This window comes from Oncorhynchus clarkii, chromosome 2 (genome assembly GCF_045791955.1).
Source record: "Oncorhynchus clarkii lewisi isolate Uvic-CL-2024 chromosome 2, UVic_Ocla_1.0, whole genome shotgun sequence".
In the NCBI taxonomy this organism is placed as follows: Eukaryota; Metazoa; Chordata; class Actinopteri; order Salmoniformes; family Salmonidae; genus Oncorhynchus; species Oncorhynchus clarkii.
The window spans coordinates 71,111,637-71,179,597 of NC_092148.1; the positions used below are offsets into that span (position 1 = coordinate 71,111,637).

Here is a 67,961-nt window from a genome sequence, read left to right on the forward strand (position 1 = left end):
CCATGTACATTCTACAGATCCTACTGAGTATTCCCTACAATACTTTTACTGCTGCACCTCGAATAGTTTTTGCTCTATAAGCCAATATGTATTTCATATATGGCTACTTGCAGTGGGGGCATTTATTTGACCTTGGAACATGTTTTTTTTTAAATGTCACTTAAACATGAACAAATATGAATCATTGTTAATGTTCAGAAAATAATTTTTCATATATCATGAATAATAAATACAGGTTATTGTCACTTTTGTACGATTACATGGGGAACTTTTATTTAGAAAATGTCCGAAATTCTGTGACCCGGAAATAGTTTTTTTAGTGTAGCTGACGAGACGCTGCTGAAGAAGAAAGCCGCTGGTTGTGTTGGCAAAAATAGGATAAAATCGGATGGAGGTATGCAGAAGAAATAAGGGAACATGTCCGTATATGGAGCCGTTTTCCATTTGACGCAGGATACAGCAAACTGACTTGACCCCATCGGACATAGCTACAGCAAAGTACGTTAGTTCACTCTAAAAGTGATTTCATAATCATTGTGTTCATTGCTAATCAACAAAAAATGGGTTCTGCTTGACCATATCCGATTCCTGGTATTTATTAATTAGTATTCATCGGGATATTATGAGTTTTTTTCGATTACGGCATTTGTGTTAGTTTTTTACGGGAGAGCGACTTACTTTTAATGAAGGAAAACTCCCTAAATAATGTTCAACCCTGAAGCAATGGAGGAGGAGAAAGGGATACATATGAGAGGGAGATTTTCGGTGGCTCCTGAGCCCCTTGTCTGTATTCCCAACGTAGAAAACATTTTAGATGTTGTCCATTTCTAAATAATATAGACGTCTTGCCATCTAAGTTGACAATTGTATTATTACCCTCGCCTCGGACCAGCTGCATATCTTGCACCCATTTTTTTTTATTCCCAAGGTTTAAATGGCCAACCCTTTAGGTCGGTGTATCCAACACAGTTAATGTAGCGATTCACCTAGTGAACAAGAAAATGTAGCACGCTTCCTTGCTCATTATAGTGCTGCCAAAGAGATGCTACTTTACAACAAAAAATGATATTGCGGTAAAACGTTACATTGTAACGCTTGATAACCCAGCCATATTAACTTAGCTTTTGTTGCTAGCTGTAACTAGCTTGCCAACTAGCTGTGCTTACGTTTATGAGTAGTCTGCAATCGAAATTGTTGTGGTGAAATGTATTCTGCATATATTGTTTTTTTTGTGCAAATTCTGTAGCGTTTTTGGGGCCACAACGCTGTCATTTGATACAACTGAAAAGGGGCGCTCCTCCCTACATTAGCCAGATCACGTGATACATAGCATAACGCACATGCGCCCCTATTGCTTTTTCTCTGAGATGTCAAAGCAAGCAAAGCAGAAACTGGCTACTCTTTGACTGATGTAGCTGGCAAGGTAACTGCTGTTTGACTTAACAGAAAAAAAGTATTTATTCCCAGTGCTGAGCTAGTAGTTTAACTGATGTGTAACGTTAGTGTTTCATCCCTTCTCGACTGAAGTTCTGTCTGAAGTGAATGAACTAACGCTACCACAGCCAGTTCAGCTCTAGCCTCTAGCTATCAGTCAGGTGGCAGTGTCTAACAGCTATTGTGTGTATGGAAATGTTTTGTACCCTGAAATTCTGTTTTTTGATAGTGCGTTGTGAGTTTTTATTAGTCAGCATAGCAATGTAAAGTTATTGATCTGCCAGGTTCCTTAGTTAATTCCCTTCATTTCACACTGACACGGTATAAACAGCTCTACAGGCTTCACTGTCATGATGAACTGTCAGTACATAACACTATGCTCATCATTTATTAGCAGGAACAGATGGTGACAGATGTCCAAGCAAAGCCAGATAGCCAGGAATGATGAATTTTGCAGTATAATATAGCAATCAATGAATGGATACAAAGTTACATCTTGAGTTGATGGGTAGGCTTCAGTTTGGGACCTAGGAAGAATGGTCATTTCAATTATTGAACAATTGATTCTATTCTTGGATAATATAATGTATAAATGTACATCAAGGTAAATCTTTGACATGCCTCATCTGAGAAGGATCAGATGGTGACAGGGGTCTCAGCAGGGTCAAGCAACCAGAGAAGATCAGTGTGTGATGGTGCTGAGATTACACTTTATTCTCTCTGCGCAGCAAACACTGGACAAGCCAGGAGCTTCAAAGATTGAAACTATTTTAAGGCAGTCTGACAAACCTCTAAAGTTGATCGAGGCTTTTCCCGATGACACAAAACATGTCAAACAAAAATATGAGGAAGACCTGGTAGACACTATTGATGATGCCGAATGGATACTTATATGTTTGAATGCCCAGTCATGTTCATATAATCTCAGACATAAATTACTGCAGTTTAAGACTATCCATATAATGTACTATATGTCAGTGAAACTGAATATCATGCACTCAGAAATGTAATTCCTCTGCTGGAGGTGTAAAACACAGAAGGGGTCATATTTGCATATGTTATACTCTTATGAAGGCTAGGTGAATTCTGGCAAAGAGTATTTTCTTTTGTCTCAGCAGGTCTTCAGATTCTCCCTTCTCTCGGTTTTGGTTTGCTTGGAAATGTTGATACTGGAGACTGTTATCAGAAGAAACTATGTAACCAAGCATTTATAGCGGCTAAGAAATGCATTGCCATTAATTGGAGGGTTGATTATCCCCCCATACTGTCACAATGGATGGCAGAAATGTCTGGTTATGTACAGTATTACTAGATTTGATTTATTACAAGCTTAAGGGAATATTGTGCTACTTTCATAAGGTCTGGATGCCTTCTATGGAATATTGTACGACAAAAGGAGTCTGTATTGAAAACATGCCCATGTCAGGAGAGATACCTAGTCAGGCAATATCTAGCTGCTGATGATCCTTTTTAAACTCTGTTCCTTCTTCCAGATCAGTTTCCTGTGTGTGGACTCTCTGAGTAGCTGTTCTCTCGCTCAAAGAACAGCTGTCACCCAGTCCCTTCTGAGAGTGAGTGAGCGTGAAGAGAGCTCAACAATTTCACATGAATCAAGCGCTCACTTACTCCAGTTGAAGCCGGAACAGAGAGACACGTCAGCACAAACTCACAGATCTGCTGTCAAAATCTCTCACACACACACTAGGCAAAGCTACATCCTCACATTTCAGACACTGCACCTCTTCATTCCCACCATCAATACGTTCACTCCTCTGCTTCAGTGAACATGTACGGCAGCTCCCGTTCCGTGGGCAGAGCGGATGCCAACCACAGCGGAGGGAGAGATGGGGGGAGCAGCCAGGGTTCGGGTCGCTCCCCTCATCTCCCCCGTTCCCCACGGATGGGCCACCGTCGCACCAACAGCACGGGGGGCAGTGGAGGGGGTCCAGGCGGAGCGGGGGGTAAGACCCTCTCCATGGAGAACATCCAGTCCCTCAATGCCGCCTATGCCACCTCAGGACCCATGTACCTGAGCGACAACGAGGTTGCCATGTCCGACCACGTTAACAAGAGTGGTCGAGAGATGACCACAATGGGTCGACAGAGGGTGACCTACGGGTCAAGAGCAAGCGCAGGAGGGGGTGGAGGGGTGGCAGCTAGCACTCCCAACATCGCCACATCTGCCCAGGCCAACGCTGTGCTCCCTGGGGGAATGATGGCAGGTGACGCCCTGGCTTTTGGGGATCACCACATGGCCTCCACGGTCCCTCACTCCCTGAGACAGGCCCGGGACAACACCATACTGGACCTGCAGGCCCAACTCAAAGAGGTCAGTAGCCACAGTTGGTAATGTTAGTCTGTCTGTAGAATGACAATGGACAAGGAAAGCTCAATGCTGTGATGTCAAACGATTTATTACTAACTTTCCTTATGACATGTACCCTACTTTGAGCAGAATATCTAGTTTGACTTTGATGTTGAGTGTTCTGCTTTTTGTGTGAAAACATTTTGTATTTGCAGTGTGTGTATGTTTTACTGACTGAGTCTGCTGGTCCCTCAGGTTCTGCGTGAGAACGAGTTGCTGCGTCGTGAGGTGGAGGTTAAGGAGAGCAAGCTGAGTTCCTCCATGAACTCCATCAAGACTTTCTGGAGCCCTGAACTGAAGAAGGAGAGAGCCCTAAGGAAGGACGAGGTGTCCAAGATCACTGTCTGGAAGGAACAGTACCGCGTGGTGCAGGATGAGACCCAGGTGTGTGTGTGTGACATTTTTCATCCATGTAATTGTGAAAGAAAGGATTGGGGGTTAGTCTGTTAATCTGATCCTAGATTTGGGTTGACGGCAATTTACTACCTCAAGTACAGGACAGGTTATAGCCTATAGTCTAGGTGTTTTGGTAGTTTTTTGTGGGTTTTCTGTTTGACCAGTATTGCCAGCATTATCCACTGGATTTGCTGCAGGCAGAAAATCCTAGGAAATGCTCTTTAATTGACACAAGCTGTCTCCAATCAATCATTCAATGTCAGGAGGGTTTTGTGGGGGGATGGTCTAAACCAGGGCAGGCGTAGCTTACGAATCTTAATTGCACAAAGACTAATATTTGGCAGGAAATACTATTTGTAGATCAGTGGTTCTACACCTCAATTTGCTCAAGCTGATCCTCTCCAACAGACTCAATCCCTGATCATAGGAGGTTTTAAAAATGGGGCAATTAGGACAGTTAGTGGAGAGACTATGAATCCAACCAGAAAATATAAGCAATTTTAAATCAGAATATCACTTGAAAAAAGAGCCTGCATATACACCGCTGGGACGTTCTTTGCAGACAACAATATATTCTGCAAAACCTGTAATTTAGCATTAGATTATAAATGGAAAGAAAAGTAGCCATCTGAAAGTATATATAAACTCAGCAACAAAAGAAACGTCCCTTTTTCAGGACCCTGTCTTTAAAAGATAATTCGTAAAAATCCAAATAACTTCACAGATCTTCATTGTAAAGGGTTTAAGCACTGTTTCCCATGCTTGTTCAATGAACCATAAACAATTAATGTGCCCATAGGCAACGTTGTTGCCGGTGATGTCTGGTGAGGACCTGTCTTACAACAGGCCTACAAGACCTCAGTCCAGCCTCTTTCAGCCTATTGCGGACAGTCTGAACACTGATGGAGGGATTGTGCGTTCCTGTTGTAACTCAGGCAGTTGTTGTTGCCATCCTGTACCTGTCCCGCAGGTGTGATGTTCGTATGTACCGATCCTGTGCAGGTGTTGTTACACGTGGTCTGCCACTGCGAAGACGATCAGCTGTCAGTCCTGTCTCCCTGTAGCGGCGTCTCACAGTACGGACATTGCAATTTATTGCCCTGGCCACATCTGCAGTCATCGTGCCTCCTTGCAGCATGCCCAAGGCACGTTCACACAGAGCAGGGACCCTGGGCATCTTTCTTTTAGTGTTTTTCAGAGTCAGTAGAAAGGCCTCTTTTAGTGTTCTAAGTTTTCATAACTATGACCTTAATTGCCTACCTTCTGTAAGCTGTTAGTGTCTTAACGACCGTTCCACAGGTACGTGATTTATTAATTGTGTATGGTTCATTAAACAAGCATGGGAAACGGTGTTTAATTAAACCCTTTACAATGAAGATCTAGTGAAGTTATTTTGATTTTTACAAATGGTTTGAATAACAGGGTCCTGAAAAAGGGATGTTTATGTTTTTGATTTAACACTTTTTTTTTGATACTTCATGATTCCAAATGTGTTATTTCATAGTTTTGATGTCTTCACTAATGTTCTACAATGTAAAAAATAAAGAAAAACCCTTGAATGCGAAGGTGTGTCCAAACCTTTGGCTTATAATATATAAATCTTTGCGCCATCTCAGTGAACTAATCCATTGTGGAGGCCTAGACTAAAAGCCAATTTATGCTCGATCCGAATGTGGTCATTTCGTTTGTTAGTGTTTATTAATTCCCCATTGCATACATACATACAGTGCATTCGGAAAGTATGCAGACCCCTTGACTTTGTCCGGGCTCTGGCTGGCCCACTCAAAGACATTCAGAGACTTGTCCCGAAGCTGCTCCTCTGTTGTCTTGGCTGTGTGCTTAGGGTCATGGTCCTGTTGGAAAGTGAACCTTCGCCCCAGTCTGAGGTCCTGAGCGTTCTGGAGAAGGTTTACATCAAGGATCTCCCTGTACGTTGCTCCGTTCATCTTTGCCTCAACCCTGACTAGTGTCCCAGTTCCTGCCGCTGAAAAACATCACCACAGCATGATGCTGCCACCACCATGCTTCACCGGGAGATGATGCCAGGTTTCCTCCAGATGTGATGCTTGGCATTCAGGCCAAAGAGTTCAATCTTTAATCAGACTAGATAATCTTGTTTCTCATGGTCTGAGAGCCTTCAGGTGCCTTTTGGCAAACTCTGAGTGGGCTGTCCTGTGCCTTTTACTGAGGAGTGGCTTATGTCTGTCCCCTCAATCATAAAGGCCTGATTTGGTGGAGGGCTGCAGAGACGGTTGTCCTTCAGGAAGGTTCTCCCATCTCCACAGAAGAGCTCTGGAGCTCTGTCAGAGTGACCATCGGGTTCTTGGTCACCTCCCTGACCAAGGCTAATCTCCGCCGATTGTTCAGTTTGTCCGGGCGGCCAGCTCTAGGAAAAGTATTGGTGGTTCCAAACTTCCATTCTTCCATTTAAGAATGATGGGGGCCACTAGATTCTTGAGGACCTTCAATGCTGCAGACATTTTTGGTACCCTTCCCCAGATCTGTGCTTCGACACAATCCTGTCTCTATGTTCTAAGTACAATTCCTTTCAAATCAAATTAGATTTGTCACATACACATGGTTAGCAGATGTTAATGCGAGTGTAGCGAAATGCTTGTGCTTCTAGTTCCGACAGTGCAGTAATATCTAACAAGTAATCTAACAATTCCCCAACAACTACCTAATACACATCTAATGGGGTTAATGAGAATATGTATGTGTAAGTATATGGATGTGCGAAGGTGCAATAGATGGTGTAAAATACAGTATATACAGTTGAAGTTGGAAGTTTACATACTGTACACCTTAGCCAAATAGATTTAAACCCCGTTTTTCACAATTTCTGACATTTAATCCATGTAAAAATTCCCTGTTTTAGGTCAGTTAGGATCACCACTTTATTTTAAGAATGTGAAATGTTAGAATAATAGTAGAGTGATTTTTATTTTATTTCGTCACATTCCCAGTGGGTCAGAAGTTTACCTACACTCAATTAGTATTTGGTAGCATTGCCCTTAAATTGTTTAACTTTGGTCAAACGTTTCAAAACGTTTCTCGTCACTGGTACATCCTGTTTGAATTTCTGCCTACAAGATGGAAGGAGCACAATGGCATCGTGGTCGGATTTGCCGAAGGGAGAACAAGGGAGGGCTTTGCATGCATCGCGGAAGTTAGAGTAGCAGTGGTCGTATTGCGCATGCACATAGCGCAATCAATGGGCTGTAATAATTTAGGAAGACTTGTTCTCAAATTTGCTTTGTTAAAATCCCCAGCTACAATAAATGCAGCCTCAGGATGTATGATTTCCAGTTTGCGTATAGTCCATTGAAGTTCATTGATGACCGTCTTGGTGTCTGCTTGAGGGGGAATGTACACAGCTGTGACTATAACTGACGAGAATTCTCTTGGTAGGTTAAATGGAATTCTAGGACTTGAGTTCCTGTATGGTGTTATGATTACTATTACATGAGTCGTTAAACATAAAGCATACACCCCCGCCCTTCCTTTTCCCAGTGAGGTGTTATTTCTGTCGGCGCGATGGATGGAGAAGCCCGGTGGCTGAAGAGATTCCGACAACATAACCCGAGAGAGCCATGTTTCTGTGAAAAAGAGAATGTTACAATCTCTGATGTCTCTCTGGAAGGCAACTCTTGCTCGAAATTCGTCTACTTTGTTGTCAATAGGCTGGACACTAGTAGTATACTTGGGAGTAGTGTGCGATGTGGACGTCTACGGAGCCTGGCCAGGTGGCTGCTCCATCTGCCCCTACTGCGGTGTTTTGGATCGCCTACTGGAATTATCTTCATTGTCCTAGGTGGTGGTCCGAACTGAGGATCCGCTTCGGGAAAGTTGTAACGTTTGGTATTTGACGTTGCTCTTATATCCAACAGTTATTCCCGGCTGTATGTAATAAGACTTAAGATTTCCTCGGGTAAGAAATAATACATTTAAAAAAACTAAATAGTGCATAGTTTCCTTAGAACTCGAAGCGAGGCGACCATCTCTGTCGGCGCCATGCAACAACCTCATGGCTTGGTTTTTGCTCTGACATGCACTGTCAACTGTGGGAGCTTATATAGACAGGAGTGTACCTTTCCAAATAATTTCCAATCAATTGAATTTACCACAGGTGGATTCCAATCAAGTTGTAGAGACATCTCAAGGATGGTCAATGCATACAGGATGCAGCTGAGCTTAATTTTGAGTCTCATTGCAAAGGGTGTGAATATCTTAATTTTAATTTTTTATATTTAGAAACATTTCTTAACCTGTTTTTGCTTTATCATTATGGGGTATTGTGTGTAGATTGCTGAGGGAAATTATATATTTAATTCATTTTAAAATAAGACTGTAACCTAACAACGTGGAAAAAGTCAAGGGGTCTCAATACTTTCCGAAGGCACTGTAGGCATATAAATGTGTCCATTTTGGGATCTGATAGTATTTCTGATTGGCTTAACACACCACCACCTGTTGAGTGTCTCAATGTAATGTTTGCTTCACCTCAAACAGCAACCATACAGAGTCTGTTTTTGCATCCATTGAGAATTACAATAGTTGCTCAATGTATTTGAAAAATATTTTCTGCTCTCTCCCTTTCGATAACCACTCAGCATGAAAGGGAAAAATGTCACGCTCTTATCCAGTGCAAATGTTGTAATCAGTTAGGCCTATTTTATATCTTATCAGTGCTTGTCTTGGACTGAAATACGTTTCTGTACTCATTTTGCGTGCTGTTACTGTCTATATTTAGGTGCAGGAGTTCCACAATATTTTTGAGTTAATGTTCTATAAGAGCAACAGGAGCTCAAGCAGTAGAACATTTGAGTTGCCTGTACTCATCTCCGGTAAGCTCCTGCCAAAGTCAAAAACGGTTTATTTTCTATTGTGCAAATAGCCTACAGCCATGTCTGTTCCAAGCTCACTCTAGCAGGGAACTCTAGAGGGCCCAGAATATTTCATGCAAAGTTGCAAGTTCGTTAGCGCAAGCTTCGGGCCAGACCCAAGTTAATAGTTGATGCAATGTTTCAAGTTTGGCTACACATGGCCTGTCTGCAACAATGTGATTTATAGGATATTTATTTTTATCTGATTATTTTCTACCTGCAGGCTGCAATGATTTGATTTGTTAACTTTATTTAGGCTATTTCTACATAGATAGCAATAGAAGTTACTTTTTAGCTTTGTAACATTTTAATTTGGATAGAATTTTGATTAACCGCATGATAATTATTTAGAGATCGAAAGACGTTATTATAAAATAACTGAAACTTTCAAAAAATGTGCATATGAAAACCATGACTTGCACGCAGATAGGTCGAAATAGTAAGATAAATTGGCATTCATCATGAGAAAGGTTGCCTACTCCTCATGTAGCCTGTCACCGGAAACTTCAGTAGAGTAATGGCAGAATCTGAAAGCCTGTGGGAGAAGAATAGTTGGATTATGTTTTTTCTTCTAGTTGTCTAGATCTCTGGCTCCCTCTTGAGGCATTTGTATTATTATCAAACCTTAAGCTTAAACATCAGACAAGCTCAATGAATATAGGAGATTTTATTAAAACACATAGGGTCTGTCTATATATGGAAAAATGCATGTTTAAAAATGTCGACCAATCAATCAAATGTATTTATTAAGCCCTTTTTACATCAGCCAATGTCATACAGTGCTATAATCGATTTGTCGAAAGAACAGATGACTTTCAGACAAAAATCATCCCAGGGCTGAATGTAGTTTCGTAAACTGTAGTTTCCTACCCCTGGTTTAGTCTAATGACCAGCTCAGCACTCCATCACTGTGTGTGTATAAATATGTGACTGTTGGGAGGGAGATTTTCTGCACTTGAACCTTCGGACTTCTAACATAGGTGTGTGCGCATGCGTGCAAATGTGCATTATGCTCATTTTGGCCTTAGCTCTTGCAATGCTTTTCCAGGCATCACAATCCTGGTTTAACAGGAGATTAAGTGTACAAGAAACAGGGACCAGTTCTGTTTCAGGACTAGTGTATCATCTACAAGTGAAACCATCTGGTATGAACCAGATGTCTGGAAAACCTGGAGGATTTTTCACCTCGTGTTGTACTTCACTAATCAAATCAATGTATTTCCCCTCTGAACGCTGGCACCCTGACAGAAGGCATGTCTTTAATGACTAGTGGAGTGGATGGGCTGATCTGGATAATTTGGTGTTTCTGTTCCAGCCCATTATGGCCTGCTGAGACACACACACTTATCTAATGCCCCACTACTGTTCCGTCTAACCATCCACGTCCAGTCCCTCACACTGCCAAGCACTCTCCCGTTTGTGTGTGTGTGTGTGTGTGTGAGAGAGAGAGAGAGAGAGCAAGTGTTAAGAGGGGGGGAGAGCAGGAGAAAGAGCGAGACCACTGTAGAGGAACAAAGAGAGAGAAAGACCTGCTGTGTGTGGATGTATGTTTGTGTATGCAGTGTGTGTGTGCGTTGGCTGCAGCTCTCTTGTAATCCCTAGTATAAAATAGAAGACATTGATCCCCCTCATCCGCAGTGATAAGTGACTGCTATTAGTCTTTGAATGCGTGGCAGACGCTGTAAAATGGCTGTCATATTCCATCTCCTGCTGTAGCACCACTGATACTCAACTAATTTACATTGCTCGTTACTCACTGAACACTTCTCGCCTCTCCATTCAAATACACCATTTGTCATGTCAGAATGTTCAATATAAGATATGTTTAATTGGCAACAATTAAAGTGGATCTATAACAGATATGTGATAAGAGATGGAGGGAGATGAGTGAGGTTAGTGTTTGTTGTACATTTGACCCATAGCATTGTACCACAATGTGTGTTGTGCTGTAGATTTGACCCTCTGTAGCAGAGCCTTGCTTACTGTGTGTGTTCTGTTTAGATCAGCTTGCTGCATCTCATCTCATAAAGGTCAAGTGCAGTCAAAAACATGATTTTGCTGTGGTTTAAAAACATTTCCACACTGAGGTTAGAATAATATTGTGAAAATGATAATGCCCTTTTAGTGTAAGAGCTGTTTGAATAGACCTGACATTTCAGCTTGTTTTGGTGGGGTTGACTTTTGGCCTGGTGATATCACCAGGTGGTAAATTAGTTTAATAGACCAGTAAGAAACCGTTTCAAAACTCTCTGCGAATAACAGCTAGTTTTCTGCCTTCCCCTCCCCACTTAGACCACTCACAGACAGTCCTAGCAAAATTCTTGCTTGAGAAATTGCTCTTGGCTAAGGAGCAATGTTTTTGTTTCTTTTTGACAATTTTTCTCAACAAAAACAATCCTTTACAGTCCTATCAATTGGCCTTTATAGATAGAGCTAAATTGAAATGTTTCTTCCAGAAATATGAAATGCATATGCATAAACATAGTAGCAATTGAAAGGGAACAATTGAGAGATTATGGGAAAAGTATTAGACTAAAGTTGAGGACACAACAGTTCACCTGACCCAAGACTGAATCTAAACATTACACTGTTCATTTTTATGTGCATTTTACATTTACTGTACTTTTTGCAGAATTTGTTGATAACAAAATGTAAAAATACTCTGGAATACTTTTTTTCCCCCACTGTACATTCAGTAACATGTTAAGACTATTCCTGGGGAATGTGGAGTAGGTGCAAGATTACAGAAAAAAATGACGAGGGTTTCAGTGAGCGGACTAATTGGTGTCTCTCCCTAAGTGGCCACACACCTCTCCAAAGTGTGTGCAGTTCCTAAGTAATTTCAATGCACTTTTATGACTCAACTAAAAGGTGTTTTCTTTTCTTCTCTCTCCTAGCTGTGCCGTTGAGGAACTAGAGCAAGAACACTTGTAGTTGTTTTGTTTGGAACACAACCCTGCATCCTCACCATCACACAATTACTGTTGTTTATGAAATCGCTATCTGGGTCAGGTGGCCATCATTTTAAGCTTGTTCTATTTCCAACATGACTAGCTAATTTATAAAATACCATCTTCCAGTGTTAGACTTTTACAAGGCAATTCAGAGAAACGGATCGTAATTTTGGTGCGCAAAGAAAGGAGTCAGAAAGGAGTCATGGATTATCTTTTTAAATCCCCAAAACACACCACTACAACTGTACTGGGTCATTCAAGTGCGTGTTCCGCTGCAAATTTTCTTCACAATAGACAGTCTCATTCTGTTCTGAACAACCCAGGGTATGACACCACGTCATCTTGTAACTACATCAGACATGGTGATCATCAACATTGACACTGTGTATATGACGTTAGTTTTATGATATGGAAATGTGGCTTTCTTGTATGATATCAAAGCGGTATTTATTTATACTCAATGTTTAATCTCTCAATAGAGAGACATCTTTTTCAAAAGTTGGCCAATTAGTGGAAGGGATAGGGGCAAGTTGTTGTCAGGTGCAGTTCTCAAGTTCAGAACGGCTGTCAGTCATACAGCGCTGTGAAGCGCAGTCTGAGCTCTGTCATTTATAGCATGTTACTGTACAGCCACTGCGTTACCAGTGCCCAAATCTGCTATTTTCAACCCATATACAGATATGAGTGTGAAGGGCTACTTGTTATCCAGAAATGAGATTTTGAGATCAAAATGGCTGAACTGTACCTTTTTAAACACCTCTCTGTTGTCTCTTAGAGCGAGATCTCAGTGAGTCAGACTTAGTCACTGGGTATGGGAGGAGGAGAGAGAATGAGGGAAGGTAGGAGGGTGAATGAGTGAAAGAGACATAGTGAGTGGCATAGGAGGAGAGCGTTGGATACAGGCACTGACTTGTTTTTGTGCTGTTGTCTGAAACATCTCCCAGCTGATCCAAATGAGAGAATAGAACACAGCATTGTATTTCTGTCACATAGCTGGTCTGTCAAAAAACGGTGGCAGTACAGGCTCCAAAGAATGAATGCTGGCTGATTTTGTACTGTTGCTCACTCTGTATACCACTGGATGGGAATGCCCTGATTTGAGTAGATGGTGTCCTACTAGTTGCTGTATCCTCCTAACCTTCGCTCCACTTCTCCTTCTCTCTCCCCTTCCCCCTCTTATTTGATAAATAAACAAATGAATCCCTACTCCATCTTATTTTATGCAGCAACCTGAAATGAAAGGTTAAACATAAATAGATAACCTCTGTCTCTCTCTCTGTTGCCCCCCCCCCAGCACCTCCATATGACGGTCCAGGCCTTGCAGGATGAACTGAGGATACAGAGAGACCTGAACCAGCTGCTTCAGCAGGACCCTGCCAGCCAAGGTCGTGACCTGGCCCTGACCTCTGAACCCACGGAAGAGAACTACCGTCGGCTGCACGGGGACCACGAGCGTCAGGCCAAGGAGCTGTTCCTGCTCAGAAAGACCCTGGAGGAGATGGAGCTGAGGATAGACACCCAGAAACAGACCCTGGGCGCCAGGGATGAGTCCATCAAGAAACTACTGGAGATGCTGCAAAGCAAAGGTGGGATACCATGCCCCAAACACTGTGGCTGTATTAGTCATGTTTTTCTATTAACACATCTTCTAAATGGCCATATTATTGTATTATATTCCAGGGCCGTCGGCTAAGTCGTCAGAGGAAGACCAGGAGAGAACCAGGAGACTGGCTGATGCTGAGATGCACAGACACCATCTAGAGTCCCTACTGGACCAGAGAGACAGGGAGACGACTGCTCTACGAGAGGTGAGGGACTCAGCGAGAGAAGAGGGAGGGAGGGAGGTAACAAATTGAGCTTAAGTTGGGTCACAACACAAACTATTAGGGATTGATTGGTGTGTAGTAGACAACGTGTGAAGCGTAACGACCTTGTTCTCTTTAGGAGCTGCACCGTCGATACGAGGGAACCCCAGAGTCCACAAAAACCAAGGCTCTACAGACTGTCATCGACATGAAGGTACCCATCTGTATGTGTGTGTGTCTGTAAGTGCATGTGTGAGTGAGTGTATTATATGGCTGACCCCATTTAGTCGTCTGGTCAATTGTTTGTTCGATAGACTGCTGGTCGACCGAGATTTCTTCAGTCGAACAGTAGCCCCCCCACACCCAAAATAAATCATGGTGTACAAGAAAGCTGTATGATTTGCGCCTAAGTGGACTAATCCACTGTGGAGGTTGTGGGGATGGCACAGTCATCACTCTTAAGACATGTGCTACTGAAATTGCATATGCTTAGGCCTATATTACGTAACAACAATGGTGCAACACAAATAAAAAATATGATTATTGTATAACAAATGCGCTTTCTCCCGTGTTGGATAGCAGTCGCTGTCCACAGTACTGAAACACGCTGTTGAATTGGCACCATTTCCTAAACCATGTTGCTATGTGCATAATAGCAAAGTTAACCAGCATATTGGTGTTGAGAACAATGCGACAGCCCTTGCTGCGACAGCCCTTGCTGCGACAGCCCTCAACCAGTAAACATTCCCCCGTTTAGAGTTTATTTCTCATGTCCTCTGCATCCATTTTTCTGTTACGGTGTTAAAAGTTTGTTATAACTAACTAACTATTGATGTGATTATGTTATGCTATAGGACAGACCCTATTGGTCACTTGCATGCAATGCATACCTGTCTCATGTAAAGAGAGCAACGTTTGAGGGAATGGGGAACATATTTCCTAAACAAATTAGGGATTTCAGTAAGAACATTTTCAGTCAGAAATGGCTGTAATTATGTTGCAACAAGGACAACGCGATAAACACAGATGTTCTGTGGTGGTTTCTGCAGCAGGGAGGCGAGAGAGACAACTGGTACTAGTCACACAGTCACTCTCTGTCATTTTAACACAACGCAGCAAGTCTGAATCCCTCTAGTCATTTGTGTGTCTTAATTATTTCATAAAACAGTGTTCAAGTATCAGAGAAGCTCGATGCATGTAGTTGATTTGATTAAAACACATAGGATGTGTCGATGTATGGAAAAATACCCATTTTAAAATTTAGACCAACCGATTGGTCGACCAAGATTTGTATTTTTTTTTGTCGGGGACAGCCCTAGTGCATTAACCCCTTATCTGTCTGGTGTGTGTCAGGATGCTAAGATCAACTCTCTGGAGCGAGGTCTGAGGGACATGGAGGAGGAGGTGATTATGTTGAAGTCCAATGGGCTGCTGAGCTGTGAGGAGAGACAAGAGGAGATGAAACAGATGGAAGTCTACCGCAGCCACACCAAGTTTATGAAGAACAAGGTGTGAGGTCACTTCCCCTCGGTTGCCATTGATCAGAATTCTATTTCTATCAGTTTATATTGGTCAGGCTTCAAGTCCCCTTGGTTCTGAGAGGTCAGAGGTCGGTGCAATTCCTTCCAATCAGCTCAATATCAATCTGTTCTGTAGTTGTACATGTTCTCTTCATATCCCAACCCTCCTTCCTCTGGTCATCACCCTCTACCTCTCCTCTACATCCCTCTTTTGCTCTTGTTGTCCTCTTCCTCCACCTCTCCCTTCTTTCTCCTCTTCTCCTCCCTCTCTCTCGCTGTCTTTCACTGTCTCAGATGGACCAGGTGAAGCAGGACTTGTCCAGGAAGGACACAGAGTTGCTGGGTTTACAGACCAAGCTGGAGACTTTGACCAACCAGTTCTCTGATAGCAAGCAGCACATCGAGGTCCTCAAGGAGTCGCTGACTGCTAAAGAACAACGAGCTGCCATCCTACAGACAGAGGTACACACACATTTCAGAACGAGCAATATAAGTATATAGACACTCACTGGCCAGTTTAAGTAAACCACCCCATTCACGAAAATTGATTGCCCCTACAGACAGTGAGTCATGTGGCCATCCATGTCTTGCTATATAAAGCAGGCAGATGGGCATTGAGGCATTGTTACTGTTTGATTGAACAGTGACCTAAAGCGACTGAGTGTGGTATGATCCTCGGTGCCAGGCATGCCGGATCCAGTATCTTAGAAACCGCCACCCTCAACAGCTTGTTGATGAGAGGTCGAAAGAGAATGGTAAGAATCGTGCAAGTTAACAGACAAATAACGCCGCAGTACAACAGTGATGTGCAGAATGGCATCTCGGAACCCACAACTCGTCAGTCTGTCACGGATGGGCTATTACAGCAGACGACCACACCGGTTTCCACTCCTATCAGTGAAAAACAAGAAGAAGCGGCTCCAGTGGGCACGCAATCACGAACACTGGACAATTGAGGAGCGGAAAAACATTGCCTGGAACATGACAGTGAGTTCAGTTTACTTGAGTGGCCTGCAGACCTCAACTGAATAGAGCATCTTTGGGCTGAGATGAAATGGGCTGTTCTCAGCATGAATGTACCGCCGTCCAATCTGTAAGATGGAGGAATGCCATTGCGTCAGCATGGACTAACATCCTTGTGGAACATTACAACACCTTGTAGAATGCCCCAAAGAATGCAGGCTGTTCTGGAGGCAATACCCGATAATTGATGGGTATACCTAATAAACTGTTCGGTGAGTGTACAGCCCACACACACAGACCCAGTATGCTGAGTAGTTCTCCTCTGCCCTCTGCTGGCCAGGTGGATGCTTTGCGTCTGCGTCTGGAGGAGAAGGAGACCACACTGAACAAGAAGAGTAAACAGATCCAGGAGATGTCTGAGGAGAAGGGCACGCTCAACGGAGAGATCCACGACCTCAAGGACATGCTGGAGGTCAAGGAGCGCAAGGTCAACGTCCTGCAGAAGAAGGTGGGCCTCGACTAAATAGCACGCTGTATAATACAATGTGATACATTACCTCGTACTACGTCCTATTTAGTAGACTTGTTTTCTATGTCTTTTGTCAAGCTCGTCTAATTTTGTGTGTGTGTCCAGATTGAGAACCTGCAGGAGCAGCTGAGAGACAAGGAGAAGCAAATGAGCAGCCTGAAGGAGAGGGTCAAATCTCTACAGGCAGACACCTCTAACACAGACACTGCTCTCACCACCCTGGAGGAGTCCCTTGCTGAAAAGGTACACCCACATGCAGACACACACACGGACTCCAACAGAGAGACACAAGCAATGTGTGTTATTTAAAGTCATGCCGTGTCTGTCCTGGATGTTTGTAGTCCTCTCATATGGGCTCTGAATTGACGTGACGATGATGTTGTTCTGTGCCTCCCCTCCTATTCTCTCCCCTGTAGGAGCGTATCATCGAGCGTCTGAAGGAGCAGAGAGACAGAGACGACAGGGAGAAGACTGAGGAGATCGACAGCAACAAGAAAGAGCTGAAGGATCTGAAGGAGAAAGTCAGTCTGCTGCAGGGAGATCTGTCTGACAGAGAGGTGAACACACACACACACACACACACACACACACACGCACACACTGTTGACACATTTTATTAACCCCACCCTCTCTCCAGACTAACCTGTTGGACCTGAAGGAGCATGCGTCATCCCTGGCTTCCTCGGGGCTGAAAAAAGACTCCAAGCTGAAGACTATGGAGATCTCTCTGGAGCAGAGGAAGGAGGCGTGTCTCAAACTGGAGAGCCAGCTCAAGAGGGTGAGGTATTTGCCTTAGACACTGATCTAAGACCACTTTTGCTGTGTGTGCGTGTGTGTATGACTGTGTGTGTCTGTTTCCAGGCCCAGAATGCGACGTTGGAGGCCAAAGCGAACACAGAGCTGTCGGAGCGCATCACCTCCCTGGAGAGGGAAGTTAGCCGACACCGAGAGGATTCTGGGAAGGCTCAGGCGGAGGTGGACCGACTGCTGGAGATCCTGAGAGAGATGGAGAATGAGAAGAATGACAAGGACCGCAAGATCAATGAGCTGGAGAGGTGTGTGTGGTGTTTATCTTTCTCTGACCCTGACTGTTTGTTTGTGTCTGTGTGTCTGACTCATAGTCTCTGTAAACAGCAGTCTATCTATAGAAATGTGTATGCGCTCCTACATGGTCTAATGTAGTTGTTTTCTTCTGAAATACCACACGGTCCTACTCTTCTCCTTCCTTCTCATCTTCTTGCTCTCTGAATCTGTGTTTCTCTCTCCTGCCTTGTCTTTTCGCTGGAACTCTGTCTCCTCTCCAGTCAGTCCTCCAGGTTAGTAACATGTTTCTACATGGCATCTATGTACTGGCTTGACTTCCTCCATCCCATTCTCCCACCCCCCCTCTCATTTTCTCCTCAATTGCTTTTGCTCTCCCTCCCCCTCCCCTCCTGCTCTCATTTTCACCAGTTTCTTCACCCCGCTGCACTTTCTCTCTCTCCCCCCTCTTTCTGTCTAACTCCCTCTCACTCTGTGACGCTTCAGTGTAATGTGTGTACGCCTATGGGATTGTGTGTAACCCAGTCCTCCTGTGTCCCATGGTGCCCTGCAGACAGACCAAGGACCAGAGTAAGAAGGTGGCATCACTGAGACAAAAGGAGCATGTGGAGAAGAGTAGGAACGCCCAACTTGTGGACGAAGCCAAAAAGAGAGAGGACAACATCTCCGAGAGCTCTCAACAGGTCAAGGTGAGGCGTGGGGGTGGGGGGGGGCGGGCTGTATCAATGTATGCGACTAATGTCAACACTCAAAGAAAGCTGCCGTTGTTGTACTAAATGTAGTTCGACATCAATATCCTTAATTGTCTTCTCTTCCTCTCCCCTCCTCCTGTCCTCTTCTCTTCCTCTCCCCTCCAGGACTCCCTACGGTTGAAGACGGAGCGTATCGAGGAGTTAGAGGAGGCTCTGCGAGAGAGTGTTCAGATAACAGCGGAGAGAGAGATGGTGCTGGCACAGGAGGAGGCTGCCAGGAACCACCAGGAAAAACAGGTACGCTCACATGCAACAGAAGTACACCTGCACGCACCCACACACAAACTTGCAACACAAATACACACACATGCAACACAAGTGGACACACAAACGCACACACTAAAAGAACAGCTTGAGAAGTGCGCACACACATACACGTACAAAGCTACACGAACACAGACACAGACGGCTTCTGTCAGCCCTGCTTGCTACGTTTCACTCTCTCCCTGCTATCCCTCCTTTTCTCGGTGTTCTTATCTCTAATGTTCTCCTGTTTTATCTCTGCTACTCACTGCCTCTCAGAAGCACTCACACAAACCAATGCATGAGTCCAACAACGCCCACTTTAAGTGGTCTAAGGTATGACATAATAATGCCCCCTCTGTTGTATTTCACCCTTTGGATCAGTGGCTCTTTAGACCATGTTATCATGTACCATTTACCTACTATTCCCTTTGAAATGGCATGGCGTCAACTAAACTAGAACCTTCTGGTTAGAGCCTGACCCATGTTATTTTGGGAGTTCTATTCCGATGTCTAGGAGGCAAAACGTACCGATATATTTGCAGATATACTGTTTTACATTGGGGAAATCGAAAAGGTGTGTTTCCCACACTGAATTTTCATTAAATGTCCAATAACTATGCTTCAAATGTTAATTTCATACATTGTGTCAATGACACAACATGAGAATGGCTGCCAGTGTTCAGAAAAGCATGAGATTCACTTTTTTCATCTTATTTATTGAATATCGGTGGAGTTAACGTCCGATACCGATTTATAGAGTTAAAAGGCCAATATCGGCCGATTTTAAAAAATAAAAAAACACGGTGTGCAGATTTTAATATTGGTGGTACATATTTCTAGTAATGTCAATCTGCAACTAGTTGGTAATCGATGATTATACTAACATATGTATTGATGGTATAATTTAGTATTTACAATGCACCCCAGACAATTCAATAGTTATTATTTAGCCATATTGAGTTGTACTGTTACCAATGTGACTTCTATGTAAATGCCAGGTAAATGAAAGTACTACAGTGAGCAGTATATTTAGTGCTGTTTTAGAGCTGTCATTGGAGCCTCTTGTTGTACATCCGTCTCCTCAGTGGCGTTGGGTCCAGAAACAAACCCTGGCCCAGGGGTCGGCAAAACCACACAGCAAAGGATTTATTTTTTATGAAAGGATTTTAGTTTTTGGTCAAACGGTTTCAGCTAAAAATGAGTATCTGTTCAAGTATTCCCACTATAAAAAGAGACGTGATCGTGTCTCAATGTAATCAAAGTATGAAATTAGTGTGATTTTTAAAATAATAAAATCTATTTTTGGGCTTAGTTGTGGTCAATTTGCAGTGTACAAATTATTATAATTATGTTCCGACCGCTGACCAGTCGATCCGACAAAATCCAACCTACAGCTGAATTTACCATATTCATGTTCACCATATTGCTGGTCTATTACCCATCAATCCATTCAGATTTACACTAGTTCCTAGGGGCAGGGGGGGAAAAGTACTTCATTGTCATACTTGGGTAAAAGTAAAGATACGTTAATAGAAAATGACTCAAGTAAAAGTGAAAGTCATCCAGTAAAATACTACTTGAGTAAAAGTCCAAAATGATTTGGTTTTAAATATACTTAAGTGTCAAAAGTACGCAGTGGTCTAAGGCATTGCATCTCAATGCTAGAGGCGTCACTACAGACCCTGGTACGATTCCAGGCTGTATCACAACTGGCCGTGATTTGGAGTCCCATAGGGCGGCAGACAATTGGCCCAGCGTCGTCCTGGTTAGGTTTTGGCCGGGGTAGGCCAAATAAGAATTTGTTCTCAACTGACTTGCCTGGCTAAATAAATAAAATACATTTCTTGTTTTTTACATTAACGGATAGTCAGGGGCATACTCAGACTCCATTTACAAACGAAGCATTTGTGTTTAGTGAGTACGCCAGATCAGAGGCAGTAGGGATGACCAGAGATGTTCTCTTGATAAGTGAATTGGACCATTTTCCTGTCAAAATGTAACTAGTACTTTTGGGTGTCAGGGAAAATGTATGGAGTAAAAAGTACATTATTTTCTTTAGGAATGTATTGAAGTAAAAGTTGGCAAAAATATAAAAAGTAAAGTAGAGAGACTCCCAAAAACTACTTAAGTAGTACTTTAAAGTCTTTTTTTACCACTGGCTAGGGTGTAAGGGCTAGTGCCTAAGGGTTAGGGGTTCTTTCTGGATAGAGCCATGTTTTCAATAACATATAACCTCTGATGGCCCTCCCTCTTTAGAGTGCCTTTGATTGACAGTTCATAAAAATTGGTCTGTACAGTTTCTTTGAATGATGAACACGTCTCATACATTTTCACTTTCTCTGCTCGTGTGTTTGTACCATCTTCATTCTATGGTGTGTGCAGATTGAGGAGCTGCTGGGCGCCATGGAGAAGGTGAAACAGGAGCTGGAGTCCATGAGGGCCAAGCTGTCGTCTACCCAGCAGTCCCTGTGTGAGAAGGAGGCCCATCTGACCACGCTGAGGGCTGAACGCAGGAAACACCTGGAGGAGGTGCTGGAGATGAAGTAAGACAAACATACACTGTTTCCACCCCCCCCCCACCACCACTTTACCAAGTCAACAAACATGTTAGTCAGGTAATGTTGTAAAACTCCCAGGTAATAGAATATCCTGCACCGTGTAGATGACTCATTATTCTGAAATACCACCCTGTAATTCCTCCTCGGTGCAGACAGGAGGCGCTGCTGGCAGCCATCAGTGAGAAGGATGCCAACATTGCCCTGCTGGAGCTTTCATCGTCCAAGAAGAAGAAGACGCAGGATGAGGTGGCTCTGCTGAAGAGAGAGAAGGACCGTCTGGTACAACAGCTCAAACAGCAGGTAGGGAACACTACCTCGTCAGGTGACCTGGGTCTGACCACGTGCCACTGTGACATTAAAGATGTATTTCAATAATGCTAAGTCTCTTCCTCTACTCATCTCCTCTCCTTTACCTGAAATGGGGAGAGACTAAACAGACCTTAGATAGTTTATAGCTTTTGACTTTGTAGCGAAATCTTGTCAAAATCAAGAGTAGGCTGCCTTAAACTCCTCTCGGCACAGCTGGCTGCTCGATGCACCGTGAGTATGCTGGTAAAATGTTTTCCTTAAGTCTCTCTCCCTGAAATCCTTTCCACATTCTCCTCTCTTCCCCCTTTCTCCTCCATCCTCCCTCTTTCTCGCTCTCTCAGACTCAGAACCGTATGAAGCTAATGGCAGACAACTATGGGGACGACCACCTGAAGACTGCCCCCGACCAGACCAATCACAAACCTTCTCCAGATCAGGTGAGTACCCAGTCAACCAAACAGAATCCTATATATCTAGATAAAACGTGTTGTTGTGATAACACATCTGCAGCTTAACCAGAATACGCTTTCTTTCTCCACTATATGAAGTCATGTCAACTGTCTTTCTGTCCCTAAAGTGATATTGAATCATCACTCCTAATATAACATTTTATCTTTCTTCAGCACCTAAACCTAAGTGTTATCTCTCACACTCTTTTTGTTCTGTCCCATGCACACACACTAACCAAGTGTTCTTTTCTAATGCTGCAATTGGCTAAACCATCTGTCCAATAGGATGATGAGGAGGGTATCTGGGCATAGCCAACCCTGTGCCCTCCTCCCCTCTCTCTCTCTGCCAATTTGTTCAGAAGGGTGAGCATGAATGAACGCCAGTCATCTATCCATTCTTCACCTCCTCCCTGGTTTTCTCTTACTCCATCGTTCAGTGTGTTAGTTCTGCTCCTCCATTTTGTCTTGTCATCCGTTTCTCCTCTCACCATTTTACTTTGGTCCATGCAGTGTTTGGTACATGTTGTCTGTTCTCACATTTGTAATTTCTGTGGGAATGTTATCACTGTTGTTAATGTGTTACCATGGTAATGGTGCTCTGTCAAGTTATGGCAACGCATTCAGTGTTTGTCTGCCAACCACATACTGTAGCTTGTGTCTGTGAACAACTGAGTAAATCAAATAGTCACACACACACACACACACACACACACAGCAGGACACAGTTTTATCCAACATACCATACTCCACATTCCCATCTCCTTAATGCATGTGAGATGCAGCCTTGTTCTTCTTCCTTCTGCATGCTCCATGCTTTTGGTTTAGCATGGTTAAGCCTCTGAAAACACACTGGGACCTAATGAAATGTCATTTTTCTTATCTCTTCCTTTATCCAACTGGTTCCTTCATTTCTTTCTCCCCTCCCTCTCCCCCTTCCCATTGTCCCCTCAAGATGATCCCCCCTCTCCTGTCCCTGAGTGAAAATCGCAGTAAGCTGAAGCTCTACATCGACCACCTGACTGACCTCTGCCACGACCGAGACCCCAGCATCCTCAGTGACCTGACCCCGCCCGCCCACTATCACCACGCCAACCCAGCAGCCTGGGAGGAGGAGCTACACAAGTTGACTCTGGAGCAGGTAACAGTCGGTATTTAATGTCATAAGAAGGAACTCCCCTCGACCACGCCCACAAATTGGGGAAAACCAAACATTCTTTCTCGTTGTAAAAGAGCCAACTTCCTCGTAGATTTTTTTTTTTATACAGAAATACTAATCTGGAAGCGAAAGAAAAGCACACCTGTTTCGGCGAGATGCTGAACACTAGAAAAAGAAAAGGAGAGCCGCACACACTAGGAGCTCAGATGCAATCATTTTATAACCTAATAACCAACAATTCGACAGACAAGCTGTCTTCATCAGGGTATGATGAAGTTGGTTATTTTACGTTGGTGCAGTGAGTTGGTCCAGTTGGGGTATGATGAAGACAGCTTGTCTGTCGTAGCGTTGGTTATTAGGTTATAAAATGATTGCATCTGAGCTCCTAGAGTGAGATATTTTTCATACGGAAATACCAAAACATGCCAAAAAGCTGCTGTGTTGTTCAATGTACATGTAACCTAGTCAAATCTACGAACCTATGGTTCATAATGCTCCCATGTAGGGAAATGGAGCCTTTGAGAAGAGCACTGTAGCTTTAAGCTGTTCGGTGCGGAAGAGTGGGAAATTGTGCCTTCAGAAAGTATTCATACCCCTTGACTTAATCCACATTTTGTTGTTACAGCCTGAATTAAAAATGTATTAAATATATTATTTTCTCACCCATCCACACACAATACCCCATAATGACAGTGAAAACATGTTTGATAGCAAATTTTTGGGAGAAATTAAATACAGAAATATCTAATTTACATAACTATTCACACCCCTGAGTCAATACTTTGTAGAAGCACCTTTGGCAGCGATTACAGCTTTGAGTTGTCTTGGGTATCGTCGTATCGTCTGTATCAGCTTGGCACATATAGATTTGGGGATTTTTCTTGCAGATTTTCTCAAGCTCTGTTAAGTTATACAGTGCCTTCGGAAAGTATTCAGACCCTTTGACTTTTTTCACATTTTGTTACGTTACAGCCTTATTCTAAAATTGATTAAATAAATAAAAATCCTTAGCAATCTAAACCCATAATGACAAGGGGAAAACAGGTTTTTAGAAATTTCTGCAAATGTATTAACAAAAAAACCTTATTTACAAAAAAACCTTATTTACAAATGTATTCAGACCCTTTGAGCTCAGGGACATCCTGTTTCCATTGATCATCCTTGAGATCATCCTTCTACAACTTTTTTTTTTTTTGAATTTTACCCCTTTTTCTCCCCAATTTCGTGGTATCCAATTGTTGTAGTAGCTACTATCTTGTCTCATTGCTACAACTCCCGTACGGGCTCGGGAGAGACGAAGGCTGAATGTCATGCGTCCTCCGATACACAACCCAACCAGCCGTACTGCTTCTTAACACAGCGCGCATCCAACCCGGAAGCCAGCCGCACCAATGTGTCGGAGGCTACACCGTGCACCTGGCAACCTTGGCTAGCGCGCACTGCGCCCGGCCCGCCACAGGAGTCGCTGGTGCGCGATGAGACAAGGAGATCCCTACCGACCAATCCCTCCCTAACCCGGACGACGCTAGGCCAATTGTGCGTCGCCCCACGGACGCGGCCGGTTACGACAGAGCCTGGGCGCGAACCCAGGGACTCTGATGGCACAGCTGGCGCTGCAGTACAGCGCCCTTAACCACTGCGCCACCCGGGAGGCCTATGTTTCTACAACTTGATTGGAGTCCACCGGTGGTAAATTCTATTGATTGGGCATGATTTGGAAAGGCACACGCCTGTCTATATAAGGTCTCACAATTGACAGTTCATGTCAGAGCAAAAACCAAGCCATGAGGTAGAAGAAATTGTTCGTAGAGCTCCGAGACAGGATTGTGTCAAGGCACAGATCTAGGGAAGGGGTACCAAAACATTTTTGCAGCATTGAAGGTCCCCAGGAACACGGTGTCCTCCATCATTCTTAAATGGAAGAAGTTTGGAACCACCAAGACTCTTCCTAGAGCTGGCCGCCCGGGCAAACTGAGCATTCGTGGAGATGAGCCTTGGTCAGGGAGGTGACCAAGAACCAGATGAACACTCTGACATAGCTCCAGAGTTCTTCTGTGGAGATGGGAGAACATTCCTGAAGGACAACCAACTCTGCAGCACTCCATCAATCAGGCCTTTATGGTAGAGTGGCCAGACAGAAGCCACTCCTCAGTAAAAGGCACCTGACGGCCTGCTTGGAGTTTGTCAAAAGGCACCTAAAGACTCTCAGACCATGAGAAACAAGATTCTCTGACCTGAATGCCAAGCATCACGTCTGGAGGAAGCCTGGCACCATCCCTACGGTGAAGCGTGGTGGCAGCATCATGCTATGGGGATGTTTTTCAGCGGCAGGGACTGGGAGCGTAGTCAATTTGATCAATTTTAGAATAAAATTGTAACGAACAATGTGGAAAACGTCAAGGGGTCTGAATACTTTCCGAATGCACTGAATGGGGAGTGGTCAGCAATCCTAAAGTCCTTCCACAGACTTTCAATGGGATTCAAGGCTGGGCTTTGGCTGGGCCACTCAAGGACTTTCACATTCTTGTTTTGAAGCCATTCCAGCCTTGCTTTGGCTGTATGCTTGGGGTGATTTGTCTGGTTGGAATGTAAATCTTTGCCCCAGTCTGTCATTTGCACTCAGAAGCAGGTTCTCATCATGGATTGGCCTGTATTTGTCTCCATTAATTGTTCCCTTACCAGTCTCCCAGTCCCTGCCGCTGAAAAGTATCCCCACAGCATGATGCTGCTACCACCATGCTTCACGGTAGGGATGGTGTTAGACGGGTGATGAGCTGTTCCTGGTTTTCTCCAGACAGCGCCTTGCATTCAGGCCAACGATTTACAATTTTGTCCCATCAGACCACAGAATATTTTGCCTTGTGATCTGTCTTTTACGTGCTTTTTTGCAAACTCCAGGCGTGCTGTCATGTGCCCTTTTCTTAGGAGTGGCTTCCGTCTGGTCACTGTCCCATAAAGCCCAGAATGGTGAAGTGCTGTAGACTGTTGTCCTTCTGGCAGGTTCTCCCATCTCAGCCAAGGAACTCTGAAGTTCTGTCAGTGGTCATTGGTCACATCCCTAACCAAGGTCCTTCTTGCCCGGTTGCTCAGTTTGGTGGAAACATTCAACACTCTAGAAATAGATTTATACCCTTCCCAATATATATGCCTCATCACAATTTTATCTTGGAGATCTAAGGACAGTTTTTTGGACGTCATGGTATAGTTTCTGCTCTGACATGCACTGTCAACTGTGGCATCTTAAATAGACAGGTGTTTTTTTTCTAAATCATGTCCACATAATTGATTTGGCCATAGGTGAACTCGAATCAAATTGAAGTGACATCTCAAGGATTATCAAAGGAAATTGAATGGACCTGAGCAAAATGTTTGACTGTCATAGCAAAAAGGGTGTGAATGCTGATGGAATATTTCTGTATTTTATATTTTTTCTTAAAAACTGTCACTGTGGGTGAGTGGGGTATTGTGTGTAGATGGGTGAGAGAAGAAAACACATTTATTCCATTTTGAATTCAGACTAACACAAGTGGAATAAGTCGATGGGTATGAATACTTTCTGAAGGCACTAGCTATGTGTGTGAAAAACAGTTAATCACATGTAAGACATTTGACTCGTGGTAGTATATTCTGTTTGTAACTCCACTCACTAGTAACATTATAGTCTGTTTGTTGGTCTTGACTAGCTTAATGTTCTGCATGGTATCTAGCTAGCACTCACATGGCTAATGTTATGCCCCCTTTTCATGACAGCACTGAGGGAAGCCCTACAGTATGACGTTTTTCTAAGTAGTAATAACGCTTGAGAGCAGGCAATGTTGTAAAGGAATCTTCATGTACTTTTCTTAAATGTATACTGAACAAAAATATAAACGCAACATGCAACAAATTCAAAGATTTTACTGAGTTACGGTTCATATAAGGAAATCAGTCATTTTAAATAAAATCATGAGGCCCTAGTCTATGAATTTCACGTGACTGGGAATACAGATATTCATCTGTTGGTCAAAGATACGTTAAGAAAGGTAGGGGTGTGGATCAGAAATCTTGTCAGTATCTGGTGTGACCACCATATGCCTTATGCAGTGTGACACATCTCCTTGGCCTAGAGCTGATCAGGCTGTTGTCTGTGGCCTGTGGAATGTTGTCCCACTCCTCTTCAATGGCTGTGCAAAGTTGCTGGATATTGGCGGGAACTGGAACATGCTGTCGTATACGTCGATCCAGAGCATCCCAAGCAGCCTCAATGGGTGACATGTCTGGTGAGTATGCAGACCATGAAAGGACTGGGACATTTTCAGCTTTCAGGAATTGTGTACAGATCCTTGCGACATATGGTGGCGGATGAATGGCAAGACAATGGGCCCCAGGACCTTGTGATGATATTTCTGTGCATTCAAATTGCCATAGATAAAATGCAATTGTGTTCATAAGCTCACCGCCACATGGTGCATTCTGGTCATGAAGTTGACATCAGAAAACCGCTCTCCCACACGTTAATATATATATGTGGTCTGCAGTTTTGAGGCCGGTTGGACGAACTGCCAAATTCTCTAAAACAACATTGGTGGCGGATTATGGTAGAGAAATTAACATTAAATTATCTGGCAACGGCTCTGGTGGACATTCCTGTAGTCAGCATGCCAATTGTACGCTCCCTCAAAACTTGAGACATCTGTGGCATTGTGTGGTGACACAACTGCATGTTTTAGTGGCTTTTATTGTCCCCCAACACAAGGTGCACCTGTGTAATGATCATGCTGTTTAATCAGCTTCTTGAAATGCCATCCGTCAGGTTGATGGATTATCTTGACAAAGTAGAAATGCTCAATAACAGGGATATAGACAAATTTGTGTACAATATATGAGATAAATAAGCTTTTTGTGCATATGGAAAATGTCTATATTTTATTTCAGCTCTTGAAACATGGGACCAACACTTTACATGGTGCATTTATATTTTTGTTCAGTAGTTTTTGTAATTGACTTACTTGGCTGTCACAATAGCAAATTATCATCTTAGATAATTCCGTTGCATAACTACTTCCAGTCTTTACCTGCCCTTGAACGGTCTAGGTATTTAGAAAAGTTGCTTCTTGTTGGCTATATGTCCTTTCTGCTTGCCAGAGATCAGCTGGGGAGACAACCCTACCAAATGGCCCCAAGTAGCCACCTACTTGGTGGAATCTCCAGTTTTGCATAAATATCCAATTGCAGAAGGATATTCTAGCTTTAATTTGGATGGATACAGCACACTAGTCCTTACTACAAGCTAACTAGCAAGCTTTATGCAATATACGAAAATGTATTGAGTAACCAGACCCCACAGCTTTCCATTTTCATTGCGACGTAATAGCCTGAAACCGTGAGGTTCGTCTAACCTGGTCCTTCTCCTTGGCAGTTGATGAAACTTAATTTGGTGGTCCTTTTTCTCTGACTAACAAAATGATATGCAATAGCTTTTCGGCATCTTAAAAGCAGGGCTTGCTAGTTAGTCTGTTGGAATCGTCCCTTTGGCTGAGAATCGTGATGTACATTCCATGCCACAGTCTGTCTGTTCATGCTAACATTTTTACATTTAGAATGAAAATGTTTTCAGGTATAATGTAGTTAGTTGATTTAAGGCGAGAAGTGCAGTACCAGTCAAGTTTGGACACCTACTCATTCAAGGGTTTTTCAAGAGTGTGCGAAGCTGTCATCAAGACAAAGGGTGGCTCAAATATAACATATATTTGGATTTTGTTTAACACTTTTTTTGGTTACTACATGAGTAATATGTGTTATTTCATAGTTTTGATGTCGTCACTATTATTCTACAATGTAGAAAATTGTACAAATAAAGAGAAACCCTTGAATGAGTAGGTGTGTCCAGACTGTTGACTGGTCCTGTATGTTACAAATAACCAAACAAGCATATCCACAGGCGGACGTTGTTTTTAATACCGACTTGGACTATCCCTTCCTCTCTTGTTCCCTCTGTCTTTCTTTCTCTCTTTATCTTTCTGCACTCTGTGTTATCTAATGTTTTGATTTGCCTCAAGAAAAAATGGGGGTGGGGTTGGAGAAGTATGCTAACGCATTATCTCTCTTTCTTAGTTGGAACTGGAGTTGGAGTTGTGTGAGAAGGAGAGTGGGGAGCTGCAGGAGTATGCCAATTCAGTGCTGCAGCAGATCGCTGACTACTGCCCTGACATCCTGGAGCAGGTGGTCAACGCGCTGGAGGAGTCCTGCTGACCGCTCACCTTTACCACCTCATGACCCCGCATGAGCTTCAGGCAACCTTCCTCCCATTTATTCACACATGATCAGGGCAGAGGGAAGACTGGGCGATTGTACTGCACCCCCACATGCCCAATTATCATTCCTGGGGATATTGACCAGCCTGAGGACATGATGATGATGATGATGATGAAGAACAGCCACAAAGTGGCCTAATGGTGGAGGGATGTAGCGGCTTGCCAGTCATGGGTTGTGTTCAGTAGGGCACGTCATACCAAAACGTTTTGAAAGAGAAAACGCAGGTAGCACTTTCAAAATGTTTTCTCTGGATTCATCCCTACTGACACAACCATTGTTTTTGAATCTAAACCAGTGTTTTTTTCTGAATGGTGGAGTGTCGTGGAATAAAAATATTTAGGAACCAGTGATTTAAACCACTTTTTTTTTTGCTAATTTATTTCCTTTGATTGGCCTTCAGAATCTCCTATGTGAGTTACTGGACAACAAACCTTTTCCCTCAACTCCCCACCTAGATCTATTGCGAGAAACCCCTAGCTGAGTTTTGCTGACTAAATGTAAGGCTTTAGCTATGGCTGACGTACTGCGTGTTCTGTGAACGGCTCTTAAGACAGAGGGAAGAATCCGAACTTGAATTTCCACACACATTTCCCATTGACATCAATGTCTAATTTATGTGAAACTGAGGTACACTAGCTTCTCGAGTTAGGGAGAGAGAGAGAGAGAGAGAGAGCAGTTGATTTGAATGGTTTTGCACACAGCACTCCCTTCTATATGAGGTATGCAATGTTAGTTTATTTTCAGTCATAGCCAGCATCCCAAATGATACCCAATTTCCCACATTGTATACTTATTTTGTCAAAAGTAGTGCACTAAACAGAATAGGGGGTCATTTGGGATGCTACCATAGAGTGGCCTTTGAGCGTGCACAGGGATCAGTACTGGACCTAAATGAGGGACCTTTTTTATTCCTCAGTTCTATTGGTGCTACAGCATGGCATAAGACATCAATAAAGATCTAATCCACCAGTCACATGATCTCATCCAAAGTTTCTATAGATATGACTTTTAAAAACTATAATTGTTTCATTTTTTAAAATTGAATGACATTCCCTTAGATGTAAATGTTGCCCGTTCACTGCATCTGTCCAACGCTTCAGAGCTAACTAGGGTTCTTAATGTAATGAGATTATAGGGAATCCTAGTTAAAAAGACATGACGGTCACTTCTCAGTGGGTTTGGACTTTTTAAATCAGTTTGTAAATAACTCATCAAATACGTACAGTGACTATATAAAGGTAACCCAGTGGAAGATGTTGTGAATTCTGTTTAAAAATATATATATATAAATATACAAGTGAGAAGCTAAAGCAGTGCAGTCCCGTGTCTCAATTTGTCTGCAGACAAGATGTATTTGACAGTACTGTCATACGTCGCAAAGTCATGTTCTATAAATATATATACATATACAAAGTATGATGTTGACCATATGGATATATGCATTGAAATGTTTGCAGAATCGTGAGGAGCAAGTCCCTCTGAACAAAGTTGTGGATCGTGTCCTCAGCTAAAACTGGAGAAATGTGTCAAACGTTTAATGTGTCAAATTAACTACAAACATTTTCAAACCGTGACTGTGAAGAGGGAGACTACTTTTTTTTGCATTTATTTCTAAATTGTTCATTTTTTATATACACACTTTTGCCACATATGTAAACCTTTTACCCTTAGGTTCCAGTGTTTTGTTTTTTCATGTCTGAGATGTGAATGGGTGTTTGTGGGAATGACGCTCCCTAGACTGTGTTCCTCTTATGTTCTCTCACATAGTAGTCTGACCCTTTAGGACCGAGTGGTCTCCAAACATGTTTGTCCTGTGGCCTGATTAGTGAGAGTTGTACTGTATAGAACAGACATCACTCTCTGCCAGTCTGGCATTTTGTAACTGCTATATACAGTGCATCCCTATGCCAATCAGTCAATGTTTGAACAATAATAAAAACCTACAGTTCAGCTTGCTCTCCAGGACCAGAGTTGGAGACTAGGTTACTGTTCAGGTTATTTTATCCTGCCTCTTGTCTATAGGCCCTATGATGATACTAATTTTGAATCACATCCTGGCAATCCCAGAAGTAATGACTGACCTGAAAAAATCACGAGGTCAAACCAAAGGTTTCCACTCCTCAGCTTTCACCTATCCAGGTCGTTAGAATATAGTTTGATTCTAGGAAGGAGGAACAGGGCCCTAGCCTGTGTATCCCTGCCTTTGCCTTAATGTCTGTGGACTCACCATTCTGTGATAACTTCATGTTTTTCATTTCGGAACAGTGCTTGCTGTTAAAGGGGCTACTACTACCAAAGTCATGGTTCACTTTTTTTTGCGTTTAAAGTTAATGTACTGCCTTCTGTGTTGATGAAAAAAAGTAAAACTATGTCAAAAATAAAGATTAGTATTTGCATTTTGTATATAAATAAATATATCCTATCAATCTTTGACTCTGGGGATTTGTTTACAGGAGCACCATGTGTATATTTATCAGCAGAATTAAGTAACATTTGTCTCTATTTTTAATATCTGCCTCAATTGCTAAGAATGGTTTTCATTCTCTGACCCTGTCCTGCTGTTAATCCAATCAAATGTGACTGACGAGCCCTCCCCTCAACTTCTGGATGGGTGTGTGTAAGCAGTGACAAACTCCTAACGCCATGGTAGGTGGTAATCCACCATTTTACTTACATATGTATCAGGTTCATATCAGCACACAAAGGGGATAGAAACAGAGTGGCCCAATTTTGTCAAACTGGTTGTGCAACCTCAAACCTATAGTCAATCTGGTCATAATTGTTTCTGGACCAGGCATATAATAGAGCAATAATGTTCAACACCCTGCACCTTCTGCCTTGTTTTTACAATAGGTAGACCACTTACTGGACGACAGAACTCATATTAAAGAATTTCCCCCCAATAAACATTGTGCGTTTTTATTAATAAATATCACTATCGTATGAATATAAACATTTTAAATTAGCCTTAACACTCCAATATCTTTCCTTGGAGGCTTTACAGGAGAAAATATGTAGGTTATTGATATGTTGCATACAGAAATACATATTCTTGATAACCAAGGACAAGATAAAGGGCTTTATTCAATCTATCGCTGAAGCATTAGATTGCTCAAAGATGTAAAGGTTATTTCGGATTGCGCCGACATTTGCAGCGTTTACCGTGAATGCAGTCTCCACTAACGTGGGAACAGTGCCTTCAAATTTCAATCATGCTGTAACAACTTCCGCGATACAGATTGAATTGAGCCCAAAGTCTATTTCCACTCTCCATTCTAAAGTCCCCAGGAGGAAAAGGCAGTTTACCCCTGTCATATCCACACTGTTCATGTTGACAAGCTGGAGTAAGGCATATTACAATGTTTGATACAGTGTAACTCCTCAGGAATGGGAACTACCAATTAAAAAACAAAACACTTCAATTTGAAGTACAATGTTCTGGACTACAGCCATTCATAAAAAATACCTTCATTAACATAAGCAAAATACTTCAGCTGAAGAAATCCCCTGCTCACACCTTCAATCCAAGGCGTTAACGCCTTTGTGCAGTGTTAAGGACTGTGTTTGAACAGAGATATTTTGCATGAGTCATGTCTATCATCAATACTGGTAAACAGTTAAAGGGAAAGTTTAAAAATGAGTTTGTTTTGCATGGAAAGATGCTGTGTAGTGTGGTTGTGTCCCAGACAGTAGTTTCTTGAATGGATGAGGTAGCTAGTCAAAACCTTATAGATGTGATACAGGGACAGGATAGTTAACACTGAAATAAGAAAGCAATTTTACCAAAATAAGGGGTGGAATATTGCTGTGACAGTGAATGTTTAAAAAGTGTTTCCTTCTGCTAAAATTAAGTCACAGTATTGTAGCTATTAAAGATAATGTAATAGTCTACGAGCTGTTCCGCTCAGGTAATCTCTGTGGATGAAAAATATTACAGTGAAAACCCCACTTGGCAGTTCATCCCAGTTTGGCTTTCACCTAACTTTCTCACTCTCCGTCATCTGCCAAAGTCCCAGGTTTAAAACTTTAAGGCACGGGAGCTGCGTTATCCTCTCCAGGCCCCGCTTGGTGATTTTGGTACACCCATACAGGTCGATACCAGTGAGCTGCGTCAGGTGGTCAGCAATCAGCTCCAGCCCCTTGTCAGTGATGCGTACACACTGCCCAATGTTCAGCGTCTTGAGCTCGTGCATCTGGCGCACCATCCGGTTGATCCCGTCGTCACTGATGTGGCAGGAGCACAGGGACAGAGACTTGAGCTGGTACAGCCCCTGGGCGATGTAGGCCAGGCTCTGGTCACCTATCTTGTCACAGAAGGAAACGTCCAGGCCAGAGAGCTGCAGAGACCCCATGGCCAGGTGCATGATGCCCATGTCACTGATGTTGTCACAGGACCGCAGGTTGATGCTTGACAGGTGATTCATGTTCGACAGATGGATCATACCTGCATCCGATATGCCTCCGCAGAAGCTGAGGTTGAGCACCTTGAGCTTGGCTAGTCCCTTGGAGACGTGTTTGAGGGACAGGTCAGTCAGTTTCTGGCAGTCCTGTAGTGTCATCTGCTCCAGGGAAAGGCAGCCTTCGGCAGCGCTTCGGGTCATCCCAGCCAGGTGACCGATGCCGACGTCTGACACATGCCTGCAGCTCCGCAAGTTAAGGCTCTTGAGTTTGTGCAAGCCCCAGGCGATGAGAAGAAGGCCTGTGTTGGTGATGTTACTGAGGCCTCCAAGTTCCAGCACCTCCAGGTTTTTGAGATACTGGGCAATCCTACCCAGGCTTGAGTCTGTGATTGGTTTGCAAAGGCTGAGGTTGAGGATTCGCAAGGACGGGATGTCTTGAACAAACGCATGTCCGAGGCCGTTGTCCGTGAGGTTAAAACAGCCACATAGGTTAAGGCTTTCGATGTTTGGCAGCCCCTGGATTACATAGCTTAGGCTTCGTCGCAAGCTTAGGATCTGGACCTTCCTAATGCCTCGGGTATGGAGGCTGGGGAACAGGGACGGGTTGGCCCTCCGCAGATGCAACTTCGCTTCCACCCCCCTCCACACAGACTTGTGATACGAAGCGTCCCTCCAGGCCGCACACACTTGGGCAACCCTACCTTTGTCCCTTACGTCCAAGTAACTGAAAATTATAGCTAAAATTTCCGGGAAGAGGCCAGATATGTGCGTTTCCATTTCAAACATGTTTGGAAAGGGAGAGGTTAGATAAAACTAACCAGGTATCCGCTTATTCGAGTAGGCTAGCTAACTGTTAGCTAGCTAAATTAGGTAATGTTACTCAGGAAAATAACCTGTTCAAAGTCCAACCATCTCTTCATAATGCATATCCAACAAGAAGTGTGGAGGTTGTGTTATAATAGCTAGGTTATAATTATATTATTCTAATCAAATGAGATAGCTAGCTAGCTACGTCCTACAAAAACTTGGGATAGCTAACGTTAGTTAGCGTACTTAAAGGCGGAAAACAGTGACGGTCAGGCGACTCTACCCAATTTCAAGTCAGATGACCGCTGTCGTTCTTCAAACGGATCCAGTCGGTCGTTCATTTTCAAAACAAAAAGTAAAAATGTATTTATGAAAACCGCAGTCTCTGTTTCTTCTGTGTCATCGATTAAAATACAACGTTTCTATTATCATTTCGGTTCTGTTGTGGGATTCTTCCTGTGCTGCCTTTGTCTGACCAACCATTTCAAACTAGCTTGCTACGCAGAAACAGTCAGCAGCACTTCCTTGCTTTGGGGGGTACAAAAACAATACACATAAACGATTGACATTAATACGAGAAAACGTAATAAATGTAATAGGTCCAAATTAACAACACAAATATTAAAAAGTTAGACATGTTACACATAATCACTTTTCTCAGAAATTCTAAAGGATTTTTTGTGAACCACCCCTTTTAATACTTGGTTTCGCCCAATTAGTAACAAGGGAGCTGTCCCCTGAAAGCGACTTGTGTTTTTTTTACTTGAACCACATTCTTTTAAATAAGTAATTTGTTATATAAATACACCATTTCATGAGTTTTAAAGTGAGTGCCCATACTCACGAATGGGCAGGAATGAACCATGTTGATAAATGTGACCTGGACCAGGGTACAACCCGGTTGCTTCATCAATAAAGACAAAGGCTAGTTATTATGCAATATTGTACAGCGTCCCAAAGTTCACTTTTGGGATGTGGGATATTCGTTCTCACTTCTTGTTCGATTTTCACAACCTCTATTTGAATAACGTGTATACATGCCTACAACAGCCAGAACATTTACTTCAAACCTCCTTCAAGTCACCTTCAGTGTATGTCAGTAAGAAGTAGGGCCTGTGTAACCAAACACAAACTCCTGATAGCATGAATGCTCTTCAAGGGCCACTGGAAACCAAATACTCCCTTTATCCTAATGGTCAGTTCACACCAGTGGTCAAACTCTGGTAAACACTCCATCTAAGGAGTAGGGGTGATGGTTTAGCATATGGTCCATAAGAAGAGTAAGAATATATTGAAATGTAATCAATCATCAAGGAACATTTTCTTGTGGGGGAAAGTGACAAAATGAGTGGTCCTTGGGAAAATGTGATGCAATTTTCATGGATCTATGTAAATGTGAATCTTGTGGGATGTGTGTTTTGTTCTATATTTTTATTTAATTTATTTTTATTTTAATCCCAGCGCCCATCCCCGCAGGATGCCTTTTTTTCCTTTAGGTAGGAGAGCATTGTAAATAAGAATTTGTTCTTAACTGACTTGCCTAGTTAAATAAAGGTTCATTAAAACAATGTAAAAAAGGGGTTGATTATGAGATCCTATTCATGTCAAACTGTAGCATTAAGATTACTGCATAAATTGATGCCAATAATCAATCAATGTTTTATTAATGCCAGGGATGGGCAACTTATTTGAAACCCCCCCCCATTACATTTTTTTTTTTTGCAGAATTGCAGCAAACTTGCTTTAAAACTGCAACATTGTCTCTACACCACTTGGCAAAATGTATAGAATTGCATGAAATTAACTCTAAAACGTAGATTTTTTTTTTGTGGCCTCAACCCCCATCAAAGTTGCCCATCCCTGATCTATGCCAAGGTACATTGAAGTTAATCTGGCTCATGGTGGCCCAAAGCTCTATTAAGAACCTTTATGTTGGTGTTTCCTTTATTTTGGCAGTTACCTGATAATGAGAGACAAGGGCTATTTCTTAATGGTTTATTCTCAATTTCTCCTGTCCTTTTTCTTCACCTTTCCTTCTCACAATAAATTGCAAGCAAGGGTCCGACGGGAGGAACATTGTATCTTCTCTGGCAATGCATTCTGAGAATTTAGTAAGCGAAAAGAGAGGTTGGTGAGGGAGGAAAGACAATGCAGAAAGTTCCTATTTCAGTGTCCTCAACATCAAGTGTTGAACTACAATCTGTAGCATACTTTCAAATGATAGTATATATACTTTAAACAGTATTGCAGTGCCAAACATGCAGTAACGGTCATGCAAATGTATTATTAATCCACAATATTTACGATTACAGGTTGATCATTTGAGGTTGTGGGGCTCTTCCCAGCTGATCTCAGGTCAGTGTATGTATGTGAGAGAGAGAGTGTATATAACATACTATAATGATAAAATGATGGTTCAAACCTGTGTTCATGGGACTCTAAAAGCCATGATTTGGATTGGCAATGGGCCCTATAGTGATGGAGAGGCTACGTTTTGGAACTGGAAGAGTGGGGAACGAAATGGGTATGGTAGAGAGAATTGTGTGGGGATGGACCAAGAAGGAAAGTGGAATGATGTAGAATGTAGTCAGACATTTGACAGTGCTCTTTGCTACGATAGCGAGTCTAATTGGGAATGGGGATTTCACAAAAACCACCAGCAAGAGACGCACACACACACACACACACACACACACACACACACACACACACACACACACACACACACACACACACACACACACACACACACACACACACACACACACACACACACACACACAGTCTGCAGAAAGAAAACCAAGAAAAACAGTACGTGTACAATTCATGCTCACATATCAAGATAACAATGACCACACATTCACATGACATTTTTCAAAACATTCTCCTGTCTGCGTGTTTGACGGGTGAACGTCTGCTCTCTGAGAAGTTCATTCTAGTCAAGAAGACCCAGATGTGAAAAGCTGCCCAGAGCAACTGCAGAAATCATCACAATGACCTGGTGAGTGTGAGGAACCAGTCTGAGAACCAGGACATCCATAAGATGGTGACAGGAGAGATGTTGATCAGCCTGTTCAGATACTCCTGGAGGTGGTCAGACCAAAGTGACTCCTCATTCAGGTACTGGAAGACAGAAGAGATCCTTGAACCTGATAATGCTGGGATGAATGAAAACTCAGAGACATGGGTGTGTGATTTTGTGATTTTCAACTTCCATTTGTCAGTCACTCAACATTGTTGGGACCATTAGAGAATTGGTCTTTCATTCTCTCTCTTTATTTTGCACACAGATTGTGTTAGTGTGTATTATTGACTGATGATTAGAGTAAACATAGCATCATGTGTATCTGACGGCATAAATGGTAGAACAAATGTCTCATACAACATTTGCCTGGTGTTGATCCTCCTCTCTCTCTCTCTCCTATCTTTTCTGTCAGTACCTGTGTTAAGTAGGACGCAGATAGCGAGAGTGGAGCTGACCCCTGACCTTCACTGATCCTGCCCTGGGCATGGCCATCTTACAACAAGTGAGTCTCATCTCCTTTCATGTAGGGACTAGGTCCCTCAGAACGCACACATTGTAGACTATGGCAAGAAGAGCTGGAGTGAACACTGGGAAGACTACTTGACGCTTCCTTACAGTGCCTTTGAAAAGTATTCAGACCCCTTGAATTTTTCCACATTTTGTAACATTACAGCATTATTCTAAAATTGATTAAATAAAACTATTTCTTAAGCAATCTACTCACAATACTCCATAATGACAAAGCGAAAAGAGGTGTTTAGAAAAGAACATCCAGCCAACTTGATACAACTGTGGGAAGCATTGGAGTCAACATGGCCAGCATCCCTGTGGAACGCTTTTGACACCTTGTATAGTCCATGTCCTGAAGAATTGAGACTGTTCTGAGGGCAAAAGGTGGGTGCAGCTCAATATTAGGAAGGTATACCTAATGTTTTGTATACTCAGCGTATATTCATGAAGCCAATATTATTTCTGTGTCTCAGATAAAGGAACAACTGATGAGAAAGGGAATGTGGATGGAGAGATCTTCCACAAGAAGAATAGGGAATTTAGCATTAGGAAAAATGTATTTGTTTCCATTTATCCTTTATTTATTTACTTACACACAGAAAAAACAAATCACGTTGTTCCCTTACAGTAAGTTCAACATTACAGTGAATAACCAACCCTGAAACTAATGACCCTGCGTAAAGGATGGTGAAAATATAAAAAGGTTCAGACAAAATAAATTAAAATACACAAAAAAAAGAAAACATTACGACAGATTTTAGAAAACAAACATGAACCATCCTGATTTCAGATGGTGAAAAAAAGATTCACTTTGGCTGCAGATTCCCTGATAATAGACAGATCATCAAAAGCTTTTATTCTGATCAAGTTCAGTAGTTTGTTTAGGACACTGAAAAATTATATATTTTGTGTTCGTTATCTGTTTTTCTTAAGACTTGAATAAAGGGACATACTCTCAACAAAAGTGTATGTATGTATTTAAATATACCTGTATACTAAATGTAACAGTGAGGGAATATTTTAGAATGCAGATAAAAAGGGATAAAATGTCAATTTAAAATTCAAATCCCTTCCTGAATTGACTGCATTCAATTCAAATTGATCCCAACCCTGGTACACTCTGATATCCTATCCACCATGTGATTTTATAGATTTTTTGTGAGAGTGTTATTATGCCTATGTACTGGGACTCAGGTGTCTAAAGAGTCAATTGATCATTAAGATGACTGTACTCCTAAATCAATCACTTACGGTGTCAGTATCTTCACAGAGGACCCAGGCCAATAAACTCCAAACCCAGGATAGACAGGTTCAGTGAATGTGGTCTGGACACTGTGGAGGAGGGTCATTGTGTCAGAGACACTTCCTTCCTTGTGGTTCAGGTACATGCCTACTATGGAGGAACAGGGAACAGATATTTCAGTCTGAAGCACGTAAACTCCAGCTGTAATTATTATTTCCAAAGACAATCTGCCTACTCATCCCTTTATATGACACTCCTCTATGAGTGTCCCCCTCCGTCTCTACCTCCTAGTAGCAGGTTCCAGACAGACCCTCGTTACACAGCACCTGGGATTTGCGGAATCCTTCTGGATTATCAGGAAAGGGCTGCTCCTTGCCACTGTATGTTACTTTCCTCTCAGACAGACAGACTTTTGTATGTGATGTGTTAGGATCCACAGTGAGTTGGTGGGAGTCTGAGGAAGTTAGTGAAAAAAGAAAGTGAGTGAAATGTACTTTTCATAACATGTGCTGCTGTGTGTGTGCGTGTGTGTGTGTGTGTGTGTGTGTGTGTGTGTGTGTGTGTGTGTGTGTGTAACACAACAAAATGTATACTTAATTCATTTAGTGAAAAGGTCATTGGCAACTTACACTCAATAACTGGTTGTGCCACCTTTACCTGCAATGACTGCAACCAAACACTTCCTGTAATTGTTGATCAATCTCTCACATCACTGTGAAGGAATGGCCTAGTCTTCTTTGCAGAACTGCTTTAACTCAGCGACATTTGTGGGTTTTCGAGCAAGAACTGCTCATTTCAGATCCTGCCACAACATCTCAACAGGTTTTGGTCTGGACTTTGACTAGGCCATTCAAAAACTTCAAATTTGTAGCTTTTTTTTCCATTTCTAGACTTGATTTTGTGTTTTGGATCATTGTCTTGCTGCATGACCCAGTTGCACTTCAGCTTCAGCTCATGGACGGGTAGCCTGACATTCTCCTATAGAATTATCTGATACAAAGCAGAATTCATGGTTCCTTTAATGATGGCAAGTTGTCCAGGTTCTGAGGCAGCAAAGCATCCCAAACCATCACATTACCACCACTATGCTTGGCCGTTGGTATGAGGTTCATACTGTGAAATGCAGTGTTTGGTTTTCGCCCGACATAACGGGACCAACTTCATCCCAAAAGTACACTCAACTTTGCCAAAAAGCACCTGGAAGCACCTGGACGATCGCCAAGACTCCTGGAAGAATGATTTATGGACCGATGAGTCAAAAGTGGAACTTTTTGGATTACATGGCTCCCGTCATGTGTGGAAAAAAACAACACTGGGGGTAAACACTGGGAGCATTTGGTGTTGCGTAACTTTGTTAATTAAATCAAATAAATAAGGATTCATTTTTTGTGTAATTTATTTACTCTTGTTCCCTTTATCTAATATTTGGTTTTGGTTCATAACCCTGAATAAATACATGTTAGAATCACCTTTGGGAACAGTTACAGCTCTGTCAGGTTGGTTGTTGATCATTGCCAGACAGCCATTTTCAAGTCTTACCATAGATTTTCAAGCCGATTTAAGTCAAAACTATAACTAGGACACTCAGAAACATTCAATGTCATCTTGGTAAGGAACTCCAGTGTATATTTGGCCTTATGTTGGGTTTTCACACATAGTTCTCTTTCAAATAACTGATCTCAGTCCTCTTTAAAGTGAATTCTGGGGTAAAAAAAAAGAAGCTAAAGAACTCAGTTCTCTTTGTATTCACCCTGTCCTGGCCTTTGAATGAGGACTCTTTTGACAGTTCGCATCACCTATTTAGTGGTCTGAGTCTTCTTTGCATTCACATTGTTATGTTTAGAAAGGAACCAAGATCTTTTTCCAATATTCACTCAATGCACTCTGGGTTTTTACAAAGTGCTGGACAAGCCATTCCATTTAGTAAAAAAAAGGGGAGACAAAATCATTTTAAGAAGAAGATACTATTATAAATACTGTTGGTAACAAAATAAATTGCAGAAGAGTAATTGCAGACTAAATAATGCTGTAATTGAAAAATGTACACCCAATGTAGGTTACTTCCCCTATAAGAGCTAAAATTGATTTTGTACTCTATGTTGTGATTCTTTACCAAATATCTTGTCTTCTCACACTATTCAAACCCCACAATCAAATGAACAGTTTAGCCTATAGATCACATATTGCAAACAAATAATCTGAACTAAACTCCACACATACAGTGCATTCGGAAAGTATGCAGACCCCTTCCCTTTTTCACATTTTATTACATTTCAGCCTTATTTCAAAATGTATTAAATTGTTTTCATCCCCTCATCAATCTACACACAATACCCCATAATGACAAAGCAAAAACAGGCTTAGACATTTTTAGCAAATGTATAAAAAAAAAGTAAAAAATTGACATGTCACATTTACATAAGTATTCAGACCCTTTACTCAGTACTTTGTTGAAGCACCTTTGGCAGCGATTACAGCCTAGCGTATTCATGGGTATGATGCTACAAGCTTGGCACACCTGTATTTGGGGAGTTTCTCCCATTCTTCTCTGCAGATCCAGATCCAAGCTCTGTCAGATTTGATGGGGAGCGTCGCTGCACAGCTATTTTCAAATCAAATCAAATCAAATTTTATTTGTCACACACATGGTTAGCAGATGTTAATGCGAGTGTAGCGAAATGCTTGTGCTTCTAGTTCCGACAATGCAGTAAAACCAACAAGTAATCTAACTAACAATTCCAAAACTACTGTCTTGTACACAGTGTGAGGGGATAAAGAATATGTACATAAGGATATATGAATGAGTGATGGTACAGAGCAGCATAGGCAGATACAGTAGATTGTATCGAGTACAGTATATACATATGAGATGAGTATGTAAACAAAGTGGCATAGTTAAAGTGGCTAGTGATACATGTATTACATAAGGATACAGTCGATGATATAGAGTACAGTATATACGTATGCCTATGAGATGAATAATGTAGGGTAAGTAACATTATATAAGGTAGCATTGTTTAAAGTGGCTAGTGATATATTTACATCATTTCCCATCAATTCCCATTATTAAAGTGGCTGGAGTTGAGTCAGTGTCAGTGTGTTGGCAGCAGCCACTCAATGTTAGTGGTGGCTGTTTAACAGTCTGATAGCCTTGAGATAGAAGCTGTTTTTCAGTCTCTCGGTCCCAGCTTTGATGCACCTGTACTGACCTCGCCTTCTGGATGATAGCGGGGTGAACAGGCAGTGGCTCGGGTGGTTGATGTCCTTGATGATCTTTATGGCCTTCCTGTGACATCGGGTGGTGTAGGTGTCCTGGAGGGCAGGTAGTTTGCCCCCGGTGATGCGTTGTGCAGACCTCACTACCCTCTGGAGAGCCTTACGGTTGAGGGCGGAGCAGTTGCCGTACCAGGCGGTGATACAGCCCGCCAGGATGCTCTCGATTGTGCATCTGTAGAAGTTTGTGAGTGCTTTTGGTGACAAGCCGAATTTCTTCAGCCTCCTGAGGTTGAAGAGGCGCTGCTGCGCCTTCTTCACAATGCTGTCTGTGTGAGTGGACCAATTCAGTTTGTCTGTGATGTGTATGCCGAGGAACTTAAAACTTGCTACCCTCTCCACTACTGTTCCATCGATGTGGATAGGGGGGTGTTCCCTCTGCTGTTTCCTGAAGTCCACAATCATCTCCTTAGTTTTGTTGACGTTGAGTGTGAGGTTATTTTCCTGACACCACACTCCGAGGGCCCTCACCTCCTCCCTGTAGGCCGTCTCGTCGTTGTTGGTAATCAAGCCTACCACTGTTGTGTCGTCCGCAAACTTGATGATTGAGTTGGAGGCGTGCGTGGCCACGCAGTCGTGGGTGAACAGGGAGTACAGGAGAGGGCTCAGAACGCACCCTTGTGGGGCCCCAGTGTTGAGGATCAGCGGGGAGGAGATGTTGTTGCCTACCCTCACCACCTGGGGGCGGCCCGTCAGGAAGTCCAGTACCCAGTTGCACAGGGCGGGGTCGAGACCCAGGGTCTCGAGCTTGATGACGAGCTTGGAGGGTACTATGGTGTTGAATGCCGAGCTGTAGTCAATGAACAGCATTCTCACATAGGTATTCCTCTTGTCCAGATGGGTTAGGGCAGTGTGCAGTGTGGTTGAGATTGCATCGTCTGTGGACCTATTTGGGCGGTAAGCAAATTGGAGTGGGTCTAGGGTGTCAGGTAGGGTGGAGGTGATATGGTCCTTGACTAGTCTCTCAAAGCACTTCATGATGACGGAAGTGAGTGCTACGGGGCGGTAGTCGTTTAGCTCAGTTACCTTAGCTTTCTTGGGAACAGGAACAATGGTGGCCCTCTTGAAGCATGTGGGAACAGCAGACTGTGTAGGGATTGATTGAATATGTCCGTAAACACACCGGCCAGCTGGTCTGCGCATGCTCTGAGGGCGCGGCTGGGGATGCCGTCTGGGCCTGCAGCCTTGCGAGGGTTAACACGTTTAAATGTCTTACTCACCTCGGCTGCAGTGAAGGAGAGACCGCAAGTTTTCGTTGCAGGCCGTGTCAGTGGCACTGTATTGTCCTCAAAGCGGGCAAAAAAGTTATTTAGTCTGCCTGGGAGCAGGACATCCTGGTCCGTGACTGGGCTGGATTTCTTCCTGTAGTCCGTGATTGACTGTAGACCCTGCTATTTTCAGGTCTCTCCAGAGATGTTCGATCAGGTTCAAGTCAGCGCTCTGGCTGGGCCACTCAAAGACATTCAGAGACATATTCCGAAGCCACTGCTGCGTTGTCTTAGCAGTGTGCTTAGGGTCATTGTCCTGTTGGAAGGTGAACCTTCGTGCCAGTCTGAGGTCCTGAGCACTCTGGAGCAGGTTTTCATCAAGGATCTCTCTGTACTTTGCTCCGTTCATCTTTCCCTCAATCCTGACGAGTCCCCAGTCGCTGAAAAACATCCCCACAGCATGATGCTGTCACCACCATGCTTCACCGTAGGGATGGTATTGGCCAGGTGATGAGTTGGTGCCTGGTTTCCTTCAGACGTGATGCTTGGCATTCAGGCCAATGAGTTCAATCTTGATTTCATCAGACCAGTGAATCTTGTTTCTCATGGTCTGAGAGTCCTTTAGGTGCCTTTTGGCAAACGCCAAGTGGGCTGTCGTGCCTTTTAATGAGGAGTGGCTTCTGTCTGGCCACTCTACCATAATGGCCTGATTGGTGGAGTGCTGCAGAGACGATTGTCCTTCTGGAAGGTTCTCCCACCTCCATAGAGGAACTTTGTAGCTCTGTCAGAGTGACCACCTCCCTATTTAAGACCCTTCTCCCCCGAATGCTCAGTTTGGCCAGGCGGCCAACTCTAGGAAGAATCTTGGTGGTTCCAAACTTCTTCTCTTTTACAAAGGACGTAGGCCACTGGGTTCTTGTGGACCTTTAATGCTGCAGAAATTCTTTGGACCCTTCCTCAGATCTGTGCCATGACACAATCCTGTCTCGGAGCTCTACGGACCTCATGGCTTGGTTTTTGCTCTGACATGCACTATCAACTGTGTGACCTTATAGAGCCTTTCCAAATAATTTCCAATAAACTTGACTCCAATCAAGTTGTATAAACATCTCAAAGATGATCAATGGAAACAGGATGCACCTGAGCTCAATTTCGAGTCTCATAGCAAAGAGTCTGAATAGTTATGTAAATATGTATATCTATTTTTATTTTCTTTGCAAAAAAAATCCAAACAACTATTTTTGTTTTGTCATTATGGGGTATTGTGTGTAGATTGATGAGGGAAAAAATATAAATTTTAGAATAAGGCTTGAATGTAACAAGATTCGGGAAAAGTGAAGGGGTCTGAATACCTTCCGAATGCACTGTATTTTGGAATTTTTTAATTAAGCGAACTGCACTGAGTTCCAAAAAATTGTCTGAAATGGACTACGTGTCTCTCAGTGTCAGTTGAAAAGCAGACTGAACCAGGTTTATCTAAACAAAACTCTGTAGATGACAAGCATACCCATAACATGATGCAGCCACCACCATGCTTGAAAATATGAAGAGTAGTACTCAGTGATGTGTTGTGTTGGATTTGCCCTAAACATAACGCTTTGTAATCAGGACATGAAGTTAATTTCTTTGACCCATTTTTTGCAGTTTTTCTTAAATGCCTTATTGCAAACAGGATGCGTGTTTTGGAATATTTTTAAATTCTGTACAGGCTTCCTTCTTTTCACTCTGTCATTTAGGTTATTCATTGTGGAGTAACCACAATGTTGTTGATCCATCCTCAGTTCTCTCCTATCACAGCCATTAAACTCTGTAACTGTTTTAAAATCACCATTGGCCTCATGGTGAAATTCCTGGGCAGTTTCCTTCCTCTCCTGCAAATGAGTTAAGAAGGACGCCTGTACCTTTGTAGTGACTTTGTGTATTGATACACCATCCAAAGTGTAATTAATAACTTCACCATGCTCAAAAGGATATTAAATGTCTGCTTTTTTTTATTTTTACCCATCTACCAATAAGGTGCTCCTGCGAGGCATTGGAAAACCTCACTAGTCTTTGTGGTTGAATCTGTTTGAAATTCACTGCTCAACTGAGGGATCTTACGTGGGGAAAGAGAAAAGGTCAAACATCTGGTTAAACACTATTATTGCACACATGCAACTTATGTGACATTTAATACAAAGTTTTACTCCTGAACTTATTTAGGCTTGCCATGACAAAGGGGTTGAATACTTATTGACTCAAGACATTTCAGCTTTTCATGTTTTATTAATTTGTAAACATTTCTAAAAACATAATTCCACTGTGACATTATGTAGTATTGTGTGTAGACCAGTGACACAAAATCTCAATTGAATCCATTTTAAATTCAGGCGGTAACACAACAAAATGTAGAAAAAGACAAGGGGTGTGAATACTTTCTGAAGGCACTATATGTAATGTAAATACACTGCTCAAAAAAATAAAGGGACCACTTAAACAACACAATATAACTCCAAGTCAATCACACTTCTGTGAAATCAAACTGTCCACTTAGGAAGCAACACTGATTGACAATACATTTCACATGCTGTTGTGCAAATTGAATAGACAACAGGTGGAAATTATAGGCAATTAGCAAGACACCCCCAATAAAGGAGTGGTTCTGCAGGTGGTGACCACAGACCACTTCTCAGTTCCTATGCTTCCTGGCTGATGTTTTGGTCACTTTTGAATTCTGGCGGTGCTTTCACTCTAGTGGTAGGATGAGACGGAGTCTACAACCCACACAAGTGGCTCAGGTAGTGCAGCTCATCCAGGATGGCACATCAATGCGAGCTGTGGCAAGAAGGTTTGCTGTGTCTGTCAGCGTAGTGTCCAGAGCATGGAGGCGCTACCAGGAGACAGGCCAGTACATCAGGAGACATGGAGGAGGCCGTAGGAGGGCAACAACCCAGCAGCAGGACCGCTACCTCCGCCTTTGTGCAAGGAGGAGCAGGAGGAGCACTGCCAGAGCCCTGCAAAATGCCCTCCAGCAGGCCACAAATGTGCATGTGTCTGCTCAAACGGTCAGAAACAGACTCCATGAGGGTGGTATGAGGGCCCGACGTCCACAGGTGGGGGTTGTGCTTTACAGCCCAACACCGTGCAGGACGTTTGGCATTTGCCTGAGAACACCAAGATTGGCAAATTCGCCACTGGCGCCCTGTGCTCTTCACAGATGAAAGCAGGTTCACACTGAGCACATGTGACAGAGTCTGGAGACGCCTTGGAGAACATTCTGTTGCCTGAAACATCCTCCAGCATGACCGGTTTGGCGGTGGGTCAGTCATGGTGTGGGGTGGCATTTCTTTGGGGGGCAGCACAGCCCTCCATGTGCTCGCCAGAGGTAGCCTGACTGCCATTAGGTACCGAGATCTGATCCTCAGAGAGGACCATATGCTGGTGCGGTTGGCCCTGGGTTCCTCCTAATGCAAGACAATGCTAGACCTCATGTGGCTGGAGTGTGTCAGCAGTTCCTGCAAGAGGAAGGCATTGATGCTATGGACTGGCCCGCCCGTTCCCCAGACCTGAATCCAATTGAGCACATCTGGGATATCATGTCTCGCTCCATCCACCAACAGACTGTCCAGGAGTTGGCGGATGCTTTAGTCCAGGTCTGGGAGGAGATCCCTCAGGAGACCATCCACCACCTCATCAGGAGCATGCCCAGGCGTTGTAGGGAGGTCATACAGGCACGTGGAGGCCACACACACTACTGAGCCTCATTTTGACTTGTTTTAAGGACATTACATCAAAGTTGGATCAGCCTGTAGTGTGGTTTTCCACTTTAATTTTGAGTGTGACTCCAAATCCAGACCTCCATGGGTTGATAAATTTGATTTCCATTGATCATTTTTGTGTGATTTTGTGGTCAGCACATTCAACTATGTAAAGAAAAAAGTATTTAATAAGAATATTTCCTTCCTTCAGATCTAGGATGTGTTATTTTAGTGTTCCCTTCATTTTTTTTGGAGCAGTGTATATACGGTCCAACACACAGCCTATTTCAGGTCCTGCATCTCCTTCTCTCTCTCCTGGATTCTCTGCTGGGATTTCTACTGATTCACTCCCAACTGCTTCTGCAGAACAATCTCCACAGTTATCGTAAAGAGTGTGTGTGTTGGCACTTTGTGCTTTATTAGCAGACTCTGAAGTGGTAAACTTGTCTTTTTCCTGGGTTGAATTCATTGTGAAGTTTAAGGCGAGTCTCACAGTAAGAGGCCAGACACACCAGACAAGATTTAATGGCTTTGAGTTTTCTTCCATTGCAGACGTCACACTAGGATGTTATCTGCCTGCTTGTTTTCATTTCTCTGGAAATGCTGGTGCTGCAGTGGGAGTTACTTCCTGGTTCTGTGTGCGCTTAGCACAAGCAGGGGGTGTGGTGTTGGCTGAATCTAGAACTGAATGGAAGGAGACTAATGAAATCCTAGTTTTCCATAAAGCGATACAAATAGCAAACTACACATGCTTTAGAGTACTTGGGGATAAGCAAATGGAAACATGACAATAGATTGAGAGCACAGTCACAAATCTAAGCTTCAGTTTATTTTCATCCAGTAGGTGGGAGCAAAGATTTAGAATTGAAAGTCTGCTTCAAGACAAACACATTTTTTAAAGATTAACTAGGCAAGTCAGTTAAAGAACAAATTCTTATTTACGATGACGGCCTACCCTGGCCAAACCAATTGTGGATCACCCTGGGACTCCCAATCGTGACCAGATGTGACACAGCCTGGATTTGAACCAGGGACTGCAGTGACACCTCTTGCATTGAGATGCAGTGCCTTAGACCGCTGCGCCACTCGGGAGCCACTGCAAGCCACCGCAAGCATCAGAGCATCAGAGATCGAGCGAGAGAGAGATCATAAACCTTTTTTGGTGTGTAATATTGACTGATGATTGGGGTAAACATAATATCTGTGTATCTCGCAGCACAAATGGTAGAACAAAAGCCATTTCTCATTGCTAGAACAAGCCTCTCTCTCTCTCTCTCTCTCTCTCTCATAGTGAGAGTGAAGCTGACTACTGATCCTGCCCTGGGGTCGGCCATCTTGCAACAGGTGAGTCTCATCTCCTTTCATGAAGGGACTGTGTCCCAGAAAACACACACATCGTAGACTGTGGCAAGAAGAGCTAGAGTGAACACTGGGATGACTACTAGGTGGTTGCTCTCTATAACAACTTCAGTTGGATGATCTCATCTTGTTAGAGAGGCTGCGTTTTGCCATAGAGAGAGCATTCTATATATTGTTCATTTATTAGACAGTCTGACATACTGTACACAACTGTTGTGAGTATTTGTTATAAAAATCAACACTGTGCAACAGTGGATGTAGTATGGTTAATATGTATGTCTATAGGTTAGAATGGTATATAAAGTTTGAATGTAGCCTACTGAGCAAGATCGGAATGCCATTTTTCCCAATAAAGCTTGAGTGTAAACACAGATGATTGATTCACTTTACATGACTCATAGAATACTTCATGTATTTATTTTACACAATGACATGTCATATACAATGAATAAAATGGTAGAGTTTGTTAAAATAATATTACATTTTCATAGTTTACGTGAGGGGGGTGGGGAGAGGGAGGGAGAGAGGAGAGAGAACAACAGTCCAAACTATTTAACATTGTCTTAAACCATACTTCGACCGCAACCCTTAACTTGCCCTGGATATAGAAAAGGCCCACCAGCAGAAGCTCACAATTTCTTGATCACTAAATAGGTCTCAGTATACTCACAGATGATCTGGATAGAGGGTCTGTGGTCTGTGCAATGGTACACGTCATCCTACTGCCTTTTGCTGACAAATGACCAAATGACCAACTGACCATAGACCAGTGTCTAGAGGCAACTTCACCCTGGCTTTATAGACCAGTATCTAGAGGCAACTTCACCCTGGCTTTATAGACCAGTATCTAGAGGCAACTTCACCCTGGCTTTATGGACCAGTGTCTAGAGGCAACTTTACCCTGGCTTTATAGACCAGTATCTAGACGCAACTTCACCCTGGCTTTATAGACCAGTGTCTAGAGGCAACTTCACCCTGGCTTTATAGACCAGGGAGTAGTGCCCCCTAATCCTACATCAACGCAACTTTATAAAATATAATATATAAAAAAAATGTTATTCATGATATCCCAGGCATTACTTCAGTAATTTCATTTTCTGTCATCATTCTTAAAATCCAATACTTTAAGATGTTTTATTTTAACCATTTTTTGGCCTAGTCAAAGCTCAATCAAGGTATTCCCTTTTCATTTCTTTAAAATATTGTTTTATGTTTTAGTTATTTTTCAATGTTATGTTTTTCCTCAGTCAAGTGAGATTCAAGGTTCCCAATTCAGTGGCTTATTAGACATTTGGAACACCAGATGAGTAGTTCATAATCTCTGGTAAACCTGCAGCACTGCCATGGCTTCATCCAACTGGACGCGGAGAGACTCTGGAGACTCTCCAGCAACATGTCAATCTTTCCAGCCAGGCTGGAGTGCATATTCTGGTTGAGCGGGAAGAGGCGCTCGCCCAGCATTTGCTTCTGTTTCACTGGCCCGCTTCTTGGGGGCCCCTGGCGAGATTTGGTTGTGCCCCCACTGTGATAAATATTTTGCACACGGGCCCTGCTTGTCCTGCCTCTGTCACTAAATTGATCAACTGGACATTTCTGACAGGTAGGCATAGTAAATAGCCTGCGTAGGTCTGGCAGTGACTGACATAACGAGGAAAACTGCTGCACACTACGACATTTCAAAATGGTGAATTATGTATCCTACTATTTCAACTCTTCACAGTAAAAACAACCAAACAAACAAAATAATACTAATAAATAAGCAGAGGCCCATGTTCTGACCGGACGTGTGCTGAGTGGAAAACATGCAAGGCGCTGCAGCCTGGAAGGTGGGCTTCATGGTCAGTTGCATGTACTGAAAATGTTGTGGCCTCATGACCTGGGTTGCATAGCGATGGCCGGGTCTCCTCTGCTTCTTTAAAGAATAAAGATTTTGTAACTACTCCTACCATTATCTTTAAAATAACTGTCTGTCTGTCTGTCTGTCTGTCTGTCTGTCTGTCGGTCACTAACTAGGTACAGTTAACTAGGTACAGTTTTACCCAGTGCTTCATTTCCATGGAACTCAGATGAAATCATTATCACTTTTTTAAATGTATGTTTTGAAAGACATCATTTATTAATAATGTGTTAAATGTATGATTTGGAATAGCTTGCATAGAAGTGGTTTGGTACCTGTTTCTTTCTCCTTTCTGCTGAAACTGTATCATGGCCTCTATGTTCATCCATCACAAACAGCAGAAAGATACACTGTTGATGAGTACAGCAGTAATCATCCAGCAGACTGCCATGATGAGGGAAGATCTTCTCCTGTAGTTGTGTGGAGGCTTCGACAAGCTTCTTTTTGTGCTTCTTAAAGGCAGGGGAATCATAGTGAGGCTGGAGGTGAGTCTTACAGTAAGAGGCGAGACACACCAGACAGGACTGGATTGCTTTGAGTTTTCTCCCAGTGCATAAGTCACACTCCACATCTCCAGGTACAGCATAACAGAGAGCAGGAGGAGTAGATCTGAGTCCTGTCTTCTTCTGTTTCTCCACTAATTCAGCCAGTAATATGTTTTTCTTCAGGACAGGTTTTGGGGTGAATCTTTCCATGCACAAGGGACAGATGTAGTTACCTTTAAGATCATCCTGATTCCAGCAGTCATTAATACAGCCCATACAGTAACTGTGTCCACAGGCAGTAGTCACTGGATCCTTCAGTAGGTCCAGACAGATTGAACAGGTAATCAAATCCTTATCTTCTAAAGTTGCCTCTGCCATGTTGATACACAGACTAACCGACTGAACAGTGGCAAGAGTTTAGGGTGTTGTCTTCCTGTTAAGTTTCATTTCTCTGAAAGTGTTTGTTTGACAGAGCTGGGTAACTTGCTGGTTCTGCTAGTTGAACCACATTGAGAGTTTGGCTGATTGCCAAAATATGGTCACAGATAGTACTGAAGCAAAGAGTCTATTAAAACATATACAACATGAACATAGTATTCCATATTTATGAAATTATAGTATCTCCATACTGAGATATTCAATTAAGGAGGGGAGGGCCTTGCCGGGGTGGGGGTCATTGTAAATAAGAATTTGTTCTTAACTGACTTGCCTATTTAAATAAAGGTTAAATAATACAAACATGTATATAAGCATTGGGAAACAACAGACTAGATTGAGAGCTCTCTACAACAAATCTAATACTTCAGTTTTATTATTTTCATCCAGTAGGTGGGAGCAAAGTTATAGGTTAGAGATAAGAATTGAATGTATTTTGTCTCCAAGTAAAGACCTCCCTAAACTGAGCCACAATAACGATTAGCCACAATAGTAGAATTGGCGTTTCATCCCGCATTAAAATTGATGTAAACACACAGTACAAGTCAAAAGTTTGGACACACCTACTCATTCAAGGGTTTTTCTTTATTTTTACTATTTTATACATTGTAGAATAATAGTGAAGATATCACTCCGCGGTCCAACTCATTATCTCAATTGGGTTGAGGTCGGGTGATTGTGGAGGCCAGGTCATCTGATGCAGCACCCCATCACTCTCTTTCTAGGTCAAATAGCCCTTACACAACCTAGAGGTGTGTTGGGTCATTGTCCTGTTGAAAAACAAATGATAGTCCCACTAAACGCTAACCAGATGGGATGGCATATCGCTGCAGAATGCTGTGGTAGCCATACTGGTTAAGTGGGCTTTGAATTCTAAATTAATCACTGACAGTGTAACCAGCAAAGCACCCCACATCATCACACCTCCTCCTCCATGCTTCACGGTGGGAACCACACATGCAGAGATCATCCATTCACCTACTCTGCGTCTCACAAAGACAGCGGTTGGTACCATAAAACTCACATTTGGACTCATCAGACCAAAGGACAGATTTCCACCAGTCTAATGTCCATTGCTCCTGTTTCTTGGCCCAAAACAAGTATCTTCTTATTGGTGTCCTTTAGTAGTGGTTTCTTTGCAGCAATTCAACCATGAAGGCCTGATTCACACAGAATCCTCTGAACAGTTGATGTTCAGATGTGTCTGTTACTCGAACTCTGTGAAGCATTTGTTCGGGCTGCAATCTGAGGTGCAGTTGACGATATTGAACTTATCCTTTGCAGCAGAGGTAACTCGAGTCTTCCTTTCCTGTGGCGGTCCTTGTGTGAGGCAGGTTCATCATAGCGCTTGATGGTTTTTGCGACTGCACTTGAAGAAACTTTCAAAGTTCCAGAGTTAACTGTCTGCTACTCAGGCCCAGTTGCTAATATATGCATATTATTAGTATATTTGGATAGAAAACACTCGGAAGTTTCTAAAACTGTTTGAATGATGTCTGTGAGTATAACAGAACTCATATGGCAGGCAAAAACCTGAGAAATAATCCAACCAGGAAGTGGGAAATCTGAGGTTTGTAGTTTTTCAACTCCTTTCCTATTGAATACACTGTGTCTATGGGGTCATATTGCACTTCCTAAGGCTTCCACTAGATGTCACCAGTCTTTAGAACCTTGTTTGATGCTTCTACTGTGAAGTGGGGGCGAATGAGAGGGGAATGAGTCAGAGGTCTGCCAGAGAGGCATGAGCTGACACGCACGTTCACATGAGAGTTAGCTTGTGTTCCTTTGCAATTCTACAGACAAAGGAATTCTCCGGTTGGAACATTATTGAAGATTTATGTTAAAAACATCCTAAAGATTGATTCTATACATCGTTTGACATGTTTCTACGGACTATAATGGAACTTTAAGACTTTTCGTGTGCACCTAGTGATCGCGCGTCATAAATTTGGATTAATGGGCTAAACGCGCGAACAAAAAGGAGGTCCCTTGACATAAATTATGGACTTTATCGAACAAATCAAATATTTATTGTGGAACTGGGATTCCTGGGAGTGCATTCTGATGAAGATCATCAAAGGTAAGTGAATATTTATAATGGTATTTCTGACTTCTGTTGACTACACAACATGGTGGATATCTGTTTGGGTTGTTTTGGTCTCTGAGCGCTGTACTCAGATTATTGCATGGTGTGGTTTTTGGTAAAGCTTTTTTGAAATCTGACACAGGGGTTGCATTAAGGAGAAGTGTATCTGTAATTCCATGCATAATAGTTGTATCTTTTATCAATGTTTATTATGAGTATTTCTGTAAATTGATGTGGTTCTCTGCAAAATCACAGGATGTTTTGGAACTACTGAACATAACGTGCCAATGTATACTGAGATTTTTTTATATAAATATGAACTTTATCGAACAAAACATACATGTAATGTGTAACATGAAGTCACATGAGTGTCATCTGATGAAGACCATCAAAGGTAAGTGAATATTTATAATGCTATTTCTGACTCAAAGGTTAGTGATTAATTTATCTCTATTTCTGCTTTTGGGACTCCTCTCTTTGGCTGGAAAAATGGCTGTGTTTTCTGTGACTAGGCACTCACCTAACATAATCGTTTGGTTTGCTTTCCTCGTAAAGCCTTTTTGAAATCGGACACTGTGGTGGGATTAACAAGAAGTGTATCTTTAAAATGGTGTAAAATACTTGTATGTTTGAGGAATTTTAATTATGGGATTTCTGTTGTTTTGAATTTGGCGCCCTGCACTTTCACTGGCTGTTGTCATATCGATCCCGTCAGCAGGATCTTAGCCCAAGGAGATTTTAACTGACTTGCCTAGTAAAATCAAAATATATTCCTGCAGTTAGTCTGGGTGTCTGGTTAAGGAAATGGGTTTAGCTAGGGATAGCTTGAGCTTACATTGACTTGGTGTTTAAAAGCTGGCATTCTATAGACAAGATGTGTGTGACCTGAGATAGCCTGGAAGAATTTAGAACAATGCCTCATTGTCTCATCTTCCTGGCACCTGGGAAACTAAGCTGGGTTGGAAGTAAAACAACATCCCGTGTAGATAATAACTAGGAGATGGACCAAGATGGCTTATGGGAACAGTAGAAATTACTGACTGAGCATTTAGGGCCTATATAAGATCTCTGTTTTTTCATTATCAGTTAAGCTCTCGGCAACACAACTTAGAGTGTGTGGTCGACAGTTTAATTATTGCAATAATTAATCGATGTTGAAAAAGATGATTGTTTGGAAAGTTGTCCAAGTCTCTCTCAGTACTGAAATGTCCACTACACACCCCTATCTTGTCACAACACAACTGATTGGCTCAAAGAAGGAAAGAAATTCCACAAATTAACTTTTAACAAGGCAAACCTGTTAATTGAAATGCATTCCAGGACCACCTCATGAAGCTGGTTGAGAGAATGCCAAGAGTGTGCAAAGGGTGGCTACTTGGAAGCATCTCAAATATACATCTCCATCTTATAATCTCCACCCGGCACAGCCAGAAGAGGACTGGCCACCCCTCATAGCCTGGTTCCTCTCTAGGTTTCTTCCTAGGTTTTGGCCTTTCTAGGGAGTTTTTCCTAGCCACCGTGCTTCTACGTCTGCATTGCTTGCTGTTTGGGGTTTTAGGCTGGGTTTCTGTACAGCACTTTGATATATCAGCTGATGTAAGAAGGGCTATATATATACATTTAAAAGTATATTTTGTTTTGTTTAACAGTTTTTTGCTTACTACATGATTCCATATGTGTTATTTCATAGTTTAATATCTTCACTATTCACTAGTCAAAATAAATAAAAACAACAGAATGAGTAGGTGTGTCCAAACTTTTGACTGGTACTGTATATGCACCTTAAAGCATTACATATGGATCCCTGAACTGGGGTATTAGCCTTCCGAGTGACACCCACAGAACACAACTCAAATAATACAGTCATAGGTCCTATTTCAGTACTATGTCTGTGGGAAATCGCCTCTCTAGTAAGCCTATTTAAGTATTGAACATTCATTTTGCACTGTAAACATTAAATATGGATTGGGGATAGATGAAATGGGGTATCAGTCTACTCAGTGACGCACACAGGACATTACTCTGAAGAGTTTACACAAATATTAGCGTCATAGCTCTTATTGCAGGACATTTACTGTGGAAAATCAACTCAAGGAAAGGACAGGAAGAATACAGAATTCATTCAACACTATTCTCTTTCCTATGGTCATTCATTCTCTCACCTCAGTGAAGAAGGGATAATATGTGAGAAAAATATATGCTCAAAAATAGAGGAAAAACAGTAACAATTTAAATGAATAAAAATGACTTAAAAAATGGATTAAATTATGTATGGGTAACATTGACTGACTCAACGACTTTGTCTGAATAATTAATTAATTATATTATTGTTAGCAATTTAATTACCATAGGCCTACAGTTATCATAGGCTACTAATAATAATATAATATAGCGAGTCATGGGTGCATACATGTATTTGTATGGGTGGTCCCAGGAAATAGCTTACATTCCAGTTAAAGTGGCAATCAACAGTTGCTACATTTTTTAAAACTTTTTGGACCAATTGATTCTTGAAGAATACAACTCATCAGCTTAGTTTGACTGTCATACCCCATCATAACCCAAAATAGAAGCTTGTTTAACTCCAATGTTTGTCAACAAAGTAAATGTAAAATAAACACGCCTCAAAACAAACAGCCTCAAAACGTGGTTAAAAAGATCATTTTGATATCATGGATGGTCAGTCCTTGCATCACATCAAATCAAATCAAATTGTATTTGTCACATGCAACAGGTTTTGCATGTGACATTAAAATGCTTACTTAGAAGACCTTAATCAACAATGCAGTTTTAAGAAAATACCCCCACCCCCCCAAAAAAAGTATGAGATAATTAAAGAGCAGCAGTAAATAACAATAGCGGGGATATACACAGGGGATATCGGTACAGAGTCAATGTGCGGGGGCCCCGGTGTCGAGGTAATTGAGGGAATATGTGCATGTAGGTAGAGTTATTAAAGTGACTATGCATAGATAATAACAGAGAGTAGCAGCAACGTAGAAGGGGGGGGGGGGGGGGGGGGGGCAATGCAAATAATCTGGTTAGCCATTTGATTAGCTGTTCAGGAGTCTTATGGCTCGGGGGTAGAAGCTGTTTAGAAGCCTCTTGGACCTAGACTTAGCGCTCCGGTATCGCTTGCCGTGCGGTAGCAGAGAGAACAGTCTATGACTAGGGTGGCTGGAGTCTTTGACAATTTTTAGGGCCTTCCTCTGACACCGCCTGGTGTAGAGTTCCTGGATGGCAGGAAGCTTGGCCCTGGTGATGTACTGGGCCGTACACACTACCCTCTGCAGTGCCTTGCGGTCGGAGGCCGAGCAGTTGCCATACCAGGCAGTGATGCAACCTGTCAGGATGCTCTCGATGGTGCAGCTGAGGTCTCTGACCTCCCTTTAGGCTGTCTCATCGTTGTCGGTGATCAGGCCTACAACCAGTGTGTCATCAGCAAACTTAATGATGGTGTTGGAGTCATGCCTGGTCGTGCAGTCATGAGTGAACAGGGAGTACAGGAGGGGACTGAGCACGCACCTCCATACACCCCTGTTTTGAGTATCAGCGTGGCAGATGTGTTGTTACCTATTGTACCCACCTGGGGGGGCGGTCCGTCAGGAAGTCCAGCATCCAGTTGTAGAGGTAGGTGTTTAGTCCCAGGGTCCTTAGCTTAGTGATGAGTTTAAAGGGCACTATAGTGTTGAACACTGAGCTGTAGTCAATGAGAGCGTGATCACACAGTCGTCCGGAACAGCTGAGGCTCTAATTCACGTTTCAGTGTTACTTGCCCCAAAGCGAGCATAGAAGTTATTTAGCTCGTCTGGTAGGCTTGTGTCACTGGGCAGCTCTCGGCTGTGCTTCCCTTTGTAGTCTGTAATGGTTTGCAAGCCCAGCCACATCCGACGAGCATTGGAGCCGGTGTAGTACAATTTTATCTAAGTCCTATATTGGCGCTTTGACTGTTTGATGGTTCGTCGGAGGGCATAGCGGAATTTCTTGTTGCCTGTGTTCCATGGCTTCTGGTTGGGGTATGTACATACAGTCACTCTGGGGACGACGTCCTCGATGCACTTATTGATAATGCCAGTGACTGATGTTGTGTACTCCTAATGCCATCGGAAGAATCCTGGAACATATTCCAGTCTGTTCTAGCAAAATAGTCCTGTAGTTTAGTATCTGCTTCATCTGACCACTTTTTTATAGACCGAGTCACTGGTGCTTCCTGCACCAGTGACTCGGTCTATAAAAGGAGGATAGAATTATGGTCAGATTTGCCAAATGGAGGGCGAGGAAGAGCTTTGTACGCGTCTCTGTGTGTGGAGTACAGGTGACCTATATTTTTTCTTCCCTGAGATAAAACTGATTTATGTTTCCCTGCGTTAAAGTCTCCGGCAACTAGGAGTGCCACCTCTGGATGAGCGTTTTTTCTGTTTGCTTATGGCGGAATACAGCTCATTGAGTGCGGTTTTGGTGCCAGCATCATTCTGTGGTGGTATGTAGACAACTACAAAAATACAGATGAAAACACTCTAGTAAGATACTGTGGTCTACAGCTTATCATGAGATACTCTACCTCAGGGGAGCAAGACCTTGAGACCTTGAGACTTCCTTAGGTATCGTGGACCAGCTGTTGTTTATATATATATGGATAGGCATATTAGCTACTCGTCGCCTGATCCTCACAAGGCACCATGATCCTTTTCTGCAAAATCTCAGTTTCCTTCTCCTGTGAATGATGGGGATCTGGGCTTGGTTGGGTGTCTGTAGTATTTCCCTCCCATCCGACTCATTGAAGAAAAACTCTTTGTCTAATCTGAGGTGAGTAATTGCAGTTCTGATGTCCAAAAGCTATTTTCGGTCATAAAAGACGGTAGCCGCAACATTATGTGCAAAACAGGTTATGAACAACGCGAAAAAAAATAAAAAAATAACATGGTTGGTTAAGAGCCAATAAATAAATAAATCTGGTAAATGGTCCCAGGTTCATAGCATTGTCTATGAATTTGAGAGTGCTTACATTTCTCCAGCCCCATCCCTCAGCTTTTTACAGAAATATTTTCCTTAGTATACATTTTGATTCAACACATTCGTTCATAAAGGCTAGTCTACTAGCCTATATGCTTATATGACCATTAAACTCAGTTTAGTTAAACTTGAATGGATAAAGAGCAGGTGGTCCAAACTGGATACGTCTCTGTGGCTAAGTGTAATTGGCACTGAAATAATTGTACAGTAGGAAAATAGTCTTTATAGATCAATGTGTCTATATCACATGTAGGCTTGTCTGTTGTTTAGGGCCAACCCAATAATGAATCATATTTACAGAGTGATTGCACAACATGTAATGGGGTAGCCTTGGCAGATCAGACCTGGGTTCAAATACTATTTCAGGTATTTAAATTACTTTTCAATACATTTAAAAACAAGTAATCAGATTGCCTTTATATGAAAAATCAAATAGTTGAATATTGGAATGTATTTGGGAATACACTTGGAAAGTATTTGAAAATAATTAAATACAATGATTCAAATACACTCCCATGCATTTAACCCTGCCATTTGAAAATAGTATTTGAAATAAGTATTTACAAGTAACTATTCAAATAATCAAATAAAAGTAGGCCTACTTGTTTGGGGCTGTTTATTTGAAAATACTCAAATACACAGAAAAAAAGTATTTAAATAACAAATACTCAAATACACACGTATTTGAACCTGCAGGCCTGAGGAAGGTATATAATTAAATAGTCGTATTTTTTAAATGACAAAATATGTTTATTTTTGGCCTATTGGTAAACTCGAGGATGCTGTATTAAGAGGACAAAATTCCACGTCCACATTATTATTAATGCATATGGCCCGCTTGCACTTCTCCCCGCAATGTTCTGTGCACAGCCCAGCCCGACCCTGTAGCACGACGCCCTAATGTCAGGTGCGCTCTGCTGAGCATCCCTCCACCAGAGATAGCGAGGACAGATGCTGACTGGGAGAGACGCCAAATCCACCGCGTCACACGAATCATTCGCGATGGGACAGACTCATAATGAAGACGTGAAATATTTATTCACATCCTTTTATTCCCGTTTCAGTCTTTGGGGTCTCTAATTTAAACTTTTGTGGATTTTAATTTGGCTGTCCTATAGCTACGGCTTCCTGGTTTGGGGTATTGAGCTGAGTTGGGTTAGGCTGGACAGGCTGTTTCTATTATATAATGTATGTTTTGGACAATGGGTGCGCGTGGATGGATTTCAGCGCGTCTTTAGAGTCTGAAATCCAAACCGAAGATCAGATGAAAGGATGAGGTCTCTTTTTCCACCCAGGTCTCTCTGTATGTCTATCTAATTATCAACAGCAGGTCAGTGGAAGAAGAGGGGAGTATAGGAGGTGCTCACCTGTAGGCCTATATATTGAGGAGATGTGAGCCGCAATGTACAGTTCAAGCGGGACTTTTCATGGACAGAGCGCCATTTCGACCAGAGCGTCATTTCAGGGAATATGGTTATGGAGGAAGAGACAGCAACACTCGATGGACGGCACAGGTTGTATAAAATAAAATATGTCTCTAGGCTGAAATGGCTTGGTTAAAAAGGAAAGCATTAAGCTTTTGCTTGGCTTAATTAAAGGTTTTGTGTTGATTTGACTTGTTGGTTATTAGAAATAACCTTTTAGACTAACTAGACTAGGCCTATTTTAAAACTGGAAAAGGCAAAAGCGTGCTTCATGGCACGGGTTACGCTAGAGATATCTCCTCATCCTCGATCTAGAACTGTTGCTTGGATTCACTATATCCGCCATCCGGGGAACGTCCTTCCATCCTGGGGCAGTGTATTGGCGCACGAACTGCACGCGCACTCAACAATATGCAATATGTCAAACCATCAAAAACTTGAGAAATGTATGCGAAAGCTTTAAAGCCTAATGCGATTGTTTTTGTAGTAGGCTAGAAATAACATTAATGCTCGTATCAGTATAGCCAATAGGCTTAAAAAATGTAATAGAATCTAAAATGATTAGTGTTGTCACCATCAGCAATCTTAATATGTTCGGCAAATCCGTCAAGTGGCACACAGCACGGGACTGCTGTGCATCTCCACGCACTAAAGAGGTCTGTGACACTGACGAACTGCGCAAGACGTTGAATATCAGCAGGAGGAGAGGGAGGATGGCAGCATGGAGTAATCCCTCTCCACTGGGTTAAGATGCTTACCAACGAGTTACCTTTCCACCTGAAAATCTCCGGCCAGGCAGCCCAAACAGACGGGGCGCCGGGAGAGATGGAGAGATAGAGGGACCGGCGGTGGAGAGAAGAGAACATGAGGTGTTTGTCTGTTTTTCAGGTCAGGGTGAGGATGCCGTCATTTAGGTGATGTGGCCTTCGTTCAGGTATGTAGCTATTCCCCGAGGAGCGAAGGAGGGAAAGAGTGAAGGGGAGAAAACAGTCCTTGAGTATAAAGATGTATGACCCTTCTACAGTGTATTATTTTTGCGTGCGTAAAGTACGCTTGGATTATTTGATTTTATTTCGCAGTTCGCATTCGCATTAGGGCATGCTATATTATTAACAGAAGTCCCCGCATCTTAAAAGAGAAAACAATTTTTTCATTACACATAGAATACACGTTTTACAATGCTGTGTTACTTCAAACATTTGATGCGTAATACAATTTGAATTAAAAGTGGTCGCCTAGTCTTTTGAAAAATATATTTTAATCTAATTGTAATTGTAGGCTATGTAATCTATATCAGAAAAGCTAGATCACTTCTCGAAAAATATGAGTGAGGCCTACAATTAAGTTTGATCAAATAAAATTACACAGCATTCTAAGTAGCCTAGGCTATAGTTAATTATTTTAAATTGGCTTCTCGTGCTTTGCAGATAAATTATTTATAGGCCTACAAAAACCATATAATCACTTGTTAGTCCATTTGTAGGCTATGCTAGGTGACTGACTGATTAAACTATATTTGTAAAAAATTATCAAGGTCGTTCGTGGACGATTATAGGCCTACAGTAAACTACCCTCTTGGTGAACCCTCTCGTGCCCTCCTTCCAGGGTTAGTATTTCCAAATCGTTCTTAAAATAACAGCAGGTGGAGGAGAGTAGACTGCGTCATCATCAGACAAATGCGATTACCTCCAGCGTCGAGTGCATTCTAAAGAAAGGTGAACTCAGCCGCTCCCCTAGTAGACACGCAGACAGGCCTGCCGATACTCTTCAGAGCCTATACCTGCATTTTTGGGGGAATTGGGCCTAAAGCCTACTGAATAATAACCAAAAGTATCTGACTGTTTTCTGTAGAAATAATATTTATTTATATGTATTCGTTAAATGTAGGCATTTTGATTAGCCTATACCCGATGTGAAAAGGCTCGAGTTAATTGTTAGGCCTACAACGGTATAATTTTTCTAATCGAAATATGCCTATAATACGAGTGAAACGTCTGTACTCGCCTAACAAAAATTGCTAACCAATTTCAGGGGCATTCTACTAACCATTGCAAAGAGCTCACTCATCTCGCATAATGTCAGAGGTCTCTTTCTTTCTTTCTCGCTCTGTCTCTTCTCTCCATCTCTCACTCAAAAAACTTTGCTCTTTAGCACTATTGATTTTTCCCGGAAGCTGGAAGACGAGCTCTGCTCTGGGACCCATTTGGAGCGTCTCAAAAATCACTTAGCGCACCATTCCACACAGCGGGGATCAATTCTGGAGCTGGGCAGTGGGTCGGCACCGCACGGGGCTGATTGTCTGCGTCTCTCTAGGTGTCCCAGGGATGGATGTTTGTTCTAACCCGGCAGAAGGGACACAAGAGGATAGCAGATGGTCCAAGCGGATTAAAACCCGCCGCTGCGCGGTGCAGTGCATGCGGAGGGAGAGAGAAAATTGTTGCAAGAGGACATGGATATAAGAAACTCAAACATGGGGCAGCGCCTTAAACAGACCAACATTTTGTCACCAATTGCTCCACAGTGTCTCATTACTTAACGCATTCATACTGTGGCATATTGTGGGCTGATTTTAAGTAGTAGCCCAGTGTATTGAATGCATAGTTTACACTGTGTTGGATTATATGTTTTAGGTCTTTGTTGGAACACATAGATAGAGCATAATTGTTTTCTGTGTGGTGAGGGATACGTTCTGGTGTTTGAGAGAGTTCTCTAGTCATGCATTTCAAATTCTGCCTTTCCGCTCCCCCTTGTTCAGTCCCCTTCACAGAGCTGAGAGAATTCTCTCAACCATCCAATCAGATCTGTGAAGGGGAATAAACAAGGACAGAAGGTGGGGAACAAGTTCCTGGATTGAAACGCAGCCTTCCATGTGTTCTGTCCTGTCCTGTCCTGCATGGATGTAGTAGGCTACCCATGCAGCACGCCCTGGTGCTGGCCTGATGACTCCTCCTGTTCTGTGTATGGCACTGGTAGAATTCACTGTGACGGCACACTATCAGTGAATTACCATAGGGCCATAAACAGAGTAGAGAAAGAACCACATTACCCAATATGCATTGCTGACACTGTGCCCTACCCTCTTTACATTCTATACACCAACTGCGTAGAATTCAGTGTTGATGAAGGTTTATGACCATGTTTGGGTTTCAATGTCCGTGGACAGACAAACAACTTGCTATTCATCCAACTATTACATGTAGTCTTCCTCATGCTGGTGCTGTCAGTTAAGACATGGCCTCCACTCGTCTTCTTTGCCCATTTTGGCACTAGCACATTTTTGCTTCTGTATATATCTGTTTGAGCAATCATGTGTAGTGCCAATATAGGAGGAGACAGACACTCAACACTTGTCTTGTTGGTTTGTTTTCTGAGTGGACGGAGGTTGTGTAGAACGTGGAGTAGTGATACGTAGGTGATAGGTCCTGTCACAGATGTGCATTGTCACTGACTTGACGGAAAACCTGAGGGTGGGACCAATGACTTTGTCTCTTTAGATTCATAAATACTTAATGATCCCATTTCTTTTTCTTTCCTACGGACAAAGAGACAGACATAAAGAGGTGAGCTCTAGAGAGACCGCAGAAGATGATCTATAGATTTGATCAATGGTCTGGGTCCTCTCCAATATCTTGCTAGCTATGTAGGTCTATACTCTGCTCCAGAGGCCCTGAATCCTGGAACCTGAGCTGTAGCCTCAGGCACAGGCCTCATGACTCACATAGAGCCTGATGATGCTCTCAGACTAAATGTATTCAAACCATTCCACAGCAGCCAAGTTCTAGTGCCTCCCTATGATGATCATTATTCTCCTTGGTGACTCCTGGGCAATACTACTGACCAATGGAGAGCTTGGGGCTTAAGGTTCTATCTGTAAAAAGATGAGTCTGAGATAAATGGCTTTAAAGTTTCGAACCCTCATTGGTTTGAATGGTGTCAGCAATTTTTATCTTGTATTCTTTTGAACTTGACATTAATTGGGGTATTAAGAGTGCTACTATATAGGTAGATACAATTTAACAGAACAAGGCTATGTCAATAACTACTTTTTTGACAAAAATGAGGTTGAACCTTATAGTCCCAAGTTCTCACCATAACAATCCAGAGAATGTTCAGGAGTTGAAACCAAACTGACCAACTGAGGTGCTCCACCGATGTGTTTCTGATTCCCCTGTTCTCCCCCGGTGTTTGGCAATGGTAGAACTCACACTGGTGGGCTAGTTGGATCCGGTGGTTCTAGACTTGCCAACAACTGACTGAGAGCTTCCCAACCAGCCAGATCCACATGGTAAACACCCCCTTCAGACCACATGTTGATGGAATTAAAAGGCAATAATGAAAACCAGCAGGCAATGCAGCCTTTATTTGTTTCTGCCTATCATTTGGTGACCAAATGATGGGCAGAAGAACAAGCATCCCCCTTCCACTTGCTCTGACTCCTCTCTTCAACCCCCCCCCGCCCCATCTCTCTCTCTTCCTCTCTCCCCCAGGTCCCAGGGCTAAGGCTCTCAGTAGCTGTGTGTCATCCCCCTGGGGGCATCTGTGCTACAATTAGATGCTTATGACATACACTCCCAGAGTAACCTTACACTTCACAGAGGAGTGTGTGTAACACACTCAGCCTCAGGGGTTGTAACAGAGATCCATTCCATACTCATCCCCGTTAACCATTATCCTCACTGGAAAGAGAAGTGCATCCTATAGAGATTTGCCCCAATCAGCTAATCAATTTGATTGATTTATATGCTTTCCCTGTCGTAGGGACGGGTTTGGCTGGGGCTGGAGTATAGTGCTGGGCTGGGGCTGGAATATGGGGCTGGGATTGGAGTCAAATCAAATCAGAGTTTATTTGTCACGTGAGCTGAATAGAACAGGTGTAGACCATACAGTGAAATGCTTACTTACAGGCTCTAACCAATAGCGCAAAAAAGGTATTAGGAGAACAATAGGTAAGTAAAGAAATAAAACAACAGTAAAAAGACAGTTGGAAATAACAGTAGCGAGGCTATATACAGACACCGGTTAGTCAGGCTGATTGAGGTAGTATGTACATGTAGATATGGTTAAAGTGACTATGCATATATGATGAACAGAGAGTAGCAGTAGCGTAAAAGAGGGGTTGGTGGGTGGCGGGACACATTGCAGATAGCCCGGTTAGCCATTTGATTACCTGTTCAGGAGTCTTATGGCTTGGGGGTAAAAACGGTTGAGAAGCATTTTTGTATAGGGCTGGGATTAGAATATAGGGCTGGGGCTGGAATATGGGTCTGGGATTGGAGTACAGGGCTGGGATTGGAATATGGGTCTGGGATTGGAGTATAGGGCTGGGATTGGAATATAGGTCTGGGGCTGGAATATGGGGCTGGGTTGGAATATGGGGCTGGAATATGGGGCTGGGATTGGAGTACAGGGCTGGGATTGGAACATAGGTCTGGGGCTGGAATATGGGGCTGGGATTGGAGTATAGGGCTGGAGAAGGAATATAGGGCTGGGGATGGAATATGGGGCTGGGATTGGAATATAGGGCTGGGGATGGGATTGGAGTATAGGGCTGGGGCTGGAATATGGGGCTGGGATTGGAATATAGGTCTGGGATGGAATATAGGACTGGGATGGAATATGGGGCTGGGATTGGAGTATAGGGCTGGGGATGGGATTGGAGTATAGGGCTGGAATATGGGGCTGGGATTGGAATATAGGGCTGGGATTGGAGTATAGGGCTGGAATATGGGACTGGGATTGGAGTATAGGGCTGGAATATGGGGCTGGGATTGGAATATAGGGCTGGGATTGGAGTATAGGGCTGGAATATGGGACTGGGATTGGAATATAGGGATTGAATATGGGGGTGGGATTGGAGTACAGGGCTGGGATTGGAATATAGAGCTGGGGCTGGAATATGGGGCTGGGGAAGGCAGGTAGTCTAGTGGTTAAAGCGAATCCCCGAGCTGACAAGGTAAAAATCTGTCATTATGCTCCTGAACAAGGCAGTTAACCCACTGTTCCTAACGACTAGCTGCCATTGTAAATAGGAATTTGTTCTTAACTGACTTGCCTAATTAAATAAAGGTTAAATTAAAAAATATATATGGGTCTGGGTTGGGCAGTGCGTGAGTGGATTTAGCACTGTAGCACTGTAACACTGATGTGCAGTAGATTAGAGCCTATGTTGTCCCTGCAACAGCAGAAGGGCCTGCTTTAAATCCTGGGCTTTAGAGTTAGCCACCGCAGCGTATAATGAAACCAGCTCCCTGAGAGGAGGGAAGTAGGTCTTGATGATGTCCATTTTCTAAATATTGTGCACACTAATCAGCTTTAAAACACTGCAGTTCATCGGGTTCAACATGGAATTGGGAGGTTTTTCGTTCACACACACGCACAGTTCCTCTAGGGTGTTGCACAGCTCAGAGCCAGCACCTGAGGGCATTACGTTGTCATAGAAATAGTCTAAACAGAGAAGACTACTGTAGGTCCAATTTAACACAGGGTTAAACTGATGTCTATGGACAGTGTGCTGCTGACAGCTGCTGCTGGTGATTAGACCATGTAGTCATGATGGAGGGGATCAAAGCTGTTTAGAGAGAGGGGGGAGACACACACACTCTGACCTATATGGTGTCCCAAAGCAGACCCCTGGAGGGAGACCAGAGGAGGTTTATAGGGATGTAGGAAGTGTGCATGTGTGTTGTTCTAAAACCCGCCGCGCCCGCCACTCATGGGTTATATGGAAGCAGGGCAAGAGGAGGATAAATGAGCTTGGGAGTGGGAGAGGGTGAAAGGGGGAGAAAGAGGGTGGATTATGGGTTGGAGTGTAAATGGATCCCATTATTAGCCACTCAGTGATGGTAGTACATAGAAGTGCAGGGGAAATGACTGTACAGCTGATCACACTGTATTCATGTCTTAATGCTGAATGAATGTACTTCTATGCTGCATGTCGGCCTATAGGAAGTGGAGGTTTTAGGTGCTCTAGTGATGCCTTCTAAATTGTCTCAAAGTGGATTAATAAAGATGTATTAAATTGTATTGTTGTATGTTATAATATACTGTATAGTAACAACTGAACATAGAGCCTACAGAGTGACAGGTGGTTGGCAGAAAGAAGGTAAGGTGGGGTCTGAAAGATGAAGTGTGGAGGGTGACAGATAAAAATAACAGGTTACACATTGTAACACACACACACACACAATCACCACCTCTTCATCCTGGATGCTATCAATTTAGCCTGATTTAAATAACCACAATGCACTGGGGTTTCGGAGGAAGGGTTCCACCCGGAGGTCTTTATCCTAGACCTGTCTCAGTGAGTGCACGCGTGCACACACACACACACACACACACAGGATTACTGTAATCCAGGGACATAGGGTATTTTTAGGTCTGTGCGGCCAGAGATCTACACTCA

At 42.8% G+C, this 67,961-nt stretch overlaps 2 protein-coding genes across 3 annotated transcripts; one reads left to right on the forward strand and one right to left on the reverse strand.

Annotated features, from left to right (window-relative positions):
• The first annotated feature begins 320 nt into the window (after positions 1-320).
• LOC139373193 (ELKS/Rab6-interacting/CAST family member 1-like) lies at positions 321-32,087 on the forward strand. Of its 2 annotated transcripts, none has more exons than XM_071113381.1 (20): positions 321-498; positions 2,928-3,763; positions 3,995-4,183; positions 13,330-13,621; positions 13,716-13,843; positions 13,980-14,054; positions 15,194-15,349; positions 15,655-15,822; positions 16,664-16,831; positions 16,958-17,095; positions 17,269-17,409; positions 17,490-17,630; positions 17,714-17,907; positions 18,447-18,582; positions 18,751-18,882; positions 21,274-21,434; positions 21,602-21,749; positions 22,100-22,195; positions 23,160-23,345; positions 29,457-32,087. In XM_071113381.1, exons 2-20 carry the CDS (start codon positions 3,221-3,223, stop codon positions 29,592-29,594), a joined length of 3,330 nt encoding a protein of 1,109 aa, XP_070969482.1. In that variant the 5' UTR covers positions 321-498; positions 2,928-3,220; the 3' UTR covers positions 29,595-32,087. The 2 variants fall into 2 exon arrangements, 1 of the variants encoding a protein (XP_070969482.1); XR_011627542.1 differs by lacking the exon at positions 29,457-32,087 and adding an exon at positions 22,493-22,570 and having other exon boundaries at positions 328-498; positions 23,160-23,243.
• On the reverse strand, positions 32,077-35,399 carry LOC139373203 (F-box/LRR-repeat protein 14-like). The gene has a single exon (XM_071113398.1). It carries the CDS (start codon positions 34,841-34,843, stop codon positions 33,632-33,634), a length of 1,212 nt encoding a protein of 403 aa, XP_070969499.1. The 5' UTR covers positions 34,844-35,399; the 3' UTR covers positions 32,077-33,631.
• Positions 35,400-67,961: the final 32,562 nt, after the last annotated feature.

Bases quoted from the DNA above. Each gene is read 5' to 3' on its own strand.
- LOC139373193 (XM_071113381.1), top strand. From the start codon at position 3,221: ATGTACGGCAGCTCCCGTTCCGTGGGCAGAGCGGATGCCAACCACAGC. The intron at 15,350-15,654 runs GTGTGAGGTCAC...TCACTGTCTCAG, and splicing joins CCAAGTTTATGAAGAACAAG to ATGGACCAGGTGAAGCAGGA. The intron at 23,346-29,456 runs GTAACAGTCGGT...TCTCTTTCTTAG, and splicing joins ACAAGTTGACTCTGGAGCAG to TTGGAACTGGAGTTGGAGTT.
- LOC139373203 (XM_071113398.1), bottom strand. From the start codon at position 34,843: ATGTTTGAAATGGAAACGCACATATCTGGCCTCTTCCCGGAAATTTTA.